Consider the following 72,089-nt stretch of genomic DNA (forward strand, 5'->3'; position numbering starts at 1 on the left):
CATATTAAGGCTTAGCGGTAATTACCATTATCTTCATTTTTTTTAAAGGCAGCATTGTGCTATTTTCAAAATCGGGCAATTGAACTAAAAACTCGCAATCTCTCGCCTGTGTTACCATTATTTAATTTTATCAAAAATTGTCTGTAAAATATTTATAATGTCTGTCTAAATTTTTTTACCAGTTTATTTGGTCATATTGTCTCATACCGACTGCTATCTTGGCATTTTGATTTACCTTATTTATAGCAATTTAGACGGATTATCTCTTTTACAGTCAAGTCACGCTGATGGCTCGACCGAAAAGAGGGGAAAGATCATCATCATTTCCCGCTAACTGCACTTGTGAAAAGTTGGCTTTGCCAACTATTATGATTATCCCGTTTAAAATACGTCTGCTGACTTACTTCGAGTGGGGTAACTCTGCCGATTTCATACAGTTTCTTATTTAGTAAATTAGCGACAATGAGCTTGATCTACGCTAAATCCGTAAAATAACTTAATACTAAAACGGGGACCGAAGCATCGAAGGAGCGACTTTTGCTTCCACAAAATAACAAAACTCACACAGGACGACATTGGTTAGGTATAGGTTTCCTTCAAACACTTTGCTTGAATTTTTAAATAAAAGCTTTTGTTCCCAGTCGGGCCATGGCACGTTAGAACATTATGAATGGATCTAAAGGCCACTTCATGCCATAAAGTATATCTCGATGACCCACAGGGTGATTTTCGATCATCAACATCTTCAACTTTGTTTCCAAAAAAAAAAAAGATATTCTGATCCGATTATCTGTTATCCATATCCATAATATAAGAAGCCTATAAACTCTGTGCATGGTTGTGGTCAAAGCTAAATTCCGAAAAGATTTAACGCAATAGCAAGAAAACCCGTCCTTATCAATCTAAGATTTTATACTAAATAATTAATGGAGAATCAATATGAATTTAGTACCAGTTTGCCGGCTAAACAACCAAGCAGCCAGGCGCACTTAAACTTCCTAAGGCTACTATATCTGTCTTGCGTGTTGGTTTGCATTTCTTTTGTTGTGTCTGCCTTAGCGTGTGTTAGTCAGTTATTTGTTTACTATTGTTGAGTTAGTCTAATAGCAATTACGCGTTGGAAACTACAATAAACTGCCCCATCAACGGTACGGAAACGGAAATGCATAAAAAAACATTTTCAACTAAAAGGCAAAACAATGTCACAAAGCAGGGAATCCACTTAAATTTTATTTGTCTTGTGTAACAACGAACGGAAGGAAAGCAATAAAAATTTCACATTATTGCCAGTCGGAGTGTAAAGATGAAGTGATTTGTTTTCTTCTTTCTTGTTTTCTCCCAACATTCCAGGACAACCATCAGATATTAGCATTAAGCTATTTTTGCCTTTTGTGGTTTCAAAGAATATAAAAAATTGCAATAAATTTATTTAAATTTACTTTTATTTCATTTTATTTTGTAGCAACCGCTTTTGAAATTATTTAAAATTTCTTCTTCTTTGTTTTTCTCCTTGCTTTAAATGCAATAAATAAAAAATTTGTAAATTATTATTATTTAAAAGTTGCTCGTAGCCGCAAACGGCAACAAGTGAAGCAAAAATTAGTTTTTATAAATTTTTCATTTCATTTTATTATACTCTGTTCAGTTGGCAAACATTTACGTGCATGTTAGCCTATAAAACTGAGAGCTGCCAAGTGAATGCTTTAAAGAATTATGAAATTTAATTTAATAAAAAAGTATATAAAAGAACTTCTAGTAAATACAAAAAAAAAAAAAAATCATAAAATCAAAGCATGCCGGCACACTACGTTCAGCCCACCGTTAATAATACAGAAAATAAAAAAAAAAGTAAGAAAATTATATTTGGTCATGGCGGACTCTTTTATACCCTTCTTAAAAATAGATTTAAAAAAAGGAAAAGAACTAAATTCTGGTAGCTTGGGTTTGGCTGACTTTGTTTATTTTCGCAGTAAAAGTGAAAATTTATATTGTTCGTGCGCCGTAACTTATGAGCACGGAAAGCAAATGTGTTGAAAGGTTTCGTTGCATAAGCGTGTGGGCGTTATAGGTTTGTCCTGTGACCGCTTGAGGTCGTTTTCAAGTTTTTTTGCGAAACTGTAGGCGACACATATGTTTTTGCGAACGGGAGATACACACAGTTGGCACATGGACAGATGCACAGGTTAACGGACGGACATCCTTACGTGGATTTCGAATTTGGGTTTGGCCATAATTTTGTATACTTTGTGGTGCTTTTGAAGCATGTTTCTGCCGGCTATAAAAGTATTGGAATAAAGATTAAATACTTATGCATTATAATATTGGGTAGGCGTGGTCAATTTTTTCCATTTATACACAAGTACTACAGTATTGCTAATAGAATATACGCTTAAATATTTTTATATTTTTCTGCTATAGTTACTCTTAAGTAAAAACCAATTTATTGTTCCTTTTGAAAAACAGAAATGGTCTCAGTTTAAAAGTGTACTTCGACGGATTTGGCGCATTTGCAACACCCATCTACGTGCAAGAACTTTCTACCAAATTTGAAATTAATAAATTCATTTTCGCGGTCAGGAGAATGTTTGTAACAAACATTTCACAGGCGGACAGATGGTCATGCCTAAATCGATTTAGAGTTCGCTGCTGACCAAGAATGTATCTAGTTTGTGAGGTCTCTGAAACTTCTTTCTGCGCGTTGCAAACGTTTTGACAAACTGGACATACCCCTCACCCTGCGTTGATGGCTATGCGATTACATATTAGAAATCTAATGCGATTCAATCTACAGTCATTCGTCCACACACCTGACAGTCTTTCCGCAATCTATGTTAGCTACGAGAAATAATAGAAACGCTTGGCAATATATTCTTAATTAATAGTGAAAGATCTAATTGAAAACTTTGATTGATTTGCCCTTTAATTTGATTGAATTGATTAAGTCGTTTACTTCTGCGTGTGCACAATGATGTTACATCGGAAGGGCCGCAAGGTAGCCATCTCGGTCCTTTGCTTTTTTATTGCTTTTTAATCACCCGTCCTCCTATACAAACGATGCGAATGTTTTAATGTTCACCGACGATGTCAAGATCCTTAATTCATTTAATATAGCAAGACTAGATACTGTCTCGGGTTATTATGTTTCTTAACGATTTGAGTGTGTCTGTCGATTCGACACCGAATTTCCAATTTCTAAATTCTTTCTATGACACTTAAGTCTAAATCCATTCGAGGTTTTGTTAAGCGTTGGCCTAAGGGATTTCTTGATTGTTATGTTACTAAAAAGCTGTACGTTGCACTAAGACCTCTTCAAATATGCGAAGATTGTGTGGGCACGGCACGATAGTTTGTACATTGACTTAATTGAGTCTGTTCATGAATCTTTTTTAAAGTTTGCTTTACGTGGTGTGGATTGGGTTTCTGACAACGAACCTTACCTACCTATGGAGGTTGACCTAAACTTATGTAACGTTTCGCAAACTCTACCTAAACATGGATGTTGTCGTCTGATTCTCATCATTTTTCGCATGTTTTCCGGCCTGGCTCGTTGGGTGGGGGTGTCCAAGTATCGGATATACAGACGCGTGTTAGGCACTTGCCTCGCTACGATATTTCCTTATTTTAGAATAAAAACATGCTTATTGTGAAATCTGGAAAAAATGCTTTAAACCAATCCAACCCATGCCCTGACCACCTAGCCTCTACCTCGCCTCACCGCCTCCCGCCGGAACTCTTACCAGTACTGTTACCTTCAATAACAACGCATTTCGTTACTCTCCCTTTCAATGAATGTAATCCACAGTTTTAATTCCATAAGTATAATTCATAAAAATTTCAAAAAAAAGGAAGAATAGTTAGTATCCAAGCTTATCACTATCTAATACGAATTAGTATAACATTACCGATGCAACATTTACCCTCTGGGTTAATAATTAATTTTAATAAACAACTTACTGAAACCGCCAACCACGCCGATGCGCATCGCTGCAGCTGAAAGGTGCGTTAAGTAATTATAAGTGCTGGAATTATCGTAAAAAAAGTAGAACTAATAATAAGGTACTAATACACGTAAGATAAGCCAAGGTTTGCTTCCCTCATAGAGACGGTATGCTCCGAGCGTTACGCCGGACGATTTAACTTCCTTCCTTCTTATATTTTTTCCCCTTTTTGCTTCGGGCCCTTTTTCGTTATTAAAAGATTTGGTAAATCCGGTTATCGTTTCCTTGAACGACTCAACACAATAGCTATCCCTTCATTAAGTCACAATGGCACCACAAAACTAGGTTTATTTTAAATTCTCCCAACGAAAAAAGAATTGGCACGCTAGAAGAATCCGCGGAGCGCCATCTTGCTTTTTTTCTTCTCAGAAAAACGTGTCAATTTAGGACCAAAACGATCATATCGCAACCACAAATGATTTGCAGATTTTGTTGTTGTTTCACCACAGAGTCACAAGTCTTTATGCACGCGCCACTTTCGGCAAGATTTCATTAAATCAATCGGATTAATTCCATCGATATATGGATCGCATGGAAGTGAAATTTGTTGTTTTAAATTTTATTATAATTTCTTAATATCACGGTTAAAGATGGCTTTTAAAAATTTCGCTCATAGTCACAAGTTTTTAAACACATGCCACTTTCGGCAAGAATTCATTAAAATATTTGGAATGATTCCATTGATATATCGATTGCACGGAAATGGAGTTTCTCCCCTTATATATTTTTATAATTTCGAAAGTAAAAGGCGACCAAAAATGATTTGTAGGTTTTGTTGTTGTTATGCACTAAAGTCATAAGGTTTTATCACATGCCATTTTCCGCAAGAATTCATCAGATTGATTGGAATAATTCCGTCGATATATAGATGGCACGAAAGTGAAATTTCTCCCTTTCAATATTTTTATAATATCTTAAGAACACTCACAAAGATTTCCTTTAAAAATTATGCTAAGAATTCACAAAAAGTAAAACTACTGTACGCCATTATCCAGAAGCTTTTTTTTTGGTTTTCTTCCTTTTTTTCCCAGGGTCCCCCAAGTTTTTTCTTTTCTTTATTCCTACGCGCCGCTTGTCGCTTTTTTCCGAGGTTGCCAAACCTTTTCTTTTTCTTTCCTTTTTTTTCACTCCCCACTACAGTGCCTGTTACACTTATTAATTAAGCCTCTCTTTTGAAAGGATTTGCCTGGCTAGGTGCGTCCTTTATCATTAAACTGTTGAATGGCGATGTTAATGATTTGAGTGTTCCGTCTCGATCTAGTAGGCATTATATTCCTATCAAGTTGTCTCAGTGCCGAATAAATTACGAATTATCCGCTGAGAACTGTGAGCTTTAATATCAAGGGGTATCATCATTTGTATGACGATTCCTTAACTTGCATAAATAATAATAAAGGTGCAATTCTTGAGTAAAGCTGTATGCAGCCAATGTTCTCCGTGATTTCGTATATACCTTCGTTCATTTATCAAGGAGTCAACTTGTAATTCAATGGAAAATAATTATATGTTTCGAGTATAATTGTTCGAGTTTCTACCGCTGAACAGTTAACAATTTAGTTTTTATTGTATGTTACGTCCTCGTAGGTAAATAAGTAACACATTTTCAATATGTTTTCAAGAAAAATTGTATTCGTGGGTTTATTTCTAATTGAAAATGCCAAATGGGGTGAATTTGGGGATGAGAAGTGTCAGACAGAGCTGTTAGTAAGAAACTGGGCGAGCCAGTGATTAGAATAACTCGGCACCGCAATACGATCTCAAAATATTGAAAAGATTCTCTAAACTATGATGACAGTGAGCGCAGTGGACGCATCTCAATCATAGATTAAAGGAGTAAGCGGCATACTTGACTAATGAAAATATGAGTTGCAGGCAAATAGGGGTAGAAATAGCTCTAGCTGCAACGAGACAACATGTGCAGAAACTTCTTAAAGACAATACAGGTCTTAGATATGAACACAAACTTTACCAAACCACGGCAGCTACGACGCCATAAAAATACCCGCATTGCATTTGGGGGTAAATATAAATTTTGCAAGGAAGAGTTCGTAGATATAATATTTCTCTTTTACGCTTTTTTTTTCCTCTTTTAGCCTTTTGCTACATCATTGGTGGTATTTTTAATTAATTAAGAATTCTATATTAGTTGTTATTATATCTATAAGTTAAGGATTAGTATTTTTATAGTTCGGCTGACAATGCAAATGTGTCTGAACTTAATTCTCCTAAATAAATAAATAAACAAATAAAATGTATGTAACCTCTTTTTATGTAATCTCTTTAGTATGCCTTTCAAAGCTTCAAATAAATATTCATAGAGATCAATTAATACTTTGATTAAAACGTAGTAAAACTTAAGGAAAAAATTACAAACATAAAAGTCAGGCAAGGCCGACCCTTAAATACCTTAGACGATATTGATTAAATTCATTCTCATCATAAAATGTCAGAAATTATATTCTGCTTTCACGTAAACGCGTACTTTTCATGACAGCCCTTGTATAGGTGAAGTCGAAAGGGTGAATGAAGAATTAAATCTTTTTTCATTTTCATCATAGGGTACAGAAATTAAATATTTTACTATATAATCGGTCACTTCTTATAATAACTCTTATAGAGTGCAAAAAGATTGGCATACTTAGTCTAAACTTGCTAAAACAAACTTCTAACCTAAATTAGCAGTACTGACAAATTTTCATCGTACAATAATAAAATTATAGGCTTCCATATAATATAAAAATATAAGATTAGTTTTTCATGATAGACTAGATATGGGTTGATATTAGAAAAACGTTGTCCAAATTTGCTGCATTTATTTTCTCGGTTCATATTTCTGCCATCAGAAATTTTGAAAATTTGTAATTATTTTTTTATAACGACGTTTTTAAAATGGAGACATAACCTTACGATTGGAGCTATCTTTAATAAAGGCGGTCTTCCAGTCACAACACGTCAATGTGCCCAAATTCCTCCCGAGTACCCAAAGCGTTGGCACACTTTTACGATTTATCGTTCTTTAAGCGCACTGCAAGGCTTACCAGCCGTAGCCTTTCCCACTGTGTCTGATCTTTCCATTTTTACATCACGCATCGCATTCTATTTATAATCCTTCCTGGGTCATCGTGGCTGCACATATACCGGACATGGCTTGAGTGGCTGGCCGTAATTATACAAAATACATGTAAAACAAGCGAAAGAGGGATAGGCCGACTATTAAATACACCATACCGCATTGTCTAACACAATTTTCAATAACCGTATTTATATGAACTTACTATTATGCAACAGTAAATTAAAAATTAGACCCTTTCTGTCAGAATCGTTGTGCCCAAAAAACTCAATTTTTATCATCAAATATTAAAACTTCGACTTTTCTGCATTAAAACACAGAAATGTTCGTAAAAATCCTTATATAGGGAAGGGTGCAGAAATAGGTGTGAGTGATCATATTTAATACCATGATTTTTTTTATCTTAAATTATTATAACATTAAACTGTAAACTATTCCGCCCTGCAAAGGATTAATTTTTGTGAATATCTATATATAGGACAGGGTTCAAAAAATAGGCCGAGATGTTTAAAATTATTGAGTGAAATTTTTTATTTTTAAATTATTATTATGATCTGATTTTAATCATGAAGCATTGAAAATTAGATCTGAATCGTCAGATGATATTCAGTTTTCGTTATATAGGAGGGGGAGCAAAAATTGCCCTGGCCAGTTCGGCTTTAGAATGCCCAAAAATTACTTACCTAACCAAACAGAGATTAAATTTAGGTGGATCCGCGTTGCCGACTTACGAGTTTTGTTGGATCTTGAGCGTACATAACAAGTATAAGGAACTGATATTCGAATGGATTCGAATGTCGCCCTTCACCATTCAAATCTTTGGCGTCCTTGCTTTTATTTATTGTCACAAGAAAGTGAATGGGATGAAATTTATCCTTCACCTTTTATTTCACTAAAGGGTATCGTTAAGAAAATTTAATCCACCAGGTCGTGGTGTCCATCAGACGTATTTCTGCATTAACGAACTCTTATGCAGCTAATATATCTTCATTTGAGGAATGTGCAAAATAGTTTTAAAGGTTCTGTCTTGTTTACCTTGTGATTAATAAGCATAAATAAGGAGAAGTGAAAAAAAGTGTAATCGCTTATAACTTTATGTGGACATGGCCGTTTTTTTTCCAATTTTGCAAATAATTGCTAGAGTGTTTTAACCTTCTATCTTATATAGTTTGTGAGACGGAAGAAAAAACACACAAACTTTTGTTTAGGAAAACGGAATTGTATTCGGTTTACGCTTCACTGTGTGTACTCTGGCCAATTTGGCCCGTTTTCAATACCAACATTGAGACAACATGAACATGACCCAATATCCTTCAGTTGTGGGTATAAAAATACTAGTGATGTTAAGTATTTGCGGCTTTTGTGTTTGAATTGTGCTCTATCTTATTCATTCAGCATGGATTGTATATGCAACACACATACGACGCGGTGTACAATAAGCAATTCGTAAATATTTCATCTGCACTATATGCGGGCCGATTTGAATGAATGAATTTTTCTTCTACAATTTGCTCTCACTCTTCACAACAATTTTCATATTATTCATGCTGCGCTTGTAAGATCTTTTCTGGGCTCCAAGCTGTTCTTGTCAGATAGATAGTATAAAATCACTTCAAAAACAGTTCGTCCTTTGTGCCTTCCGAGAACTCCTTTTTTTGACTTACGATGTGGCACATTCTCATGTCTTCCACCCTATGAACGTCGCTTAAGATTAATTCGTTTACCGACGCTTGAGAAAAGAACTCACATGTAACGAATATCCTTTGTGTTTCATCTGACAGGCGGACGCATTAGTTCCCTATTTTTGCTCAGTCAGTCATCTCTAAACGCTTAATCTGGCTTTTCTAGGCATTATGTTCTAAATGAGTTCTCTCAGTGCCGTATGCATTACGGACTTTCTTCGATGTACCGCGTTTCTTGTAAAAACTTGAACGGCTTTTATTTGTAGGTTCCATTTTCGGAAGAAAATTTCTAAGCATGAACTGATTTAGTGACTGCCTCTAACGTAACTGTATATACTTATGAATAGTTAACAGGCTAATTGCACATATTAACGGCAGCATTAAGGTTCCGAAAGCTTCTGCATCTTTGACACATTGTCTGTCAGATTAATTATGCATTCGCTTATCAAAATTTTTAGTTTCTTTTTGCTATGTCTCTTGAATTTTCATGCATTGAATTAAATTTTCAGTTCATAGGCATTGGCTGATTAGATTATCTGTGAGGAGTCAAAGTCGTCCCTAGGGTCTGTTGTTTCGGAAATCGAAAGGGTTAGGTGAAGCAAGCGGTAAGATAATTTAATTGCATAACAAACGACAGGTTTGGGAGACAGCCAATCAGAAAAGGGCTATCTGGTTAAGATACGGTAAGGTTGGCGAAATACAACCTTGTACGAAGTGAAACTTAGGAGACTTCCAGTATCGTCCGAGTCGATACCTTTCATTTTCCTTTTTCTCTTCTAGATTGGGCAGCCAACACCTCGACTTGGATCTTTCCTCTACAGCATAAAATAATTATTTTTCTAAGACTTATTGTAAGGCCGAGTACTGAGAAATAAATAGCGAAAGACAACTCTAAGCGAATTCGTTAGCATAGATGAAAAGGTTTTGTTTGTTATTCTTATTTCATCACTACTACCGGAAACATAATCTAAAGAGCAAAAAACGTCCCCAAAAATAAATTTTCTTGTGAGGTACACCCCGCGTCTGACGAGCTAACCTCGGCGCAAGATCAACGACAGCAAGTTGCTTCCCGATAATTAGTGATGGTTAGTAAATAAATAAATAAGTAAACTAATGACGAGAATTAAACAATTCGCCCCAATCCGGATATCATTTTCTTCGTTCGCAATCCTCCTTCACATTTTATAATAAATAGATTAGTTAAAAAAAATATTTTATGAATTTAGAAAGGGCATATTGTACATCCTTCTGTTCGTATGATTTTATTTAAGTTTTCTAAATTAATTTAATTCATTTCTATTGGATGGAATTCTTCTCAGAGCTGGATTTCATTTCTAGTTTAAATTAATAATTTAATATATTTTGCTATTAAGATACCTTGACCACTAAGCAATGACACTGAACTCTAAACTTCTAAAATTGATTATGAGGAAAGAAAAGCGAATCTTTTTTTAGTTTATTATTATTATTATTTTATTTTATATATATATTTTTTCGTCTCTAATAAAGAAATCTCTGATAATAAAACTTTGCGACTCATGCCTTAATATCTTGCTGGTTGATTTTGCCTCAAATTAATGGTTGAGCATCTTTATTTATATACATTCATGTAAAAATAAAGCAACGAATAGTCACAATCACACACACACGTATACATAGCCCCACGTTTTTTCTTTTTCATTTAATCAAAACATCTGTTTGCTTTCATATTAGAATCGTGTATTGATTGAGGAAGAGACCAAGTATTGACGACACACGACATGCCGGCATCGCATAGAACGTCATGAACAGTTATACATCTTCATACATATATGTTTTACAGTCCCCGATCCCTTGCTGCTGCGCTATCAGGAAATATGCGTACGATTGAAATTCACTGTTGTCTGCCTGGCAAACGAATACACATATTCACTCACTTATGTTTATTGTAACTAATCATAAAAAAAAAAAACAAAACCAAGAAAAGGAAAGAAAAAAATATGCTACAATTTATTCAAAAATTTATATCAAATAAATTTATTGTTTTTTAATATTGTTGTTGCTATTGCGCTATAGAGAGATAATAATGATTTCAAAACTTTTCATCAAAAATTGTTTCTTATTTAGTTGATTCTTGCTATTGGAATTCAGTTGAATTTTTGATTTCGATACGAACGTTAGCGGTAAGAATTTATTAGACTATTAAAAGTTAGAAAAAAAGTATTATTAGAACATCGCAATAATGTGTTGTTAAAAAAAGGAGTAAAATTTTAATTAAAAATCACAAATATTTGCTTTCCAAAATTGTTAACAGAAAGACCAAAAAAAAAAAAAAACAAAGAAAAAAATGTTTTTTGTATATAAAACCTTTCTGTTAATTGGAATAGTTCTAAGCAATCACATAATTGGAACGCAAACGGTTAAATTACAAAACGGTATGTGTTGTAAAATAAATTAAAATTTATGTTCTTTTCATCTCTTTTATGCATAAAACATTAAAAGCTATCGATCATACTTGCGAAGAGATGATTACAATTTTGTAATGAGTTGGAAAAAAGCCTTGAATCCAATAAGTAAAATATTTATATTTAGCTGACGCCGAGTCTGTTAGGAGGCTACACTGCTCTAGTAGCCTAAAACGAAGCATCGTTTCTTCGCGAAATTTTTCGACTTGGAAGAAAACAAGGGGGGATTATTGAGCACATATATATATATATATATATACAAGTATTAAAAGAAAAATTCTTTTTGATAAATATTAAAATATGGCAACGTCGAACGTGTTCTTACAAGTCACGTTTAATTTGAGGGACTAAGCCGGCCATAGCCTAACTAGCCACCAACTAACGTCCGTATGACAAAAAGGTCTACCATTTAATACTACATGATCTTCGACAATAAAAGTTGATAAATTTGTACTACCTCTGGTCGCCTTTTGAGCCCGCTACTACATGATGAAAATCGCCATACCATAGTAATTTAACATAAAAGAAATTAAATGTACCAAATTTGGACCATCTAGGTCTATTTTTTGGATCCCTATCTCTATAAGGATTTTCATGACAAGTAAGACCTCATAGGGCAACGAAATCTAATTTTTAACATATAACGGGCAAAATAGGTAAAAGTGATAAGATCTTCGACAATAAAGTTGATAAATTTGTACTACCTCTGGTCGACTTTTGAACCCGCTCCCCATGGATAGTCACACGATCGATATGCCTTTATATAGAAACAAGGCACAAATAAAAATTGTGTTAGACAATGTGATGTAGGGTATTTAATAGTCGGTCTAGCTCGACTATAATTTTTTATACGATTTTAATATTTTATGGTGGGTGGTACATTTGGACAACACAGTCTGTTTTTAGACCCTAACATCCGCAAGATTATTAGGAGGAGCCATCCGTTATATACAGAGAATTTCTGGTTTTCTATAGGGAAAATTGAAAAGTAATAAAATTTTTTGGAAGTAAATTAAGGCTGTTAAAAATGGATCAAGGTCGTGTTCTGGACGTCCTCCAATAAGAGAATTTCCATAAAAATAATGTGCCTTTGCATGAAAACAATGTACAACATTTGCTACATTATCACAAAAGAAAAAGTGAATAACTGTACTAAACGAAATGGTATAGGCTCTATATTGGTAGGCCTCGTCTCACTATAAGGTTCTAATTTCTTCCCTAATAAATAACGTTTAAAATAGCTTGTCCCCAAAAATTCCATATGGATTGCAATTTAGCAAGTAAACAAACTCTAATGCGAGATGCCGCTTCATTACATCTCTCTCTACACTACTTCACTTAGCTCAATTATTGAGATAACGAATTTTTCAAATTGCGTGTTATATAGGAAGTGGTTGAAGTAGGTAGTCCGATCCGAGCATTGATCTGCAAATATGTTAGTGTAGCATACTTTATTAAAATACGTCGAAAATGGCGACGTGTAGGCTGAATACAGAAATACGTGGGCAGACATCATACGGGTAGACAAGCTTAGAACGGTTGAGAACATGATTCAGAAAATGATCCCTCAATCGATCCATCTTAAACCTGTCTGGATGTTGCGTCCGTGTTACATTAATATACCCTATGCTGCAAATGATGTAGGGTACAAAAAGTTATTTTAAACATAATTAAGAAATGAAGAAAAAAAATTAAAATTGTTGCAGTTGTGACGTGTTTTTGCAAAAACGCGTTTAAGATTTTGAAATGCGTTGTGGACACGAAAAAATGAAGAATTTAACTGATTCCAAACTTTTTATTATTAGTCTTCTATTCGAGAATCGTAAAACTGTTCTTCCATCTACCTTTTTCCGCAAAGATTTTCTGCTAGAATAGGTCGCTCTTGTCGCATATGCTAAAGACAGAATTGCTTTGCCCTTTGCATGCCGCTAAATCATAGAAAAATCGGTAAAAAAGCTTACAATTAGCATCAAACTCTTTATCACATATGTCGAATTTCCCGGCAGAAGCGCTGACGACTTTTCCGTTGCTCTGAGCCTCATGTAGATTCAATAGTAGTCTCGATAAAGCTACACTAACATGTTTTTGCTTATATAAGATGATTTTTAATGAAACATGCTCTAAAGATACCTGACAGTGTATTAAAATAGTTAGAAATCAATAGGTAAGACATTAGAATGTAAGTTCGCAGGATGGAATCATTTAACATGTGCGGTCGTTCTGAAACTCTTGGGGCCATGTGTCAAGTAAAAACTTGTTTCCAGATATAGACACTTTTTCCACATATTGTAATAGGCTTAAAGCGTCTATTTATCCAGTAAAAAAAAATCGATTTTGCGAACAACGAAAGCGACCAAACAGACATTTACAATACATGATTACAATATGTAATGAACATATCGATCTTACATATCACACATTGTGTACTTATCTCTCATAAATACGTATTCTTCAAATTCAGCTTTTGGTAATATTATGTGGATAACTGTACAAATTTAATTTGGCAAACAATTAGGCCTTTTTGGTTTCCATTGGCAATTGTCGTCAGTTTCAGCAGATATTCTAACTTCATGTTTATCTCAATTTTATGTTAGAAATAAACTCCACGTTTCTAAGGATTCCATTTAAACACACTACAAGGAGAGGAATGAATCACGGGTAGATTATACTGCTTTTTCAACATAATAAGGCAAGATCGGTAGGAAAAATATTCTATATTTAGTTTTAAGATATTTCATCAAACAAACGTGATTACATGATAGTTCAGTTTACAAAGTCATCAATAATAGGTATCTCCTGTAGGGAATATTTACAGGCTCACTGTTATAATTGACAAAACTATGAAATCTGTACCAAGCTTAGGCATCGAAATCTATCATTTTTTCTAAACTTTGTGACCCAACAATAATAAATTGGATAAATGAATTGATGAGTTAAAATTCATTGACCATTCAATACGCTGTTCATTAAAGTCGATATAGGTCTCTCGTCTGAAAAATTCTTGCTTAGGAAATCATTTTACTAAAATCTTCGTTTGCTGAAGACCAGCTCAGAGATAAAACTTTTTTAAAATTTCAGAGCAGTTTTTCCAATACAAGTGAGAGATAACGGCCATGGTCAATACGATGAATGCTTGAAAGGTTCGTCTTAAGTTGGCCATAGTGAAAACATTACCGGAAAGCAGATGCGTCATTCTTAAGACACAACATTTTTCTTCTTTTAAGCCATCTCTTTCCCCGGAATTTTTATTATATCTGGCCTGTATTAACATACTTTATAAAGCTATTGGCATAATGCATTCCAATACACAAGAGCTTAGTGAGTAACAAATACAGAGTGTCGCAAAAAAAATGTATACGAACTCTAATAGGTTAAAATTGATATATATACATATAGAAAGATAAATATTTGTGAGCAGATTGAGGATGCGGAAGGCTATTATTTTCAGCAAGATGAAGCACTTTCCCATTATCATGGTGACGCCAGAGTTTATATCAATAGAAATCTTCCGAACAGTTGGGTTGGGTGAAAAGATCCCATCGAATGGCTGCTGCACCACTTATTTTTTCTCAGACCCCTTATTTTTTTTTGGTGGACACGCATCAAAGATCGAGTTTGTCTGACAAAACCGACAATAGATAATCAGTTGAAGGTGGAAACTGATAGAGAACGTAACGAAGATCCTAAAGAAATAATTCGCTGCATTTGCTATGACATTGCTTCGCGTTATTAGCAATGCTTGGATCAATGTGGGCATCAATTTGAACATTTCCGGTGACCCCGCGAATTCTGCATCTGTCTTCTTTAATTTGTACTCTTAATCTGCAATCCAGCAATGTGTGTACACATTTTTTTCGCACACCCTGCAATATCGACAAGCGGATATAAACATATACCTGCAACATTGCATTGGGCAAAAAAATTATTTAGTGAACAAGTAATTTCCACAGATATATAAACTTAGTGATAAAAACAGTCTCAAAATTCGGATTAATCGAGCGTAAGTATCCCTTTGATAAAATTTATAATAGACTGGCGGGACAACTCACCCATATTTTAAGTAAAATATTTAGATGTAAGGATGCTTATTGTTTTGATCAGCAGTCGTATGCCAATGAATGGCAATCTCTTTAGTAGCTAGGAATATTTAAAACTTCACTTTTCAACATGTCGCATCCATGTTTGCAAGCACCTGATGCTTCCCCTCTGTTTTCGAACTAATACCAAACGCAAATTATCCATTGCGCTATTATATCCCAAGCGACATCGTATGACGTAATGACTTTTCCACCAACCTAATATGGACGATTATAATAAGCCACCACTGAATGCTGAATATAAATATATACAATAGCGCTGTAAAGTTAAAGTACTTTATCATTCAAAATTACCACTCACAACGACGAGGTACGAGTGCTTTGAATCGTATATATGTAGCTACCAACAAGTGGCCATCCTTTAAAAATTAATTCGTTTTATGATACTACTGAAATACTCAATTCAATACTTAGTTGACCTAAGTAGTAACACCATTGTGAATCTCTTAGAGAATCAATTTTTTTCGTCTTAAGTGATTCTTTACTTACATGTAGAAGCACGATTGTAGGAGTGTCAATATTATAAAATGCACAGAAATTTTTTGGCTCTGAAATAATTGTGTAGATGTATGTGAGTACACGGACCTTTATATGCGTTTTTCTCGTTATATGATTTTCCAAGGCGGTGCATAGCATTGCCTCAAATGTCGCCTGTAAATGTCGTCTAGAGTAAGTAATACATTTTTTTAATTCAAATCTGTGCCACTTACGCTTCGTGCCGCTGAGACCAAGATAAATACAAGATACTTTGCGCGCTGAGTCCGATGTTGTTATTTTCTGACGGCGTTCAAAAAATTTTCTTCATATTCTAATTTGAACTCAATAAGGTATCTGAATATCGTTATCCTATTAGGTTTCTTTGGAATTCATATTAATGTCTATATCTATCTATAGCAATTGATAAATTTGTTAAATTCTTTAAATTTTACATATACTGCACATTTTTGAAATATTCATTGCTGCGACTGTTACTTTTTTGCTTTTCCTGTATGTGTTGTAGTTGCAATTTTGAGTTTTCGTTTCATACACATTCATGTGCATTTTTTATGGTTACAAGTGAAAGCAGTCTTTCTTTCTACCTTTCTTTCTGCTTTATGATATTTTTACAAATGCAGAAAAACGGTCTACATGGTTTTTTTTTTTAATTTTTTCCTTCCTTCAAGGGTTTTTGTCTGTACTGCAGTGTACTCAGCAAGCATTTAAAAGAGAAGAGATTTTAAGTAGTGTTTTTGGGTGACGTTATTGATAACCATTATGAAATCCGTCTTTAATCAATGTTTTAGGCAAAGAAGAAATATGGGTGATGAATTTAGACAATATTTATAAAGATATTATAACAGAAACTACAGTGTTTACATTCCACAACACTTCACTTTATTGAGCTCTTACTCACCTGATTCGGCTTTTCATTCCATTACAAAGTTTTCCAACATTCGTTATCAAACACCAATTTCATGTAGCTTTCTTAATTTCTTTCCTCATTGTATTTCCTGAGAATATTTCTTAAGATTGTCCTCAAACGCCACTAGCTGCATGAGGTACGTTTATATTAGTAAGGCATCGCAAATCTTTATTTCCTTTTATTGCCTTCTCAATATTTTTGGGAAATTTCGTCTCGTACAGAATTAGGTTAATTTGTATGCAGACTTATATCGTCAAATATGCTATTTCCCTAAAAAAAATATGTTATCTTAAATAACGTACATCAGGACATCTTCTTGGTTTTTAGCATTCGACAGCAATGCACTTTTCAAAAGTCTAGACTGCGCACTATTACTTGATAACAATTTAAGTTTCATTTTGCTAACTAACGTACGTAAATCCTTATCCAGTTTCAAATTTGGAATGTATCTAAACATGTCCATCTGCTCATCTCCCAACAGAATATACATTCACCTGCATTGGTTTATGAGCGATGAACAAAAATATAACTTTTTATTCCTTTTGAGAACCGGAAACATCCTAAAACATGGGCTTTGACCGACTTGACCCATTTTCAACACCCACCTACAAGCAAGAATTCTCAATGTTTCTGCCAAATTTCTGTAAACATTTTCTCGTTCGCAAAAATGATGGTTAAAAAGATTCGAACACGAGCAAATATAATTCTCTAACTTGTTTTAATTTCACATGTTTTTTCGTACTTTTACTTATACTTAAGCTATATTACTGCGGTTTTGTTTACCTATAGGATATACCATCCGTGATTACTACGATGAAGATGCTGGGGAGGACGCTGCTGATTTTGTGCCCGTTAGACCTTGTAACATTATCCGTCGTGGCGATCCTGACTTAACCATGTATGATATCATATCAGCGTATCGTTTTGATGAATACCATTACGAATACCAAGAGGTACAACCAATTGCAGGCTCAACTAGTTACCAATTAGCTTATCACATTACGGAATATTCTAATATGAGTATTGAGTCATCGCGTGCTTTCCCAAAAGGAATACCTGATGAGTTTTCTTTCGAGAGTACTTTCCGTCTTTCTCAAGGGCAAGAATTGGATGATTTTTATCTTTTCGAGTTAAGTACTCATCAGTACGAATCACAGATGAGTGTCTCAGTTAGTCCTTTAGATAATAGTATTGAATTCTCGTTACCCAAATATGATGGAAGTGTGCAAACTGTAACATTTGAAGAAGTTAAGGTGCGGAAAGCTTTGCAAAATTGTTGTCGACAGCTATTCTAATTGATTTGCTTTATTTTTTAGATTTTCGATTCTTTATGGCATAAAGTGATGCTGGGTGTTTCAATGGATAGCGTGCGTTTATGGGTCGATTGCAAACCAATGTCAAACGACGACGGGAACTTTATTGCTCCGTTAGAAGTCAGAGGCCCTATCGATGCTTCTAACGGTATTTTTACAATCGCTCGTAATCGACGCACAATGCAAACCGTACCAGTAAGCATAATAAGTTAGGGATTTAATGAAAAGACAAAGTATTTAATCAAGGATTTCCTAGATTGATCTTCAATGGATGATTTTCAGCTGTGATATTGAAAGGCCTAGTTATAGCGGTTGTGACGAAATACCGCAGTATGCGAAAGCTGGTAAAGAGTTAACACGCCCTGAACCATTTGAGTTGAAGTTTTTCTCAACGACAACCGAACAACCATGGCTACCTTCTAATATTTCTCAAAATTTACTTGCAAAGAATGATTTTGTATGCCCCGAACAATGTCCATCGGGCCCACCGGGTCCACCTGGACCAGAAGTAAGTGCTGCGCTAATATGAAATTTCTTACATAATTTTATTCATTTAGGGTCCCGTTGGCCTACCTGGCTTACCTTCACCAGTTGTGGAACCTTACCATATATTAGGTCCTAAGGGCGATAAGGGAGAAAGAGGCGACGTAGGGCCGATGGGCTTTCCTGGACTTCCTGGTGAAAGCGGTCAAACAGGTCCTCAAGGGCCACCGGGCGTGGGTAAAGCTAAGCACACAATTAGCACGAATTAAGAATCGCATGTAAAGAAAATATCTTGAAGGTTTACCTGGTTCGAAAGGCGAACAAGGGGAAAGGGGTTTACATGGTTTCGATGGCCCACCGGGTCCGCCTGGATTACCTGGTTTAAAGGGCGAAGTAGGTTCAACGGGAAAGCCTGGTAAGGCCGGATTATATGGCGCTCCTGGTCCTCAAGGGCCTCCCGGATTAGGATTGAGAGGTTAGACGTTTCTCTACGGAATATTGCTTAACTTTCTATATTTTTTGTTCTCTGTAGGTCCGGCTGGTCTTCAAGGGATTCCGGGTGAGAAAGGCGAAAGAGGCTTACCAGGATTAAATGGCTCTCCCGGACTGCCGGGTCCCCCAGGACCAATGAGCAATTCAGAGAGTGTAAGCACGGAATATCATCACTTTAGGGAAGCTGATATACGTGAGATTTGTACAGCTGTCGTGAGAGGTATAGTAAGCTTTTGAGTAACAAATTAAATGAAGTAAAAGGTTAAGGTTGCTCATAACTTTTATAGATTATATAAATGAGATTTCTAGCACATTAACGGGACCACCAGGCCCGCGAGGAAGGCCTGGAACAAGCCATCCTGGTTTGCCAGGCATACAAGGTAACATTAATCCTCCAAGATCTTGATTCGGTGTTTTCCACAATTCTAGGAGATAAATAGGTCTTCATGCGATAGAAATATATTAACTCTGCTACTTTCTAATCGGATCTAGATTCTGAATGAAAATATGACCTAACTACCAAAGGAGAGCAGTATGCATAAAATTCTCTCCTCAATTCTATAAAAATATTTGCAAAACAATGTGCTTACAGCTAATATTGACTAAAGTTACATAAAAAAATTTATTTTAAAGTTCCGTAAAACCAACTGAAATATTTTCCTATTTTTATCTTAAATAGTAGATATTAATGTCACCAAAAGTTAAGGCGGATTTCCTAACTATCTATGCTTTTATAGGTGAAGTGGGGCCTCAGGGAATTCAGGGCGAACGGGGCTATCCTGGGATGCCAGGATTACCAGGAGAACAGGGTCGCCCAGGTCCTACAGGGCCGGAAGGACAGAAAGGCGACCGTGGTTCCACAGGAGAAGGCAGAGTAGGTCCTATGGGTCCACCTGGACCACCTGGGTCCGAAGGACGCGGTGTAGACGGCCTACCAGGTAGACCAGGCGAGCGTGGCGACACTGGCAAACCAGGTTGTTTTCAAGACAGTATTATTTTTCCTAATAATTCTACATCTTTTTATATATAGGGGAACCTGGTCTACGAGGTCCACCTGGAGATGCAGGCGTATGCCCGGATTGTTCACTTTATCAGGCAGCCTATGCTTATCCCCTATTATTGGCTCAACAGCAGCAAAACAATAAGGGACCTCAAAGATATTATAGAAAATAGTGTTTAAGGGTATAAGGAGGGTTGGGAGAATTGAATTGTATGTGTGCTAATGTCATTCATTCTACGATATTTAATTTTAATAGGTAATTTAAAAAATTAAAGAAGAAAAAAAAATAAAAATGAAAAAAATTATTCAAATGGTTAACTTTTTAAAATTAATCTGAACTTCCACACCTTCATAATTCGAACCGCACTTCCCTGTTAATATGCACAGGTTTCGCAAAATCTATTTGATTTAATTATATATCATGTTTTTCTAATAATATATTTCCTCGCAAAAAATAAAATTATTCGCTTATATAATTCTGTAAAATTATTTACTTAAATTACAGGAGTACAGGAAAGTGCTTTCTTCTGCTGGACGTAAAAAATATTTGTTTGACTTTGCTCTCTTCAAAGCAGACCACAAGCAAACAAACATGTGGCTTTTACGGTTTGACTAACCGTCCCTCATGCCAGATTTCGACATTTATGCATTAGCAGCTCAGTGGATAACGCGTCTTTGATTTATGACGCTACCATATGAAGCGTCGCACGTGAATTTTTGCTTTTGTTACATTCTCCACAATTTGACCATCCCCTTTACAAATAAATAAATGCGGCACATTTTATGCGCTTTCATTTTGTCAAACATGTTAATTTCGTAACAATATGAGCGCGAAAGCGCATGCTCAATATCAAAGAGAGCCGGTTATCGATGGCTTGGATTTTTTACTCCTGTTTTATCTGCGAACTCATAATATAAAAACAAGTAAGAACATTATAGGCGGGCAAGGACGATCAGAAGATATACTACACCACTTCGCCTAGTACAGTTATTTACACGTTTTGGTGATTATACACCAAAAATTACACATTGTTTTCAATCACCCTACCGTTAATATATTTGCTATACCGTTAGTATGGACCAATTTTCATCATAAAGGGCTTACTATTGATGAGAAATCTCGTATGGAGTGTAGTCCAAGAAATCGACTCATGTGGTTAACATATGGTCACTTTAAATTTTGTGGCAATATGGCATTAACAGCTTTTAATCTTAAAAATCAACAGTTAGGTCTCTTTGGTAAATAAAGGTTTACAATTTTTGACAATTTTTGATGGTATGCAAAAAATAGACTCCACGACTTTTGTCGAGAAATTCTGAAAGTTGCAGTTTCTTTGGAGAGGTCGAACATGCGGAGCGATTCGAACCGGTTTCAGTGGCATTCATTTTTAGGTCAAAGTACACCTGTGCACCGAATTTCGTCAAATTTTTGTAAAAATTGCTTGGACATAAACATATATGGACAAACATCACACGGAATGACAAGCTTACTTCGATTCTGAATATGATTCTAATAAATATTTGGGTATATCTTAAGCTTTTCTAGGTATTACATACGCCTTATATTCAGTTATGGGCGCACTTTTCATATCCTATAGCATTATCGATCTGTCGCACTCTACCGCTTTTACAAGTTATTGCTAAGTTTACATTTTATTACCTTTCAAATGTGACACCTAACCTAGTTGAGATGGCCTAATTTAGTTGTAACCCATATTACTCGTAATTCTAGCAATAACCTATTTTAATTATATTATTCGCTTAAGTTAGCATTAAATTATTAGTTATATAAGACACCTGACCATAGACTTTAAAATAATCAATTAAATAAAAGAACCTTTAATTTTGAGTGGTGTCACTACAATCCTCTAATTTTATCAAAATAACGAATTAAAACATAGAAAATAATGGAAATTACTTCGCTTAACACAGCTAGTTATAAAAAGACGTTTCAAAGTAAGGCATTACACGGTAAGTGGTCGAAAATGCCGTTCCAAACAGTCTTCATTGAGCTAAATTGATCTCTAAGTTAAACATAGAAGAGCATGGACAGTTATCAGAGGGACAGGCAAGCTTACATCGATTCAGATGTGCGAGAAGTACGGGAGCCGCCATCAGTAGGGCATCTTGCTGGATATTAAAGGTGGGAAAGGCAGAGGAAGAAGGCGGTGCAAAATGGAGACATGCGTTCTTCGACGAGTACGTTTTTAACATTATTATAGACTACTACAAGAGTGATGAGAGCACAGCTGGCCAAATTAAACATAAACTGGCAAAGCTGCTTACAGAAGTTTGCAGCGCGGCGACGCCTAGAAGAAGTACAAACAAAAGAGGATCGCCGTGTTACTGGTGGACTGAAGAAATAACGCTGAGAGCTGCTTAAAGGCCAGTAAACTGCAGTGCAAACTGTAAGAAGCTGTTGACTCCCTACAAAACCTGCGCAGTCATCTCAAAAAGCTGTATGAGCCAGCAAAGAAAGAAGCTTCGATTGTACATGCTAGGAAGAGGATATTAATGTATGGCGTATGGCAAATAAAGTCGACCTGGAAAAAGCGAAAGGGCAGATAACGCTGAAAATCACGTATCCACATTCCACATTCTTTCCGCAGAGAATGCCTTATGCGAGTAGTATATTTCTTCGGCAAGGAAAATGAATGAGCATCAGCCATTATTGCGGGAGAGTTAATGAGCGCTTGCAAAAAAATTGAGGACAGGAAAACCTCTGACCCGGATGGTAGATAGATCAATGAAAAGAGGACGGACCCAAAACATAACGCGATGTATCAAAACGCTATAAGACGAGGTAAATTACTCATCCAGTTCCTGACTGGTTATGATTGCTTGCGGAAGTACCTGCACAGATACGAGCGTGGCAACTCGCCGCTCGGTGCTCCAAGAATTACGGCGCTTCGGAAGACAGCGGGTGGAGAGACTGGAGAAGGGAATGAAAGCTAATAGTGTATTCCACTAAGGCCTCATTATAGGACGTGCTAATTGAAACCAGCCTCCTCGAAGCAATACCTAATGGTGGTCCCGCGGGAGTGGTAGACATAGTCTGTGCGGACGATAGTCTTTGCAGGTAAGCGCCGTAGATGGCGAATCATGCATGCTACTAGCAGTAAGCAGAAGTATCTTTCAAACATTTCTACCTCCAGCTCGCATAGCAAAACATATATATGTATATATAATTTTTAAAAAATCTTATATTTTCTTACTCAGTCCCGAAGGAATCAGAATTGAAAGAAGAAGAATTGATCGTTGTATTATGTAACGATAGGATTTCAAATTTTTTTGTTAAATCTGTCCTTTTTAATTCCACTAGGCTTACACACCTTTCAAAGAAGAATACCATTTTATCATATTGTAAACTTAATCCTGCCCTCCTTTTCAACTTAAGGCTTACAACATGTAGCATGTTTTGTTCGTTATTACAATTTTATTAGATTTGAACTTCTTTTATACGTCAGTTCAATGCATACCTCGCTAGCCTATATGCACCATTGCTTGCTATGTGAACGACGCGATACTATGTACACGTTAACAGAGCTCGCTTTGATTCTTAAATAATGTTTCCAATCTAAGGCATATAAATAGCAACAATGTAGTTATCATCTGAGACCGTTTTGTTGTAATTTGTTTGAGTGTGTATCTTAAAGATGTTCCGCTTCTAATCTATATTCTAAAGCTTTTGAATAAATAATCTTTAAGTTCAGTTGTTTAAATAAAAGAGTTTCCGACCTCTCGTATTTTCATTCGCTTTAACACTGCGAAGGGTTGGCGATACGTATTTATGTCTTACACATGCAATTCAATTCCATTTTTCAAACAAAGTAAATCGTTCGTATGCACGTCTAAGTTCTCATTCGCAAAAGATGCCCAATAATAGATTTATAGCACAGAAGCTTATGTAAAGGAAGACAGGGTAACCTAACTAACTAACTGTATCTGGGCATCAGGCCTTATTTCCTTAGCGCAATTGCGAAATGTGCGGATGTCAGTGAGCTGTATAATAATATAAAATAAACGGACTAATTATCATCTAAGGAATGGTAGTTTATTTTAAAAATGTATCTTTTTTATATCCTTTATACAAAGTCAACTTAACTCATATAGTATTCAGGGTTGTTCTTATTTATAAAATTATGATTTGTCCCAAAATCGCTTGTTTTCTATTAGCTGCGGCACTTTACTGCGAGCGTTAGCAGAAGTTGGGTTTCCATTTGGCAACAATGAGCGCTCAGTAAGAATGCATGTCGTCCACTGTACACTTTTCTTTGCAGCTATAAGCTGGGATGATAAACTATTCTTTTGAGGGGAACATAGATGTGCCGAAGCTCTCACCTCCTCGTGGTGGGTCTCTAGAAACGATATTGACCGGCTAAAAAAAGTTTTATGGTTGGACTATCTATAACTTGGCAACAAGTTTTCTGAAAGATAACTTAGGGGTACACTGGAAGAAGCACTCTTTTCTTATAGACGATTGCTTAGAAGGAGATACTAACCTAACCAGCTGGTAACTGGTTACGTAAAATACGTTGATATAGTAATAGTCGAGAGCATGGTACCGCCCGCCATGTCAGACGTAACGCCCGATGCTAATATGTCTTGAAGAAGGGTAGTCCAGCTTTGTCTAGCCGGGATTTTGTGGTTAATCCGAAGACAAGAGTGACTATGTCAAGTAAAGTAAGACTTTGAAGGCTAGCTTAAAGCTCCACGAGTGTCAGGAGCTCACTTACAAACTCACGAATACCTACGAGTAGAGCTTACTGCAGATTGGTGCTTGCCAAGATCCTCCGGGGCGAAGCTTGCATTCTTACATACATGTGGAAACCGCAGTGGAAGCTTGTATGTCCAATCCCCAGTTTGAACGCGGCAGTTAACCAATGTGTGAGTCCTGATTACTGGGTTCGGACCTTGGAGGGTATCGTGGTGGTATTCGTTTCTATCATTCCAAAGGCGAAAAATTAGACCTAATAATAGACCTGAAAATTTACCAGGGTGGGATTCTTGAGCCACGCAAAATTAACATGTCTAGATTCTCCAGTGTGGTTTAGGCCCCTAGCTTATAGGGATTGTCTAACTCTCTGAAGGAAGCCGTGGGTACCGTGGGGTTAAACCAACAAGGTAATGTTAAATCACCAAAGACATCTGTTTTAAAAAAATTCATCCAATATAGGTCATTTATAGTTTGCGATCTTTTTGCGGTGCCTCTTTTAAAGTTAAATTTTCATGGTTAACGTTGTCCTTTTGCATCTTCCTCAATATCGTCGCATACCGGAAGAAAAGGAGAAGAAATTCGTTCACAAATTTGTCGGATTTCAGGAATTAGTTTATTTTTGTTTTATTTTTCTTTCAAACTATTCTTTACTTTCTCTTTGTTATATAGTTACATTTATTGATCACTGATTACTATCTATTGGTTTGTTTGCGAATAAATTTTAAAATAAATGATTACTTCTTCCCAAGATGACAAGCATTTTCTTATTTGAGTGCTAATAACAGAAAAAAAAACTTACAAAAAATTTATTTCACGTGGAGTTCGTTTATTTTTCATTTATAGAATTGCTTGTCTGTGACAGATTTATTGATATTCTGTCTAGTTAGGCTTTTGTTGCCTTGTGAGTACAAATAAATCACGGTTTTGATAACTGTTTCTATTATAAGCAGCCATAGCGTACGTACTCATTTTATATATGCATTACAAAATACGTTTATATGAGGCACTTTCGTAGAAATATTGTTTACTTAAGCTGAAATCTTATCCATTTTCTTAAAAATCAATTCATTAAAATTTTTTTTTTTTCCAAATATAAAGTTTTCGTATTTTTTTTTTTTTTTAATTTATTTCATAGGCAATCTTTCTAATCAAATTCATTGTGCACGGATACAATAATGGCATATGTAATAAAAATGGCACTTCTTCAAGAGAAAAAAGGTTTGTTGTAAATAGTTTTGGATATTTCTAGACTTCTTGAGTTTTTCTAAATAATTTTTCAAATTTCCTTAATTTATTAATTAATTTCTCTTCTAAACATATATCTTATGCCAAGTAGTTCTTTCCCCTTCTCTTGTTTTCGTTCCTTTCCTCAAATGGGGTTTGCTTTCCTATATTGTTGTATTTGCATTATTTTATTTTTTATCGCTTCTGTTCTGTTTTTTTATTATAACACTTTTTTCTGCTAAAAATTTTCATAATACTTTGGCAATACTTCACGACCATGCATCTATAAATGTCCTCTTTTACCAACAATTTTCTATATTATTCACTTATTGAAAAAAATATAAAAATATTTTTTCTTCTCGTTTAATCAAAAATTCCGTCACAAAAATCCAATAACCTCGTTCCTTCGCAATCGTCGTCCTCCTTCTCAGCACCAGCCAAAAACCGACAAAAATGGCATCAAAACAACTCTCGCCATTAAACTCTTTGCCGTACGAGAACTTAACAATGCTATCAATTAATAGTTGTATCCTTTCTTAAGAGAGAAAAAAATGAAACAAGACTGCTAAGGTAAAATCTCATTTTGCACATAATATTGGATAAGAGACAAAACTTTTTATTGCACAGATGTTACATGCAACTGGGATATAAAAACGTTCACCTGCGCGGAGAATTTCTAACTTTTCATAATCTTAATTACGATTTTTTTGTTACTTGCCCTTATATTACGCTCACGAAGACGATTATGATGAAGGTACTAGAGATGACTTCACATCCCCTGGGCCCAGTCGCGATGATCTTGCCTTCTACGACGTCATATCAGCTTATTACCTAAAGGGTGGCCAATTTGCTTTTCATGTTACGGCATTCTCAAACATGAGTATTGAATTATCGCGTGGTTTTCCGAAAGGGAAACATAATCAATTTTGATTCGAATGCAATTTTCGTCTTGCGCAACCGCAGCCAAGTTAACCGATCGTAATGGATAACAAATAAGTACATCAGCCAATCCTTTAGGTATTGAGTAATTCGGTAAAAAAAAAGGAATTTTTAAAACCTATTTTTGTGCCTGTTGTTTCCTGCTTTTTTAGACTTCCGATCATTTACGGCATAAAGTAAAGTTTTATCTTTTCATCTATTGAGGGTGTAAATCTATGGCTCAATTGTAAATCGATAGCTCACAATAATGGCAATTTTCTAGCATTCTTTGAAGGAGTGATGCTATAATTACTTCTGAAGGTAGTTTTGCTCTCAACCGGCTTACTTTGCAAACTGTACCGATAAGTTTGCTAAACAAGGAGTAACTTGGAAGAATATTCAATCTAATTAAGATATTACTTTAGGCTTCGTAGAAATGTAGGCATCGCCAAAGACGATGAAATATATTAATTTTATTCTTTGAATCTATCCAGAGGTTTATAAAACGTCCTAACATTATTTAAAGAAGGGGGTAAAAGCTGAAGGTAATAATGTATACTTATAACTAAGATTTATTAAGATTATAGCAATTTTATTCTAATTGATCTCGTAGCTCTAAACCGAATTAATATCATTTCAGCAATTTAAAAAGTTTTTTTAACTTGATGACAGGGGTCAGAGGATAAAGAAATCCACTATTTTTATATGAACTTCAGGACTTTATTTAACTTGCTTCGGATTGTCCGATTTGCGTCAAATATGCACCGTTTTGTTGTACGATTTGTTGCCATTTTAAAGGTAACTTCAAAATGCCTCTCTCATAGAAGTCCTGGTCTCTATTTGCAAAAAACTCTAGTAGTCGATTTTCACAATCCTCCCTAGATTCCAATTTTTTATCATTAAAGAAATTTTGCAATGCAAGAAAAAGATGATAATCGCTTGGTGCCAATTCCGGACTGTATGGCGGATGCATTAAAACTTCCCAACCGAGCTCCCAAAGTTTCTGGCGAGTCACTGTAGATGTGTGTGGCCTAGCGTTGTTTTGGTGGAACACGACACCTCTCCTGTTGGCCAATTCTGGCCGTTTCTGGTCAATCGCTATCTTCAAACGGTCCAGTTGTTGACAGTAGAGATCAGAATTTAGCGTTTGGCCATATGGAAGCAACTCATAATAAATAATCCCCTTCCAGTCCCACCAAATGCATAGCAAAACCTTCCTGGCCGTTAGTCCTGGTTTGACCACCGTTTGAGGTGCTTCACCGCTCTTTGACCACGATCGTTTTCGCACAGGGTTATCGTATGTGATCCATTTCTCATTTCCAGTCACCATCCGTTTAAGAAATGGGTCTATCTCATTCCGTTTGGCCAAGGCTTCGCAGATGGAAATTCGATCCATCATGTTTTTTTCTGTTAATTGGTGTGGCATCCAAACATCGAGCTTCTTTTTGAATCCAGCTTTGTGTAAATGGTTTAAAACTGTTTTATGGTCGATTTTTAGCTCCTGGGCTATGTTACGACTGCTAACATGCCGATCAAATTCGATCATTTCTCCGAATTTATCGACAATTTCGACGACCGGCCTACCTGTGCGAGGTGCATCTTTAACATCAAAAATTCCTGAACGGAATCTACGAAAACAAAATTGCACATAATTGGCTGTTACAGTATCGGAACCATAAACACCATTCACAATTTTAGCCGCCTGGCTTGCATTTTCGCCTTTGTCAAAGAAAAACTGTAAAATGTACCGAATTTTCTCTTTGTTCACTTCCATTTTTAACACACTGTAACTCACAACTGAATGCACCAAACAAAAAACAGCAAAAGAATTTTTTTTACAGCGAAATGTACAGTATGTAAATGTACAGTATCGGAAATTGTGTGATCGATACTTTACGAGAAATCTATCAGTGCAGCCATCTACCGAAAAAATAATGGATTTCTTTTTCCCCAAACTAAAATTAACATTGATTTAGCTTAATGAACATAAGGCGTCCAGACACATTAAAGCTTAGTTATGGATATTAAAGTTTACCCCACCAAGTAATGTGGACGAATCGATAGTACCACTAAGTAACTTAATTAAGAAGGAGACACCAAGAATAAATCTACGTTGTTCACGTGACGATCAGCATAACAAAAGGAGCCTCCTTTCATAAGGGACACAACCCAATCTCCTAAAGGCAAACAGCAAGAACTGCTTTTGAACTGCTTCAATTGGATCTGCAGAACACATATAGGACGTAGACCACACAACCGAGCCAAACTCAAGTATTGGTCTAACCAAGCACATGTATAGCTTTTTTGTGATGTAAGGATCCTGCAGCTCTTTGGACCATCTTTTAACAAAACCAATCGCGAAACTAGCTTAACTTAGGGAGAGCTCAATATACTAATTAAAATGTAATCTTTGGTCGAATAAAACCCTTAAGCCAATGAGCGAATCAATGTTTTCCAACTTGTGTGAGTTAATGAAATACGCAATAATGAATGACTTCGTTCTTAAGAAATAAAGCTTTTCGCATTATTTTAGATTTAATTTCATAAAATTTAACGAACACCATGTAACCAAATTATTTAAGTTAGATTGAAACTGGTATGATTGCGATTCCAAGGAGAAGGAAGTGAACAGTTTAACATCGTTAACGTATATTAAGATTTGGCTGGATTTAATCATCGAGGGGAGATCATTAGTCTATAAATTAAATAAAACGGGGTCCTAAGTGACTGCCTTGAGGGGCGCCAGAGCTCAAGGGAAATTCATCGTAGGCGATGAAGCTAAACAGAACCCTGAAAGATTTTTTATGCAGATAAGAATTTATCCATTTTACTAAGTAGAAAGGTAAGTCAGACGCCTGGAATTTCAAGAATCATGGTTACCTAAGTCAAATGCATTAGTAAAATCAGCACACACGACATACGGGCGAGAGCCGCTACAAAAAGCCTTGAAAACATGGCAGACTCGTGACAGTAGATCCCCTTTTCCGAATAGTGTGGATAAATATAAGATTTAATAGCAAAATATATATAAGATTTAATAGACCAAATAGGAAACCTCCGTGCTCACTGAATTTAGCAGCGAATTTTTGAGGATAGGCCGCTAACATTTTGGAGAATGAAATGGCCTGAAAAAACTTTTAGTTTTTTGAGAGTAAAAGAGCAACCAAATTAATATTACGAAGTCGATCCTGGTGGATAATTTCTTAATTAAGGGCCCAGCTGGCCACAATTGTTTAGTTAGCAAAATTTCCGTATATTCAGTCAGAATTAATACCTTTAAAATTTGAGATGGAGCCAATTTAAAAATGGTTACACGTTTTAAATTGACGGATGGGACTTTTGCAGTCAGATAACTTTTTATGTTATTAACAGGCGTTAGTCTTGACACAAATAATGCGTTTCTGTGGCCACTGCCGATGTCATCCCTACTAGAAACAATAGGATGCGCAGAGTTACGAGTGGGCGAGAAAATAAATGGGGCGACCACACTTGCATGAGCAGCATGCGCGATTTGCCCAGCAGGATGGCCCGCAGCCATCCCCGAACAGCCAGCGAGAGAAGCGGATTTGTTATTTTTATTAATATTTTTTATGGATTTACACAGAGTAACCTGAACGGCATTACTGGGAAGAGGTACCCTTGTCACCCCAGCTAGAACGAGGGAGGCTTCCCAACTTATTTTGAACCATTTTATTAGCGGAAAACTTAGTGGAAGCTGCAACGTGAGATGTGTGTAAGTAGAAGCTGGGCTTGGGCTTTTTGCCGCCTAATTAACTTAGCTACACTTTTTTCCCCTCTATTCTTTATTTTTCCGCTTTTTTATATAATACATCCAAAAAATTTGAAGTCAAGAATAATCTAAACCTGTCGGCGAGTCTCATTCCGTTAGTACCGTTCGTTTGTACATTAGACAGTACCCATGTTAATTTCCTTTGCTCAAACGCACATACACGTATACCCCATCTCCACAGAACCTGAAGGATGCCTAGTAGTTTTGTAACATTACAATATCCTACCTTAACGTTATTTTCTTACAACTCCTTCCGCCGACACAATTTACAATAGGGATGATGACAAAACGGTAGCGAAACATTGAAGATGGTTGATTGCATAATAGGAGCGCATAAAGACGGCCACCAACTGAGATTATAAAGAACAATCCAGAACATTTTGATTACGCCCCCAAGTACAGGTACATAGTCACCACAGGTTTGAAAGAATTCTTCTTAACATTGTTTCGATTTTTATCGCCCTCCAGCCTTTTTTGATTTCTCTTTTTACTTTTTTTAAAACAAACACAAAACTGCACAAAACCGAGAACTATCGTCCTGCTATGCAAACGGACTTCGGACTTTGTTACCCTATCATAATTCTCTCCCTCTAGATATCGCTACTATACGAACTGAGAATTATGAAAGGACATTTTACTTAACGGGACTCCGTTATTATGAATACGCTGCTCTTTTGGGATAGAGCAGTGACAAAGCCGATCGACTGAACCCCTCTTACCTAATGTACGCGGACTTTACAAACGCTAAAATTCTTTGTAGACAAGAATGGAGCACTCACATGAGTCGACGAATCAGATTTAGACGAACGCGGAGGTGAAGTACCACATACTACACTACGAATCTAGATAGCGCCGCTTATCGAACATTGGCTTGATTTTCTTAACCTCTCTACATAAAGTAACGAGATTTTTGCTTAATTCAGAAAAACCATTCTTTGTTTTCGTGAAAAGCTTATAAAAGTAAATATGCCGCTTCCTACAGGCGGCACATAACCAACGTACACCTTTCAAATGATCTAGGGCTGCATTTACAGCACTGCTATTGATACCTGCAAACTTCGCATGACAAAAACGTTCGCAAAGCCAACAAGTAATGAATACTTCAAATTCAGGGCCCGTTTTTGTCTGACGTGATCTAATAAAACACTCCATGTCAAAAAGTAAAGACAAGAGATTGAAGACGGAAGAGAGAGAAATTGTGAAAAAAAACAAAAAAGTATGTCTCACACACAAAAGTTATCTCTCAAATTAGACGTAAACTTCACATTACTAAAGACACAGTAAATAGGGACCGAGCCAAGAGAAAAAAAAAAAAGAAAAAAAAAGCAAAAAAGGGACTTACTACGGAAAGCAACAAGTGCCGATCAAAAAACCAGAAGGAATATCTCGACAAAACTATCAGTCTAATTCACTTAGTGGAAACAACTTTTAAGCTTTATAATTAAATTATTCTTTAAAGGTGTATAACGCTATAAAGCATTAAGTGAAAGCATTAAGTTCTTTGCACAAAGTAAAACAGTGGGACTATAACGCGCGCAGAGTTGCAATTATGCAAAGAATATATCAATGCCACTTGCTTGTACAGTTGCCTTACCGGCCATTATACTTTTAGCATCGCGCCATTGCGAAAAACACAAAAAATAAAGATAGACTCAAACTATGTGCTTCGAAGTAGATACCTAGTAGTCTGAAGGTTCGCAAAGCGTTAATACTAAAGACTACGTTATAATAGTTGGAAAGACGATTTTGTTAAGAAGGAGATGCCACTTTAAGAATGTGGGCATCAGAGATATGTATGTATGCGTAAGCGAACGTCATTGTTTCAATTTTTTCATTCTTTCAAGTATTTTTGCTCTTAAATATAAAGCCTTGCTAAGCACAGGCCTTTGTCCAGTTCTAGTTTATTGACCAAACGTTCCCATTAAAAGCAATTTTAAAAATTAAATGTTTTATATAAAAACAAAAATAATAGAAACAGAAAACAGCATTGCAAGCATAATAACAATAGTCTGCTTATATACATAATATATATTTATGTTTGCATGGGTTAACGTAAGTAATATATGAAAACGATTTTTTTTCTTTTTGTTGCATCGTAACTTTTACTATGCTTATGTGGAAGAGGAAACAATTTTGCTTGAATTTTTCTATTCTTGCTGAAAGAGAGGAGAAGGTGAAATAGCAAGAAATAGTTAGCATAACTAATGTTTTTTATTTAAAAGCAGCAAACTTGCTTTCATTGGTAGGAAAGAGTAAAATAAAATTTGTTGTAGAGATTAGTTGTTCAAAATGCATTCGCAACATTTTTCATATATAAATGATATCATTGTTCTTAAATAATAAAAAAAAGAAAAAATGGAAAGATTAAAAAATGTAGTTTTATTAATAAGATTAGACTAATGAATAGGTTTTTTTTTTAGCTTCCGCCGAACGATGGTGATATATTTGCTGTCACACTGTTTGCAGCACGCAAAAGGAAATTTCAGAGACTCCACAAACTATATATTTGGTTTACAAATTGAAAGTGAGAGTTTTTTTTACTGAAATTCCGTTTAATTGAAAACGTGCTTATTATCACTAACCAAAATACTGGTCATTTCTGTAACCGATCCATCAACTCAGAAAGTACGTAGTATATGAGAAACCTTAAAATACAACTCTTTCTATCAGAATATTTGTGAAATTCTGAGCTATGTATGAGAAGCTGCAATCTTAAAATACAACTCTGTCTATCAGAATAATCGTGAAAGAACTAGATTTCAGTTATTTCTATAAATTAAGGCAAATCCTTAATTAAACAGTACTATGCGGAAGGAATTATTGGCACATTTGGAACATCAAAATTGCAAAGAAAGGTATATCAAAGAATAACAGAAGGAAAAAACTTTATAGATAACGTTTTAATAATACGCGAATAAGTAAAATAGCGTATAAGGCGTTTCCAAAATAAATTAACGGTCAAAAAAAAAAAAAAAATTAATTAAATAAAAACAACCCAGGAGAAAAAGAAAACTTCCATTAGTAAAAAGTAAAATGAAAAAAAGAATATACTTACATCAACAAAAAATGAGAAAATTTGGCTTGAAGCACTTTTGGCCAAGAATAGAAAATGTCTTTTATTATAGTAAAGAAGTAAATAAAACAGACAGCGAATGTTGACTCCGCTTCATTTAAGTGTTAAATGCCGACTATACCCAAGTATTATTTACATGATCTTGTTTGGACGAATTTGAAATAACACGGCACGTATTTTTTGTTCTAGCTCGAATTAAAAAAAAAAATGTTTTTAAATCTTAATTTTGATAGTGTCATGTCGAAGAATTATACACGCAACCTAAGAAATAAAAGAGAAAAAAATATGCTACCAATAGACTTTATAATAATAAAGAAACTAACATAAATAACATAAATCCGACAGTTGCGCTAGACATATTGGACATATCATATTGATGACAGCATTTTTGATGCTGTTCGCGCACGTTTATTGTCTACGGGCGATGAATAATTGGGAAATTAATTTTTTTCTTAATTTTAACCAAATTTGTACTTATGGACTGAATTTTTACTGAAAACTAATTATACCCATCACTGTAAAATGGGGGTATACTCATTTTGCTCTTTCTCATAATGTATGTAACACCCAAAGGAAAGCTTCAAAGACCTATAAAGTGTATATATTCTTGATCAGCGTGAAATTCTGAGTTGATTTGGCTATGTATGTCCGTCTATGTGGTGTATGTTGTTGGCACTCTCCTGGTCCCAAAAATGAATATATCGACTTCAAATTTCGTAGAAATATTGAAATTTTATGCACGCACGTTTGTATTGAAAATGGGCCAAATCGGTCGGAATGGAAGCGCGCTGTGGAGCATAAACTGAACGCGACCTCGTCTTTTTTAACCAAAATTTTTTTGATTTTTGCTCATTACTCGGAAGTTATAAAACTTAGAAGGATGAAATTTTCCACATTCACTTCACGGAGCACTCTACTCTTTACCTCCAAAAATGGAAACAATCGGCCATGCCCACACAACGTTACGAGTAATTAAATTTTATTTTTCTTCACTTTTTTGAAGATTTATGCTTATTTATCATAAGGCAAACCGTTTTATAGACTCCTTAAATGAAGTTATATTATTTGCTTAAAAATGATTTAATTTTAGAATCAATATGGTAGATATCGGGATAATAAAAATGAATGGTTGTATAAATATGTGATATGAATATTATTTAATTTTTTGCATTGTTTTTCGAAAATATATATAGAGTTTTCTCATCTTATCCGATTTCTTAAACTTGTGGAATATATCCCCAAAAATTTACCATAAGCTGCGTATTTTTTTGAACGATTTCCTAAGGAACGTATCTATCGTTATAAGGAGCGCAATTTTTCCCTCGTTGGAAAAATTTACCTTTTAAAAAAATAGTATTTGGGTAAGTTTCAGCAGCTATTCCATGCAACGTTACTTCCGCTATTTATATTCCTTTTCTCAATAAATATCCTAATATCTCGCGGCGTTGTAATTCAATTGCCTTTTATTATTATATTGTGACACTAACTATGATACATCATTTTAATAACAAAAACACGATTGTAATTGCCTATAAAGAACCTATCGGCTAAAACTTAAAATTTAAATGCCTATACTTATCGGATAAAACGGGCGGTCTGCCTTCAAAATATCTCTATTTCGTCACCTAAACCGTGCAATCCCACGGACGGTGGTGTGTTACCTAGTCGCCGGTTCGATCCAGAAGGAAGAAGCGGTGCAATATTCCTCTCCGATATGCCATTATTCGAAATCGAATTGGCGTTGCCAATCGATGAAATAATCGCACTCCAAGTACGTCAACTAACTTATTTCGAATAGTATACAGCATTCATTATAGTATATAGCATCTCTACGATAGTCACAAGAGAATAACAAACTGTGTGCTACAAAAAAAAATCAGTGGAAAGTAAAATAAGCTTATCCCACATTAAATACATAGGAATAACTTATAACTGGAAAGTAGGAATAAAACAAATTCTGCGACTTTGGTCTTTACAGTACGGTTGTGTGTGAAATTGATATATAAATACAGCGTAAGCGGAGTGATGTTTGCATTATAATTATGGGTGAAAAGTAAAAGCATGTAGATTTAAACTTGGAACTCTGTTTTAGAGATATTTCTTTAACGATTATCACTGGTGTTTTACATAATTAGGCAAGCCTAAGTTTCATTGTTCGATATCTTCTTATAGTCTTTTGTTTGCTGATTTCGATTTTGACTAAACATCAAGTTGAGTTTATTCTTCATTGATAATGTACTAAACTTGGGTAAACAAATCTAACGTAATAGATAGACAGACAAGATAAGCAGTTAAAAAATGACGTTTGAAAATTAACAGATAAACAGTTTCACTTTGTGAGAAGATATTGCGCTTCTTGTACATACAAATATTGAACAATGCGTGGGATTTACTCACAGTGGAATGATAAATGACTTGGCATCAATTGACGATACTTGGTTTTATTGGTAATTGTTAGTATGGTGCACTTCTTACCATTCCATTACATTCTTACCATTCTCGGTTATGAAAAGTCAAATCGTTACGCAGAAAGTAAAGTTATACACATAAGCAACCAAAATATAAATTGAGAAAGAAAAAGAAAAAAAAAAAAATCGGACGTTATTCATTTGCTTTACGTACAAGTAGTCGATGTTTTTCAGTTTATAACTAAGATCAATAGAGCAATAGTTTAATTTACATAATATTTCATCTGCACACACTCGCCTTAAACTCTTTAATGAAAACGGAAACGTATGCAAACGTTCTTCTGTTTACATTATCTATCTATGCGTTTTGCAAGAATTTTGTCTCGGTATATTTACAAAGCAAAGAAAACGTTTTAAATACAACAAGCAAGTATGTCAGCAAACATCTGCACTTCGTCATCAATTTGGGAAACCTGGCAGTACTGTTAAAAATCAGTAAACCAGCTGTCAGCATATAACTAACATTCATTGCATTAAACTTATCCATTCGTTTCTAATTTAGCGTAAGACATTGTTCGTGTTTTTTTTTTTTCTTTTATTTTTAATCACTTAAAACCTTTTAATTATAAGAAAAGGTAAACATAATTATCTGAGGCCCTGTGTTTGAAGCCTACAATGAAAACACGTCCGACCGAACAACGGAATTATGATAGGATATAGATCGACTTTGCGATATTGCGTTGGTTAGACAGGCTTTCCCGTCATAACGACACGTGCCTTAGTCTATCTGGCTAACTTACACTCTAAAATATTGTTTTGCCAAATTCACAGACCTTTTCCCTTCAGACTTCACATCTTCACTTTAAACCGTCGGTAGTCATAGCGTTCCTCTCAGTTTAATCCATGAGATAAAGTTACAGTGGGCCGTAATACTGCAGGACTGTAGGGTTTAAGACGATTCATCCATGACTCTGAATAAACAAGTTAGGAGCAAAATTTGAGCGTTATATACCTAAAGAACGGTATCTTTATTATTCGAGTTAACGACCTTAGACTAACGTTTAATGTAAAGTAATTCAAATTTTTAATTAAGTATAAAGTATTGATGAAAGTAAGCGAAAATAGTTTGACCACTGTACGATTTTGCAGGTTGACTCGACAACTTCTACTTAAAGACTGTGCGACTTTAGAACTCAACTCGCCAACTCCAACTTGAAGGCAGACGCTTGTTTTTCTATGTTTCTCTAGAACGTTACGTCTTTCGCTTTACTCTTCTCTATACGGTCTTCACTATTCACTCTTCTAGATGTCTGCATTTTACATATATATATGCCTTGAGCTAAATAATTCTGTATATATATAATATAGTTACAAGCGAACATTAATTTTTAAAACGAAAGATATGTGAAGCATGTTATTTTTCCTTCTTTTTGATTAATTTACCTTTAATAGAATGACGCCAGTGTAGCCTCAACTGTTGGCTGTTCCAGGCGTACCTTGGGGAATTCTCCACTCTTAAAGAAAAACCCAAATCATTATCACTCGGCTTCTATTTATTCATTCATTCACTTTATTATAGCTACAGATTGACCCAGAATACTTATCAACTATCGGTCGATAATCGTCTTCAGACGGAATGGACAGTTTTGCCGTACGGCGGTACAGTTTTGTGCAGTACAGGCGGGTTTAAGGCTAACGATAAACTCAGGTGTTCATAAATACCCATAAATATATATTCTTATAAATACTACCTACGTATTTATGTACTTATAAACACAATCTACGTATGTATAGCCTAGTAGCGAGCAAAACTGATGTACGGGTTTTAAGCCGGCAATAGAGAAAGATAATAAAAAAAAAACAATTAATATATAAATGCTATATATATTTATCAATATGATTTTAAAATAATTATAATAAAAGAAGAAAAAGGAAAATTAAATAACGGATACAATTAATAGAAAGTTGATCAAATAAAATAAATAAGTAAGAATAGTAGAAATAAAAAGAAAAGGATTTTAACGAGGTATGTCATCATCGAAAGAGTCAGGCACTGTTTATTATCAAATCTACTGCTTTACCCAACCGCTGTAAAATCTGACGTTGTATTAAGAAATTATTATTATTATTAAATCGAAAATTTTTATAAATAAAATAATATAAATGAAAACATTATATTCGGGCTAAGCCAACCTAAGCCAAACACCTAATAATACATATGGTCTAAAACAATTCTTGTTTTTGCTATTAGGAATACATTTTCAACATAAAATATTTAAACTTGGACTTGTCTGCCCTAAAGAACAAAAATTTCATAATCATAGTAATCAATCACATTGATTCGTTTCGAAATTTCTTCATATCTTAAAATCAGGTAAATCGCGGAACCTAATTTGCACGTAGCGCAACAATATATAACAATATAAATAAATATTTTTATCTACCTTTCGCACGAATTTACTCCTTCCAACTATCCAATCCAAAAATAGGTGTAGGTGGACCAAACTTTATAGGGTTAATTTTACTCATCATGAACATCATAGCATATTAAAATTTAAACTTCTCTCCCTATAAAGGATTAATTTTCATAAAGATACTTATATAAGGTAGGATACAAAAAATAGATCAGTATGGCCCTAATTTTCTATAGTTTGTCTGGTTGTCTTAAATTACAATTATGGTCTGGTTTTCATCACGAACAATAGGAAATCAGATATTTTCCTTATATGTACTTCGTTTTTCATTATGTAAGAAGTTTTGAACACCTTCTCCCGATCCAAAGTTTTAACATAATTTTCGAATGTCGTATTACTATTACTTAGCCACTCCTGTTGAAAAATTTTCAAAGTTGCAATATTTTACATATAACCACTTTTCAAAATAGGGCTTTATTTGAGGAGTAGTCGAGAAAATAGACCGATCCCACCGATTTTCGACAGCGTTTGGGTTAAAACACGTCAGTGTATCAAATTTCATCAAAATTCCTAAAAAATTGACACTTGTAGTTTGCACAAAAAGGCCGACATCAGACGGACAGACAGGATTAAGTCGATTCCGAAAATGATTCTGAATCTATTGGCATAATAAAATGCGGGTCTATCTTAAGCCATTCTGCGTGTTACTTACGTCCGCACAACTTAGTATACCCTGTGCCAGAAGTGATGTAGGGCATAATAATTGTATTACGAGAGACAAATTTTTAAATCGATATTAATCTGCCCTCTTGCTTTACGGATTTACACCTTACTTCATTATAATTCCGGTTCATACCTTTTGGGCCGCAAATTTTATAACTAAAGTAAAGCTCTACCATATTCGTTGGTTTTGCCATCGTCAATGCACGAAAACTATTTCGTACGTTTAAGAATTGTAGCAAATAATGGCTAACAAAAGTAAAAAGAAAAAAAATGTCTTTTTATTTTCTTCACGTACTTTATTTTACTTAATTGTTTGCTCTCGTTCTCTGTTTGTTTGCCAAGTGCTTTAAGATATGCTTTTATATTTGTAATGCTCCCCTTTTCATCGTATTTGAAAGCTACAAGCATTACATTAAATAATTTTTTTATTTCTTTTCCTTTTGCTCGCACCATCAGAAATTGTATTAATTTAAGCGTCCGGAACGAAAGACCGTGCACAAGCTATAAATTAGGTTAAAAAAGATTTCTGAATCTATCGATCATTTTAAGTTCAAAATGCTACGTACAGGAAAGTGGGTGGAAAAGACTGAAATCGATATTCAATAAATCCAATTTGCTTCGATAAATGCAACCTAACAACTTCTCAGCGAATTTTCGGTTGTTGATCGGCTGACTAGAAGAAGAGGAAGAAAAAGATTGTTTTTGTGGAATGACATTTGAAAATATTGTGTAAAGCTATTGTTACAATATATTTTTTACTTTTTGTTTTCATAAAATTAATGATGGAATCTTAACGTAACGGTAGCGATATTTCATTATTGCGCCTCAAAGGAGTCACAACTAATGACATTTTGTTCAATGTTTATTAGGCTTCACATTCTTCAGTGTACGGCATGTGGGGAGAAGCGATATGGCTGGTCCGTAAGATCAGTGATACTGGCGAAACTGATTTTGAAAAATCCGATGTTAGAGAAAAACAAAGTAGAAGAAATGTTAGTCGAAAGGAAGCACATTTAAAATAACATAAGACAATGTTAAAGGAAGCTACTACACAATGTTCGCAATTATACTGCTTCGCAGCTACGAGGGCTACGGCTGGCCAAGCTTGCGATTCAATAAATCAAGTAAGACTAATAGTAGGCAAATGGAAGGAATAAAATGCACAAAGCTAATTGAGAAGAATCCTTGTAACAATGAACTACTAATAGAAATTAAGATGCCAAGACTTCCAGTGCGAATTTGAATAGACCAAAACGCCGCAACTAAATTAAATTATTTTTTCTTTTTGGTTTGTTGAGTGGAGATGGACTAAGCCAATAGACTAAATTACATTAAAAAGATTTTGTTTTTAATAAATTTTTACGTAAATGAAAAGGCGGGAAATAAATTTTAGTCAAGTCACTTTTACGTGATTATAAGTAATCATACTAGCAAAAGTGTAAGGTGTTTAAGAACAATTTCTTTAGATGTGGCTTCCTGGTAAACCGGATACAGAAAAAGTTGCAGATTGAGGATTTTTTCATCAACTTCCCATTCGACCTGCAACATTGAAAATATGCAATGTGCATGTACCCCGCTTGGCCCATACAATAAGCCTGCAGCAACGATCTCTGAGACTAAGCCAGCTAGCCGTCTTTTTTATTCAGGACAGTTTTTTGGCACAAAGCAATTAACAGCTATATTTTTGATAACATTACAAAGACGCCATAAGGCGTCAATATTTTTTTCTTTATGGTTTTCGCGATTTAACGACTTTATTTTGTAGGAAACATGATTTTAGAAAGTTTATGATGAAGGAGAGAGATAGAGAGACGGAGAGGGATCACTCTTTCGAAATCCCACGGTTGATACAAAGTCGCGAAAATTGTACCAAGGCAGCTTTGACTAATGAATAATAACATGGCCTTCTTTAGTTCACTCTTCTACCAAAGTTAAAAAGTTACGTAAACAAACCAATCAGGAGAGGGTACCTGATTTGCCCAACTGGTTGCCGTCCTATCACACGTAAACAGTGCATCTGCATATTTTTGTCGTATAGAAATTAATTTAATTAGTAAAAGCGGTAAATAATTAAATAAATAATATATCAAAATTTTATTATTCATTCCGTGGATTGCACTTCATAAACTAATAATTATCTATCTATTGTAAGCTATGGGTGTGTCTACAATAAGCAGGCAAAAGCTTAAAATAAAACATTAAACTCAATACAAGAAATCGCTGTCGGTAGCACACATATACAATATTTCAAAGATGTTTATTTTGTCTCGAGCCTATAAGCTAAACACTATCAGCTTCCGTTGCTGTGAACGTTGCGCTTGTTCTTGCTTTTCTAAATTCCAAATTTAGTTTTGTAATCTTCATGATAGGAAGCACCCATACGTTTGCCTACAATACAAAGAAGGATACATAACAAGAAACCACAAAACCTAACGGGAACCACAATTAACACGATGCTTTTTACATTTCAGGTTTTTGCGGAAATGTTGACCACTTTTTCACTTGAAAAAGGCATTTATTGTGGAAAATTGGTACAATGTATACTAATCGAAGTAGTTTTCGTCACTTTTACAACATTTTACAATATTTTTGATAATATAGCGGTATCACGTCAAAAGAAGTTATGGCAGCGATTCACCCACTAATCCAATCTTTGCGGACCGGCATGCCAGCCAAGCCAAATTGAACAAGCGGTAATCAGGAGGCGCCATGTCTGGTGAGTACGCTGAGCGTGGCAGATATTCGACCTGCAAATAGTGTATCCTTGACAATTCTTGCAACAAGTGGCCTAAAAATGGCATTTCCAGTCAATTCGTGTCGCTACTTTTAAGGCGTTGACACCAAAACCGGCAATTGAAATACGATGGAACAGCATCACCATAAGCCTCCGAACGTGTTTGGTGGGCTTCGGCAGCAGATTTCTTCAAATAAATGACAGAAGTAATGAATTTGGAAGAAGAAGAATTTTGAGCGCTTCATGATTACCGTCGGCATACGCTGAATGAACCAATAATATTAAATGGAAAGCTGTTATTTTATGTACAGAACGGTCATATTCAACCTTTATGTAAGTTGGTGTTTCCCATTCCTATATCATTTTTACCTGCAGAAATAGCTGATCAAAATTTTTGCAAGCACCTAATAAATGCCTCGTAAGCAGTTTAGCGGTCACTTTAGCTGCCATTTTTCGAATTCCAACACTACAATGTAAAAGCAGAATCAAATTTGGTCCTCAAAAATTGGAAGGACAAAAACTGTGCAAGCACTGCGAGCTAGCGACAGCAGAACAAGTGTATCTTCTAGGACACTAGAAATTACAACCCGAATGCCCAATTGTTCTTAGTTATACTACAACTCGGTTGAACAGTTGATCCTACTATTGATAGTTGAAGGCACTACTTAAGTGTTGTAAGTTTTTCACCACATTTATAACACGCTTTGCCCGTCTCGGTAGTAATCTGAAGTAATAGTAACAAATTTACGAAACTCTGTAGCACTAATTTTGTAAAAAAGACTGAGCCATGACGCAAATTCTTATATTAACTTTAAATTAAATAAGAAGAAAAGTTGTGCTTGACTTGATATGTAGAAAGACTCACCATATATCGCTCCAGAATAATATAATAATGTTAATTAGGTTTCGTAGGTGTCTTTCGATTGCTGTGGACTATTTTACTGATACTCGTAAGTTGGACTGTATTTCACACTTTACGTGTTTGGGGATTATAAGTACTGATAGTGACAATTTCAAATTCGTTACAAACTTTACCTGATAGCTTTCCACATTACTCGCCCTATTAAACGTACACTGCCACGATAAAATCCAACACCACACAATATTCCCATACTCACTCGAAATTAGGCAGACGGCGCCAGAATAAAAACCATATACAGAGAATTTTCATAACTACCATCATGAGTAAAGAATTCATAGTAAATAATCTATTATCTCTTGATAACATTTTTCCCCTATGAGTTCCTTTATGCACGTATACGAAATATACTTTGAGAGTTATAGGTGTGAAATCTCTTGCATATATACATCGAGGTTTTCACATACCTAAAAATAAGCATAAAGTTCAAATTACAAAATAAATATATGTGAGGGTATACACGATATATCATATAGGTATGGAATATAAAATAAAAATAATATAATAAAAGAAAAGTGATTGAAACGATACATACCTGCGATACGATAGTTTCATGCATCCATGCGTATGCGTGCATGTATAAATAATTTGCTTTGATGAAAAATGAAATTGAGTTTTATATGAATAATGCGAAAACGCTCACACAAAGTTATAAGCACTGCGTTAAAGCGATCAGAAGTATAAACGAGAGAACACATGCACACTTGCAATCAACTGAAATGAAAATTCTATAATTCAAAAAGCTCAAGCCAATCAAGGCAAAAGGGGTCTCAGGTGACGGTTTCTAACATATACGAACATATGAACTCATAAATATACATATGCACACATAAATTGAATATGCTTGGGAACAAAAGGGCGTCTGATAATAACATGTATTCGGTGCCATATTACTAACTAACTCAGCGAACAATGGTACGTAAACGAAGGTAGACGTTTACACTTTGAATAGCACAAAAGCAGTTAACGTGTAACGAAATTGAGACAGCAAACAAAAGCATTACAAATATAAAGCCAGTGATTTAAAATGAGAAGGTTTTGTTATGTGTTCGGGTATAATGAAGTTTGCTTTTCTTATACAAGACGAGGAAATCCGGAAAAGGAAACTTTATAATAAATACAAGTAAGACAAAGCTTTTTTTTATGTCCACAATGACTGACTATATTTGCTGAAAATAAGAAAGTTTAATGTCGACCGAAAACAGGAAAGCACTAAAGCAAGTAAAAAATTCATGCCCCTTAAAGCGAATCTTTAGTACAAAATATCTGCGTGTAGTTGTGTCTTGCAACTCTGTAATAAACTACTTATAATACGATGTGAGAACATAACGAAGAGGGCTGGTCTTAGCCACGGACATAATAGCGGTAGATCGATGATGGCTGGACCGGACGAACACTCGACCGCTGGTCTGACAAACAGATCGAGTTTTTAGTCAATTTTATGCGAAGAAACAATGGCATGATAGGGGAATTTATTCTTTTTTCAAAATAATTCTTAATTTTCGTGCCTCTCATTCAAGTAATGCTGGTGCTTTTGTCAGAATTTACGCTTATGCAAAACGGAGCAGTGGGGCTAGTAAATGAACAGCAAACTGTTTTAAAAATTCTATAAAACATTAGTTGGGGAGCGATTAGATTGCTAATCTGTAAGAATCTCCCTCAATACCTTGCATTTTTCTCTTCATCTTTCTTGAGAATCAGTCTTACCTAACCTGACAATTGCAAACTTTAGAAAGAAATTGGTTTCCGGTATATGTCCAGTGCCAGTAAATTTCAGGGATTTTTTTCTTAATTTAAATTTATCTTAAGTATACTCTACCAATAAATGGGAAGAGGTAGTGGTTTTTGAGAAACGTTATAATAATTCAACATTTTTTGTTTATTTATTCCATTTCTTATTCAGTGCATGCAATACTTGCATACGTGTTTTACAATCACATTTTTTATTCATATACACGGTGGTTCAAAAAATTCTGAGATTTTCTCCTTACTGAGCTAAATTGACATAAGTAACAATCTGGAGCCATCTATCTTTTGCTTGTTTGGTATTGTGTCTTTTTACGATCGGAGAAGTACACTCTTACCCTACATACAAACGATGTTGTCAATTACGCTTGGGAAGAACGTAGGCCTTGAAACTAAATTGATAAACAATCGCAATGTCGTAATCTATTTACTAAATTTTGAAAATTTTGAGTATTTAATAAACGTGTTTTTACCGGAAGGCATATAACAGCAAATAAATAAATAAATAAGTGAAAGCGGATAAAGTTTTCGAAACTAATAAATACAAATGAACAGACAATAAAGATATATATATATGTATATATGAATATATAAATATTTATAGGTGCTTGCATGTATTTCGATCATTTTTTCATTTTAAAAAAGCATTTATTGAGGTAAATTTGTAAAAAAAAAAATATAATACACGTGCTTTCTACAACTTTTCCCCATATTTCTGGCTACATGGCGATACCTTGTCGAAGGAACGTTATTGATCTGGCAGCGATCCAATCATCAATCCATTTTCGCACTTCTTAAGCATTTTGGAACTACGTGCCAGCCAAGCCATGCTGTATCGACCTGAACAAGTGGTAATCAGAAGGCGATATGTCTGGTGTATATGATGAGTGCGGCAGAACTTCCCATTGGAGCCCATCGAATGATTGACTTGGAGAGCAGATCAATTTTCAAATTAAACAACAACAATAATGATTATCGAAAAAGCAATTTTGATCATTCCATTATTAGGGCTTTATGATTAGCGTCTTGCACACTGAACAACTCAACAATAGTAAACGAACAACTGTTATTTTATTTAGAGAAAGGTCAAAATCATCGAATTTAACCATTGTGTACATTGATACTTCGCATTATTTTATTATCTTCATCAAAGGATCTAGCTGATCAATATGCATGCAACACCTACATACATACATATATACATATGTGTATATACATATATAGCAATATAATGTATACAATGAACTATATGTATATATACATACATATGGGAAATGCCAATATATGTAACGGTTGAAATCGATAGGTTTGACCTTCCTCTACGTAAAATAACAGCTTTCCATTTAATATTATTGGTTCATTCAGCGTATGCCGACGGTAATCATGGAGCGCTCAAAATTCTTTTTCTTCCAAATTCATTACTTCTGTCATTTATTTGAAGAAATCTGCTGCCGAAGACCACCAAACACGTTCGGAGGCTTATGGTGATGCTGTTCCATCGTATTTCAATTGCCGGTTTTGGTGTCAACGCCTTAAAAGTAGCGACACGGATTGACTGGAAATGCCATTTTTAGACCACTTGTTGCAAGAATTGTCAAGGATACACTATTTGCAGGTCGAATATCTGCCACGCTCAGCGTACTCACCAGACATGGCGCCTCCTGATTACCGCTTGTTCAAATTGGCTTGGCTGGCATGCCGGTCCGCAAAGATTGGATTAGTGGGTGAATCGCTGCCATAACTTCTTTTGACGTGATACCGCTATATTATCAAAAATATTGTAAAATGTTGTAAAAGTGACGAAAACTACTTCGATTAGTATACATTGTACCAATTTTCCACAATAAATGCCTTTTTCAAGTGAAAAAGTGGTCAACATTTCCGCAAAAACCTGATACTTGCATTAAATGTAAAGAGCATCGTGTTAATTGTGGTTCCCGTTAGGTTTTGTGGTCTCTTGTAATGTATCCTTCTTTGTATTGTAGGCAAACTTATGGGTGCTTCCTATCATGAAGATTACAAAACTAAATTTGAAATTTAGAAAAGCAAGAACAAGCGCGACGTTCACAGCAACGGAAGCTGATAGTGTTTAGCTTATAGCGTCGAGACAAAATAAACATGTTTGAAATATTGTATATGTGTGCTGCCGACAGCGATTTCTTGTATTGAGTTTAATGTTTTATTTTAAGCTTTTGCCTGCTTATTGTAGACACACCCATAGCTTACAATAGATAGATAATTATTAGTTTATGAAGTGCAATCCACGGAATGAATAATAAAATTTTGATATATTATTTATTTAATTATTTACCGCTTTTACTAATTAAATTAATTTCTATACGACAAAAATATGCAGATGCACTGTTTACGTGTGATAGGACGGCAACCAGTTGGGCAAATCAGGTACCCTCTCCTGATTGGTTTGTTTACGTAACTTTTTAACTTTGGTAGAAGAGTGAACTAAAGAAGACCATGTTATTATTCATTAGTCAAAGCTGCCTTGGTACAATTTTCGCGACTTTGTATCAACCGTGGGATTCCGAAAGAGTGATCCCTCTCCGTCTCTCTATTTCTCTCCTTCATCATAAACTTTCTAAAATCATGGTTCCTATAAAGTAAAGTCGTTAAATCGCGAAAACCATAAAGAAAAAATATTGACGACTTTTGGCATCTTTGTGATGTCATCCAAACTATGGCTAGTCTCCTTTGCGCCGTAGTTCTCTACGTAGAGGCCAAGCGGAGTACAAGCACATTCCATATTTTGAAATACCAGGGAGAGCAAGTATGCACTTATCGGAAACTTTTACGACCCACTTAGTATACAACCTTAACGCATAAATTCGTTAGTTTGTAAATTTATATCGTGCAGCTCAGAGGAAGGTTTGACTGGGCGTTGCATAAGCAAATAGGCCTGCGTGGTGCTAAATGATCTAAAAGTCAGATAATTGCTGTGTAGATGGCTGCAAGACACTGCGGTGGCTTGGGAATTAATGTAAGATCTTTGCTTTGAAGAAAGTGGAAGGAAGAATGAGGAAAAAAGCAACTACATACTACACTACATAAGCTCCTTCAAATCGCAATATTTTCGTATCAATCATATGTAGATCGATTTCGAGAAAGGGGGCAGGTCACGCCGAAATATAGGCTGCGAAGACGTTGCTTAGTTAATAATATTAGTTGTATTGCTGCTCAGAATCTCCAGTACAGAAAAAAAAAAACTTAAAGAATCATCAAGGACAAGTTTATGGATTTTGGCTCATTTAAAAAGTTGTCTTTGTTTACCGCGAGTGGCTATTGCTAATATTATAAGAATAACTAAATAAAATGAGTAAAATTGTGACTTTTTTATCTGAATACACTGTAGATTTTAAGCAAAATTGCAATCTAACGAAACAATTGCATTGCGAGAAACGTGACTTTTCCTATTTACGATATCCAAAGTGTAAATAACAATGGCTATTGACAGTAACTAACAGTAACATCAACAATAAATGTCCCCAACGGGGGGAGTCAGCTGTATGTAGTGTATACTGGCTTATTTCAATCATATTGCTAAGGAATGCTTGGCCCCTCAGCAACAATTGATGCGAATAAGAATAAGAGGCGTCATACTTAGCGTAGATAACAACTGGTATAAAATATCTCGTGCTTTTGCTTTCTTATATAATATATAAATATTGGTCAAAAACCAACAGAGACTTATTCGCACCTCTTTATAATGCAAAGGCATTGCTTTGTACCTATTGGCGAAGTTCGGTGATATATTCGTTATCTAAAAATGTTCGGCACCCAGAAAAAAACTTCCAAGACCCTAGAAAGTATACGCATTCTTGATCCGTAGCAAGTTTTGAATCCGTACAAGCATGAATGTATGTCAATCTGCCCGTTCGTCGCTATGTCGCGCAAAATTTGTTCTATTTATCGCAAATTTGCCAGAAATATTGGCAGTTCTTGCACGCAGGTTAGTAATGCAAATGGGCCAAATAGGTCAACGGACACGCCTGCAGACAACGCCTCTGTTTTTTAGAAGATATACAGAAATGTTGTTTGGGTCTTTACTCGTAAGTCCCAGTGGACATATCTACATAAATTTCGACGTATATTCTCTTGGAAATGCCGTAGTACTTGTACAAAAATGGGAACAATTGACCACGCCTAGTCAATATTATAGATTATCAAACTTCAAAAACCCTATAAAGTATATAAATCCTTGGCCAGTTTCAAGTTCGGAATGCGCGTAAGCATGTCCGCCTGTTCGTCTGCTCATTTGGTAGTCCGTCCGTATGTCCGTGTACTCAGCGGTGTCGTCTTGTTGGTACACATTCTCCCATCCGCAAGAAGGGAGATATGATTTACAAATTTGCAAACGAGTTTGGACATGACCCAAACAGAGCAAAAAACATGGCTACAATTCCCAACGTTTATACAACCAAAACTGAGAATAAGTTTGATTTTAGTTTCTTTTACTCGTTGCTCATAAACTACAACAGATTCCACAAAGCTAGAATCGATCAGCTACGGCCATCCAATATTATGGAATACTCAAATTTATGTTTTTCTGTTTTTTCAATCGTTTAAAGGGTTGTAATAATGGGTAACAGAATATAATCTTCTTACTTATTTGAAAACAAACTTATTCCTATGCATTTCTATGCAAATATGGTAAAAAAAAAACCTGATTATAAAATGGTATTTAAAACAAAAGGTAACTGATGTAAGTGAATCAAAATGAATTAAACTTTGAAAAAACTCTAGATTTACTGAAAAGTTTTTTGCTTTAATTAAAAAATAATTTGAATAATTATTCGCAATCATTTTCAAACAAATTTATACTTAACGTAAACAAACAGTTTCTAGTCGTTTAATCAATAGCCAAACACTTGCAACTGCAATACTTACAAATGTATGTACAACTTTTTTTATGACTAGACAATCAATACGTACATGCATGAGCGCTGTTAAGAATAAATCGGTTATGTTAAATCAAACAATTTCATGATGGAGAAATTTAACATAAAACACAAAATAAAACTTGTATCAACAGCAACTGAGTTACAAATAAGTGTTTACAAATGTGTATCGCAGCCACTTACCTCGTTACAGATGTTTTAGTTGCTATTGAAAAATTTGTGAAAGTTCTTCAGAAATGTCAACATCATAATGTAATTAATTTAATTTTTTTTCTTCTTTTTTTTTCTAATAAAAAGCAACAAGAATCTAAAGTTGTGTGTATATGAAATCTCTTCGTCACCACGTCTTTGTATCCTTTTAAACATTGATATGAAAAGCTAGCGTACAGCTTTGGTGTTTCGCCTTACGATTTGATTCCCCATATTTTGTCAACGGAAACTTGAGAGTTAAAGAAAAAAACGCAACATTTTAATATCAATTGCACGAGAATAAAATCTGGTTCTATAAAATTATAACGAGATCAAGAGTTTTCCTTAAATTAATAAAAGATTTTTGAAAAGGTTGAGGAATAGCACTGAAATGCTGAATGTGAAGAGCAGTAAAAACTGATTTCTTTTTATTAGCTTAAGCTTAATAAAACCTTAACACGTTGGTAGTGTAATATAGAGATACTCTCTATAAAATCTTGATCGGCAAATTAGTTACGCGCAAGCACGTTTTTATAAAAAAAAAGAGCGAGGAAATCTGCCAACGCTGTACAATTTTGTTGGGTTTGCTTACAAGCATTAAAAATCCCTATTCAAAATAAAAAGAGTGAACCCTCCACAACTAGCCAAAAAAAACTTTGGGCGCGTTTCACACCTCTATTCTGATATTGTCATCTGTGCAACATCTACTCTTTCTTGTTGCGACAACATTTAGCGCTTCAATCTGGTTGATAACACTTGCGGTTGTTTTTTTTTTGGCTCCGAGTTCTCCCATGTCAAATCAGGGCTTAGATCAGCCCATCCGGTAAGTAAGTTACGTCTGTTCGTCCATAAGCGCTTTTTTGGCACATGTATTTCCTTAGGGTAACCATCTGTGAAGCGGCTGTTGGATGAATGGTGAACCCGTTCTCTCCGCCCGTACTGCTGCCAAATTAGGTAGTTTGCAAGGTTGGGTATAACTTACAAGCATCTGACTGAAAGACTTGGGAAATTTTTATTTCTGCCAACATGAAGTCGATTAGTGGTGAATTTGGTATACTAAAGCAAAACTGACTGTACCTATCTTTAGTATCAATTTTGCCTTAAAAGACGATTGTTACTTTATTAAAATCACATTTGGGAATGTAAAGAAAATCCGCGAATTTAAGTAAAACAAGTGGTAACACTATAGTGCTCCACAGCCCATCATTATATATCCTACACCAAGCTATAATTATTCATATAACGGCCATTAAAAATAAGGCCTTATAATGGAAATGTTTCAAAAGTGATTCGATCCGAACCGTTTCAATAGCATTCTTCCTTGGGTCGAAGTACGTTAGTGTACCATGAAAATACCTCAAAAATTATGACCGGCAGATAAAACACGAAAATACATGCATAAACAACAAACCGACAAACGAACAGATATACTTAGAATCATTTTCCGAATCGATTGTTATAATGTAAGTTGGGGTCTATTTAAGTCCTCCTCAGTGTTACATATTTTCTCATAAACCTAATATACCAAGTAGCACAATTGCTGTTTCCAAGCCCATTCATCCAAAAGGGCTTGGGGGCAGAACTACCTTTTATCATATCGATTTATGGTTGTCCGTCCGTCTGTCCATCTTGCTTTCTCGTGTTCAAACTACAGGCGGCAATTTTCGATGAAATTGATGATAGGCTGATAGGCTTTTCTTCAAAGATAAACACAATTGAAAGTCTATCATTCTTTTTTAGTGAAGATGAAGCAACGCTACGGACTGACCATGAGGTTAGATAGATAGAAGAGCGGTCTAGTTGGAATAGATCGTAGAATTTAAGAATTATAAATATTACAACAACCATGTGGGTTAATTCTTTTATCTGAGTGAATTCATCTAGAAGAGATACTCCTAGGAGATTCACGTGACTGCTTAGCCTGACAGGATTTTCCGCAGAAAGGCATCGAGTTATGTTTTTAATAAACAGAAAATCCAGGTCAACAAGAATAGTTTCGTAGGTAACGAACCCCGAGACATTAGGACGAGAAATCTTAGATGGATGTTTTCAAATAGACACAAACAGACGGGCTGGCATGATGAGGCCGATTAAGAAGTTCACACTGATCAAGTGTATATACCTTTTAAAGGATCTCTAAAGGATCCTTGTGCTGCAAACATTATAAATACAGTAAAAGCCCCTCATTCGCCCTTCTTTTATTCGCGGTTTCACTATTCGCGGATTAAAAAAATGAGACCCAGTTCCCTTATTCGCGGATTTTTTGTGACTGGTTCCGAAATTGTTTTGTTTCTGAAGTTGAATTTTATTTAAAAAAACAGAATTTAGACTTTAAAGCACTTCTAGTTTGGAACAATGCACTAGATCATCCTCGCGAACTTAAAACTACGCGTCCAAACATAAAAGTGACATTTTTACCTCCCAACACGACGGCACTGCTTCAACCTATTGGCCAAGGAATAATCCAGACCTTTAAACTCTATTACATTAGACGAACCTTCAAAATCATATTGGATAATATGGAATGTAATTCTGATATGAATGTAATGGAATGGAAGAAATTTTACAGACCAAATTGAACTAAAGCCACACACATTGAAGTCATGCTGGAAAAAACTGTGGCCTGCTCTGACTGCGGAAAATGACGAAGAATCTGTGCAAGTTCCAACTTTCACTGCAAACATAGTCGAAATTGCGAATGGAATACGACGAGATAGGTTCGAACAGATAGAATCAAGTGACATTCAGGAATTGTTGGAATCGCAAGATGAAGATTTGACAGAAAGCGACTTGGAGGAAATGTTAAATTCACAGTCCATTGAAAAAGAGGCTTCAACAAGCACTGGGAACGTGACAATTAATTTGAAAAATCTTAGTAAAGGTTTAACGAGCTACGCGATTTCCTTATGAACATTGATTCGTCTGTGGAACGAAGTCTTATTTTTAAGAGGCAAATTGCTAATGCGACTGATGCTGTGTATCAGTCTGAATTGAAGGAACTTTTAAAAACTACCAAGCAAGAGAAAATTACAAAATTCTTCAAACCATTGCCTAAGCCTTAAGATAATTATTTAAAATGTTAAAGAACTTCAATTAAATTGATTTTTTTACATAATTGATTTTGTTTTATTTTTTCACCTAGGAACGTATCCCCTATAATCGTATATAAATTACCATTCCGTATTCACGGTTTCTGTATTCCCGGCATTTTTATGGAACGTGTACCCCGCGAATAAGGTGTAACGGCCGCGAACAAACCTTGGGTAGGGTGTCTGTCGGTCTGTGTCAACCGCAAGGAGCGGGATAACGGCATGCCGTTAGACAAATCACGCGATTTTGTGGTACCGCTAATAAATCGTATGATCTTGCGGGATATGTTTATTTTACTCTTCTCTGATTTCCTTGTTTACAAGTACAGGCAAAATCGTATGATTTTGCGGTACTCCCGCAAAATCGTATGCTTGCTCTTGTGAGAGTAGCGGCAAGCCGTTATAGAGAGAGCAACAAGAAGAAGAAGAGGGAAGTTGAGTAAGAACGAGAAGTCTGTCCGCTTTTTAATTTCAAGATAGCGGAGAGAACTGTTTGGCATCTGGTGAAGTTCGGACGGGCTTTCGAGCTCAATATAAAACGGATAAATAAGAAATAATTGTGAAGACTATCCCTCAAGGGTAATAAAAAGGACTAGCATTAGCTGACTGTGAATATTAAAATTTACAAGGAAAAAAGGAAAAAAAGGTGGAACAATTAGAAGAAGCATAAGAGAATCAAGGCAAGCGTAATGGCTGCACCGTTCTTTGAATACGTTTTTTTTGTCGAACAAGAAGCAAAAGGTTTTCTTATCAAGTGAATAACGTAGAAGATTATTGGTTAAAGGTGACCTTCATAAACAAATGGTTGCGAAGTATTAATGAAGTATTGTGGAAAGTTTCAGCAGAACAATGTTTTATAATAAAAAGAAATAGCCAAGCGCATTTAATAAATTGTAAAGAAAAAAAAATACACTCCAATAAGTTATGAAAAATTTAGAATTTTGCTTAATTCCATAAGCGAATCTGACATGTATAAACAAATGATTGTGAAACAAAAAAATTTCTACCTAAATGCCTTGATTGTAGCACTGATGTGCATCTGAACTATTATTACATTTTATCTTTTGTTCGTGCGTTTAATAAATGATCGAAAAAAAAAACAAAAGAAAAAAAAACAAGGATCAATGTGTTTGCCTCAATCAAGATGTGTTAAGAGGAAGAAGAATACTTTTCCAGTAGCGTATGAATTACGTGCATCCACATGCACCTACATCCCAGCTGTGTTGTGATTGTGTCGACGACGTAAGACGAACTTCCTACTTCCTTGCCGTGGACAGGAGCCGCCGAAGGAGACAGCCACGACATCGCGAGAGGATTGTATTGTAAGTTACTTTAGTTATTTATTCCCCTGTTGCTTTGTGTCCCCGATGAGTAGTTAAGCGCTGCAGCTGCCACCGCTGTAGCTGAAAGGAGAAAGGGGGTGTGCATATGTAGGGCCGACGCCAGACGACGACCGACTGACTTACAGTGGACAGACAGACGGCAGACAACCGACGGGACTTTTCTTTTTATTTTATTTTTATTTCTTTGTCAGAAAAAGACAAATACTCAGCCGGCAATGAAAGTAACGAGTTTCATGACAAAGGAGCTTTTACTGTATACGAATATACCCGCTTCCCCGTTTTGATAGCACTCGCATGTGAAAGCATATATATAGGATTCATCTCTTGTTTGCATATGTACAAACAAATGGATTCCATTAATTTAACGCAAATTGCTTATATGTTTGTTCATATATGCATAGGAAATATGCAAAAGAACAGAGAAAGTGGCGATGAAAGTACAAAAGCAGTAAAGAAAAAATGTAACAACTTTTGTTGATTAGAAGCAGCTGCAGTAGAGCATAGTTTTCAGTTTCTGTTTAATGCAATAAACAAATAAACAAATATATATATATACGAATAGAATTAAATATGAAAAGAAAAAATCTAACCGCGCACTGCAAGTGAAAACGTATGCACCAACACGCTTCTAATTTGAAACGTAGTTAATGTTTTTTTAACGGTTTTTTCATCATAGAGGTTCAAAAAGATTTAATATTTTGTTTTTCTTTGCTTAATTTTTTTATTTTATTCAGTTGTTGTGTTTACATTGTACCGTATACCGTTGTCCATGTTTTTCTTAACTGCGGTCAAATCATAAATTCGTTCCTTTTATTACTGCTTTTCACTTTACTTTTTTCTTTAAATAGAATTTTGAAAAATTTGTGTATTTGAATGGAAAATGTCACCAAAGTGATGGAAGCTATAATTAGGTAAGAATAAATTATGACCACGGCAATTGTCACACGAAATACCATAAATTTTATTGTTGTTTTTATTCTCCGTAAAGTAAAGTTGACGTTAAGAGCGCTTGACATTGTTAACAATGTCGATGTAAATTTCTTTGTCTCATGCACCGACCTGTCTATAGAAAATTTTCTAATGTTTGTAACGCATTGAAGGATGATTAAATCAATTTATGATGGAACCAATCTAGTTGCGCTGGTCTGCTTGTGTATGCCTTTGTCGTAATTATATTTAAGATAGAGTCTAGAAGCGCAACTCTGTTCTGTCTTATTATTGCTTTGAAAGATGGAAAGAATAAATATGTTAGGCTCAAGAGTCCATTCACAATTTGAAAAACAACTAATAACATTAAGCTCTTTTCTAAGAGTTTCAAAATTCCTTAATTTTTGCTTTTTTTCAGGTATATAAATGTAAAGCTGGAATTTCCCTATAGATGGCCTTAGCTGTCGCGTAAAGGTCATACTTGTCCACAATTGCGTTTTGTTTTAAATCTTCAGCATCTGACACCAACCGTTCATAATACCAACACATATCGTAGAGCAAATATATTTTTTCTTAAAAAGGAGATGTCGTATTATTTGCCAGATAATGAGCATTTGTTGACAGCATTTTTTCTTTGCCCAAACGATAAGAAAGGGAAGTCGCTTTTGTGGACCATACATTCATTGGGAATAAAAAGTGGCTTTGTTTTGAGAATCCTAGCATCAAAAATTATGGGATGGGGAGATTCAGCCGCACGTTCATACTGTGTGTGCGGTGGGACTAAAAGAGTATAATCTGTTATTAACTCTTAAAATCTGATGCAGCAGTAACATCAAACGCTATAAAGGATAATAAATGGATTTTAACTGTTCGCTGTTAAAAAAAAAAACTACAATATCAATAAAGCATAGGTTTTACATAAGATTTTCACAATTTAGGGCTGAATATCAAGTTGATCCACTGGTAAGCATATGTGTAAGACTGAAGATAAATCGAAGAAAACTATTAAAACAACGTCGGAGCGAACATTAGATGCACTATCTCAATAGGCCTAACAGAACTCTTCATTTAGTTTCGTAATAAAATATGAGAATTTCTCTTCATGTCTTTTATCCACGCAAGAGTATACCTTTCAGGGAGGTCCTTACATAACCGGCGAACCCATAAAGTGAACTGACGCGGTCTACATCGGACAAAATTAACTTTCTTGTCAAAGATCTCCTTATTTTGCGTATATTCTTATCATAAAGGTCTAAGCAGCAGGCATTACCACATAAGCGCGTACTTTTCGTCGATCGGAAAATGATTCTGAAGCGATCAGCTTTTCTTGATGTTCAGCATACCATTCTACAACAAGTGCTGTATAATGTGAAAATGTATTTTTTTTCGTTCTAAATAATCATACCCCGAAGGAAGTACTAATCCGCTATCTAGCACCAGTTCCGTATAAATGTGTTATTGTCTGAAAAAGATAATCGAACGAGTGCTTATGTTTCGAATATGAATACAAGCGTTTTTTGTTAAGTTATGATTTATATCTGGCAGAAGTTTCACATTATTCGTTTTGTGACGTTTATAAATTAGTGCGTCAGTGTTACAGCTGTTTCTGTAATTAACCAACCGTTATGGCCACAACTAGCCAAAAAGTTTCGCATAAAATTGATTGCCTGTAAACCAGAAAAATTGTGTATCAAACCCTATGATATTACGATTTTTATTATTTAGTTCAAAATATATTTTTAACTATGCGGAGATATATATGAATTCTTTACAAGAGGAGAACGCATTAAAAAGGGGTAAATATTTTTGGTTACCGGGAATACACAGAGACAATTAAAAGGCACGGTACTCAAGGAAATTTTTCGAAATAAAAGGTAATACATATCCCAAGGGTTTTTGAATTTTCTTTTATCAATAATAGTAGTGAAGCTGTTAAGCAGTACCCGTTTAAATGTTTATTCTTTCATTGCCATTACTTGTATGGGCAAGAGTTCTATTAATAGTTTCTTGATGTGATTTCACCTGGTATCAAGCATTCGCGAAGTGTATATACTTTTGTGTTTTCAACTCAATACGCGCTGGAGCATGCATATGTGTGTTTGTGTATGAAAAGAAGCCAAAAATGATGTAACAAATATCTCTCGCTTTCGAGTACATCGTTTATTTCATATTGAAAAATTTGAAAAATCTCCAATAAATTCCAGTGAAAAGTTCCTATGGAATTATGAGGAAATTTCTTAAGATTAAAAAAAGTTCTATTGTAGCAATAACTTATTATCTCTAGGTAATATATTATGTTTGCATACACATATATGTTGCAAATATTTTAAGCATCTTTGTTCATCTCACTTGAGCTATTGTACAAAGCGCTTTATCTACTCATTTCACATGACTGATCCCCCAAAATGAACCCGGATTTTATATCCCATTATTTCCTTTCGAACATAATGCGCTACTAAAGATTATTATAAAATGGCTCAGGTGTGATCATATCTTTAATATTTTTTTTTTATACTTACACTAGTACTTTAATGTGCGCCTTATATAACCTGGCTAAATAGTATTTTTTATTTCTTTATTGTCTATATATATTGTAAATAAATTTACATATGTGTATGTAAGTGAAATTAAATAAATAAATTAATTTAAGTAAATAAATTTGTATATATATATATATATATATATATATATATATATATAAATGAAATTTTAATTTCATATATATTAAAATATATATATATATATATAAATGAAATTTTAATTTCATATATATTAAAAAATAAAAGTTAAAAAGCTTTTCGAAATCCTCATTATAGTAAAAATTACTTCTCTTTCAAGTATTTTTATATTAATTTAATTGCTCCAACGACAACAACTTAACCACACCATTATTGAATTAAGCGCGGTCTTTATAAATATCAAGAGGAAAGAAATGAATGAAAAATATGAAAATTTCCTCATTGTAATTATTTCACTTGTGTTGTTTCCGTTTTCTGCCAGCGAAATAAAAAATCAAAAATAATTATCCCACTAATGAACTTAACTTTTCATAACGGAATAAAAAGAGAATGACGGCTTATGAATTTTGTCATATTCTTTTGCATGCAGTGTACTATTCCGAATAATTATGGCTTTGCTTATGGATCCGTTTATTAACGTAGTGTAAAGCCCTAGAGTTCACGAAAGTGTCGATTTAATAGAGTAAAACAACAACCCTTGATATAAATCATTCAGTCCCTTTGGGAAGATTAAAGATAGACTGAGTAAATAAATCACAGAAACTTTAAGTGTGGTTTGATTTGATCCATTCTTTAATGATTGTTAGCAGGTAAGGAAAGGAATGTGTGCGTTTTTTATGGGCCTCGTGTAAAATTTACAGCTAATCAGCTGTCTTTTAGCGGAGAGAAGAGGTTTAAATCTGTGGCGTACTTTATGTGACGATATACGGGGCGTATGCTTATCGTTATTATATTTGTTATTACACTCAGTTTTACGTCAACAATATCGTTACGAAGAATAAGGTGAAACAGTGTTTTTTTATAAATTCGCCATTGAACTGGCAAAACAAATCACTCAAGCATTTATTGCGGTAAAATTCGACGTTGCTCTCACTTTTCAGAAACGATTAGAAATTTTTGCGTCTTAGAGTAGGTTCAGCGTTGAATTTGTGCAAAAATGCTAAAAGTATCAGGGAAACATAGGTCGATTGTACGACGCTTCCAAAAACATTATAGATAATTTAGACATATAATGTTTTTGATGCTTTTAATTAAATGAATCTTCAATTATAGTAAACAATCAGAATGAACTAACTGGCTCTGTAGTTTTCTTAGGCAATTATAACATTCCACATACTCATGATGTAACGTTTCTCCATTTATTGGGACCGCTGATTATAAAAACCCTTGGTTTAATATATCAGGGGATGGGTAGATTCTCGGCCCCAAATAGTTAAGGACTATAGAATTTTAATAATAATAAGTGGTTTTATAAAATATTTAAGCCACATCAAATCATTCATTTGGCATCGCCGGTTTGAAGTTAGAGTTAACAATTATCTCTCTGATTAGTTTCCGCTAATAAATGGCATTCCACAAGGAGCTTCTCTTTCTGTCAAGCTTCATCAGATCGCTTTCAAAGAAATTGGTAAAATGGTTTGCCGTATACCGAGAATCGAACATTGTCTCTACGCCGACGATGTATACATTTTAACAAAAGAAAAAATAGCAAGAAGGCAATCAATATCCTTGAATTTATTGAACGAGAGATCTCCACATCAGAAAACTCGTCAGGCGTTAAAATTTCTATACAAAAATCAAAAAAATGCACATTTGTCGAAAGGAGATATTTGATGCAGGAAATCGACTGACGCATATTAATGACTTATCAGTATAAAACGTGCAAATGCTCCACATTCTTGACCTCACGTTTTGCAACAAATATCGTCGGAAACCACACCGGCTTCGGTTAAAAAATGCCATTTTAACGATGGTGAATTTCATACAATGCGTTGCTTGGAAAAGCAATGTACATTAACACTATTGCTTATCTTACCAAAATGCTTGTGTTAAGTAAGATTAACTATGGCTTGATAATTTATGGCAATAGCTGCAAATTTAATATCAACATGCTTAAACCGGTATATCACCAAGCCGTCAGAGCAAGTTGTTATGCTTTTCGCATGAGGCCCATAAAGAATATTATAACTAAAACTAGTCTCCCAGCTTTAGAAAATAGACGTTATGATTTAAAAGCTAAAATCGTCCCCAAGCTTTTTAATCCAAACAAATTTATTCTCGATGGAGATGTGAGAAAGTTTATTATTGTCAAAAAAATTCGTAGGTCATCATTCGCAGTTGACTATTGTTTGTACGTCGCAAAGGAATTGAAAAAAATTTAAAAATTTTGCGCTAGTTTGGCCTTAAAGTCCCCGGGGTTTTGAAAGACTACTCTTTTGACCTTTCTCTGTCTATGCACAAGAAAGAAGAAACTCCAAGTGACGTCTTCAGGAATCTAACTGCTGAAAAAACCCAAGTATTGGAGAGTAACGGTTAGAATCTTTTATACATAGACGGCTCAAAATCTGCTGGCCTGCCTTCTGCTTGTGCCGTGGTAGATGCTACAGGAAACGTTCTTCTCAATCACATATTTAACGAAAGAACTTCAAGTTTCACAACGGAAGCCAGAGCTATCCTTCAAGCTGCGAACCTTGCTCATAAAAGCAAACTCAAAACCGTCATTGTTACCGACAGTTTGTCTGTATTACAAGATTCGGAATACTTCGGCTTCGAGATAGAGCACCATCAACAAATTAAGGAATACAATTACAACACCCGATGGGAAAATTAAAATGTTATGGGTACCAAGTTACATCGGCTTATTGGGAAATGAGCAGGCTGATCGAGCGGCGTAGCATGGTGCTTCTGCATCTCTAATTATGGATGACGTCATGGAGGAGTTCGGTCTTCAAAGTTATACTGATAGAGAAGTTAAAGAGAAAATTTTAGAAGGACATCTACAATACCATTATCAGCACTACTCTTCTCATAACCCTCGCCTTGGCCATACAATTGTAACTCACCAATGGATTTTAAAGAAGTCTTCTTGTCCAACATGCAATGGTAGACAAATTCTCGCTATAAAGCACGTTCTCTGCGAATGCCTTAACTTTACCTTGGATAGAAGTATCGCATTTGGAACGATTAACCCTAGGGACATTCTAAGATCAGCTACAGACAGAATGTCAATACAATATATTACTTTATTCAAGCTATTAGGCTCAATATCTATTTTATTTGTATAAATTGGAACCGACAGCCCGTGTTGCTAGTGCCCCATGTCTTTTTCTTTTAATCTAAGAATTTATTCCATTAGTCTAAAATAATAATAATAATAATACGTAAAATATCGTTTATAAAGTTCACTATATTGAAATGAAGTAACTGAATGAACGGAGTTAGGGAAGCAGCGAAGAATTCGGAAAAGTAATTTCGTTTAAAGCGATAACGACCGTTTTCTCTCGATATCTCACGTCTCCTCATCCTCTTATACGACCCTTACCGACTTCACTTCTACTTGTACACATTTGGTCAATGGTTCATAGACTTTAAAGTTAATCATTTTTAAGCGCTAACATTTGGTATGAGATCGCTTGGTGAATATTTATGCAAAAAATGCAACCCTATGTACAAATTGTCTTTAACCTAAAATGTTGAAATCAAAAGGATTAAGAGATGCATTGTTCTAAAGTGGATCAATTGCAGGAAAGTTGAAAACACTTGCAGTCTAAACCGAACCATTTTATTGCATTTTGGTCTCCCTGCCATACCAGCATTCGTAGTATTTATTTTTCTTTTGTATATATCAACGATTTATTTATACAAAGATTTATTTAAACAAGTAAGCATTCGCTTTTCGCTTGACTCACTGATTGTCAGACGTTGCAACAGCTGCACCTGCATAAAAGCGTTTGCATTCAATTTGTTTCGTTCACATGTCATCCGGAAAATATGTTGAAAAACGATATTGCTTTTTCCCCTAATTTCACTTTGTTGTTCCCCTTAAAAATGTGAACCAACGAGGAATGTTTGATAGCAAAAATATTTAAATAAAAAAAAAATTTCAGTTCAGAGCACGGTCTGTCGTTGCGTTTGCAAAGGATTTTTCGCTCCTCGTCAAGAGTTTAATTTTGTCATATATTTAAGCATGCACGCCTCGTAATTATGGAAATATGTACACTTACGCGCACGTAATGTTGGTAATGACAAAATAGCGGAAACAATTGGCCCTAAATACGCATATAGCAACTTACGTATAGTAAGTGTTGGAAGGGCAAACGAAACAGTTTTGGTATGTGGGTTAAGTAGCTTATGAACCTAAACTCTCTCATATACATTGGTTAATAAGTTTCGGGATTAATTATGAAAATAATTTTCTTTTTTTCATATGTCCAATAGGCCCCGGTGGTCACATCTAGAAAATAATGTGAATATGGCAGAAATCAAAAGTGAATTGATACAATTTTGCTATTGAAGCTATCGTTTTGTGACACAGTGCATTTCTTTTTTTCTATTTAAAGCCATTTTTCGGTGACTACTTTTCTGAAGCCAACCAACGGTGCTGTGTAATATTTGCTATCCACGGCTGATTCTTTTTCAAACTTTATAAATGGAATGACATGCGTTAACCTGGAATATGGAGGTGATAACTCCCCGGGCCGACCGTTGTGCCTCCAATCGCCAAAGTCTCATATGTTGTCACATACCGCCTAAATAAATCGTTTTTATTGCGGTTTAATAGATCCAAAAAGCGGTCCGAACCACGTTCAACTGCGAGCAAATTCGATCCTCATTCGGAAAACAAGTTCCCCGTACTGAAGTTTTCATGCAAAGTAGTAAATACTGAATAGAGTCATTAAAACCCGTAAACAAATTATTAATATCTTTGAATTCCAAGACTTATTGACCGATATTCTATGTCCATATATACACATTTATATCCATACATATTCACACATCCGTTTTAAATGTATATGTATATATATGTTGGGAAAGTTTATTTAAATTGCAAAAAATTTTTAGAGTAAAACGCTTTGACGAAAGTCTAAAATAAATATCAAAATAGTATGTGTGAACTTCAACTTTGAATTTGAAATTTAAGCAAATTTTTGATTTTATAACAGAGTTTAGAGTCTGAAAGATAATTTGAAATGTTTCACCCTGCAGATCCTCATAAGTTCCTTAGAGATTTTTCTAATATTTCAGATCAAACGGTAAGAGAAGATGATCTAATCTCTCTTCCTGGGCATTCTACAATTGGAAATTATATTCCGCATAAACAATTGTTGTAAAGCGTCATCAGTAATCTTGAAAAAAAAAGTTTACCAGTGTTGTCCATTCAGCCCATAAATAATGTACAGGAGCCTAAGGAAGAAGTCAGAAGTCATTCTTTAAATTCAAGAGCTTTTTGAGAATATTTGGAAAAAACTAATTTATTTCTTCAAAATGTATATACTTGAGATAGGTAGTAATAAAAAAAAATTTTTTGCTATTTATGATATTTTTATTTTACGTTTACAGTCAGCAAAAGAATTATTTTACCTCAACAGAGATTGGTATGCCAGTATCACAATATCTTCCAATCTAGTGTCAGATCATATGAGATATAATGTGATGAGTAGTGCCATGTTGTGCTTAGTGCAATCAGAGCATATTTCCATCTTCACTATCAGTTCATCTTTTCATGAAGTTTGTCTTTAAAAGTTGTTTGAATTTTTGATGAAACTACCCCTGCGTGGGTGGACCTTATGCAATCAATTGAATGTCGTTCGCGAAATTGTCCGAATCTAAATCTCCTTGCGTAGTCAGTTCGTACCACAATTCTTGCACAATTTTTCCTATGATAAATTTAATGAAAGTTTAGTGGACTTGTCATGACAAAACAGAATTTTTTCCTTTTTAAATGCTGCTGTTTGTTCTCGAGTTTACTTATTAAACTGATACAAAAACGATGAGTAGTATTGGTCTACTATAGTGATACTCTTTTAAGTTTTCTAAATCTTTCAAGTTAGTCGTTGAAAATTATACTATTTTCCTACCAAAAAAAAACCTAGCCGTAAACATATTCCGGCAATGTTTGCTTTCCCGTTCGCTTTAGTGCACCTCCGCTCAGTAAAATCAATTCCTTCAACCTTTTTGGTTCTGCAGCCGTGAGTCAACATTTCGTCCATGATTAACAACAACAAAAAAACTCAGACTAACTTATCCTAAACATTTTTAATTTATTGATTGAAGTTGTTATACGAAGATGCCTTCCAATTTGCAATTTTAAAAATTTCTCGACAAAAGTGCCTAAGTAGTAGTATTTTGGCATTAAAAGTTGGTGTGAAAAGTTTGGATCGACTGAGGCAATTTTTGAACCCCTGCTCATATAACGAAAACGGAAGTTCATACGACTAAAAAGTATAACTAACTAATTTAATTAAAAAAACTGCATTAAGTTTGGACCTTCCCGGCCTATTTTTTGGATCCTGCCATAATAATGATTTTCGCGAAATTTGATCCTTTCTTGGTTAAAAAAAGACGAAGTTTCAGCATGCGGTGTTGATAATTGGCCCAGTAATTTCATACAAAAATGAACTCCACAAAGTTCAGATCATTTACGCCTGTTTTCGGATCCTGTCCTATGTGGGGATTAAATTTGTACTATATTAGATTGCGTTTTGGGCCCGCTTTCCCATAAATAGGCACATGCAAAATATGCTTTTATATACAAACAAGATATAGTTTCGGTGTTCTATAATAAAAATAAGAAAAGAGTTCATAATGACTCCTGCATTGCGACAACCGAAGGGGGATGAAGCTACGTGAAACTCTTCTACGAATATTAAAACCAAATCTACCAAGCAAGAATGATAACGAAATATCACTTTGAATAAGTTTCATTAAAAATTTTGCTGCAAGAATCTAAAGGTGAACGGATCAAAAGTAAATGTTTTTCATAGGAAGGTAGTGTTCTCTTAGTATCCTACCCTAGTCCTCGCAAGGTAAACAGAGAAATTGTTTCTGGATTCCTTCAAGCATATCAATTGGAAGCCCAAATGACACACGCCCATTCATTACAACAGATTTTACATAATTGCACCAAGATCAATAAATAATTACACCGACTTGATAGGCTCATCAACTAAATTTTAATCAAAAGTGATGCTGGACATTACTGAGCTATATAGATTTGATTTTTTTAATATTCAACGATATTCATTACATCACTCCCACAACAAAACTAAATCTGACAAAAGGAGACGGAAAGCTTTGAATTAGGGTGAGAAGAGAACAAGCTTAACGGCATCAGCATACATTACCACTAAATATGAAAGCCATTAAGAAAGGCTGGCGTATGAATAGAGACGTGGCGTGATTGAGCTAGCTATGAAAATTTGAATGCTACTGGAAGGCACACTTCACTGGACAACATGCTTTCTTTATGCTTTAAAGTCTCCGACCGGCGTCAAGTACGGAAAAGTATGTATTGGAAAGTATAGGTTTGATGTTGGTCTAAACGTAATAAAAATTACTGGGTCGCGTTATTTGGAGAAAATTTACAAAAATATCCAAACATTTAAAATATAAGCCATAGCAAAGGTAAATATAATACACAAACACATAAGTGTTCGTATAATCCTTAGCAATTTGTTATCTGCATTTGTAGTCCCACATGATGGTACGGTCGTCATACTTTAGCAACTTTTATAAGTATCATCACATAAAGGTATAAAATCGATACAAAGGAATGCTAAAGGGTGATAAATCTCTTACGTGTCAATACGCCAGATTTCACACTGTAAACGTAAACGTGCACAAGTACATAATCAATCACCTAAAATGTTGTACATCAATCAGGGAAACTCATGCTTTAATCACTGAAACAGTCAGTAAGCTGGAAGAAATTGCAGAGAGAGATTTTTGATAATTGATTGGAAAATACCTTTCGTCCGTAAATGAAATGAAAGAAAAATATTTCAAACTACGCTTTGAAAGTGTGATCTTAAATTTCATTATACGAGAAGAAAGTTCAACAGATGAACATCAATTTAAGCCCATTATGTCAATTAAGCATTCCACTTGAGTTAAATAGGTTATAAAAAGGAAATAACCGTTTAATATAAATAAGGCAATCGTATGGTAGGACGTGCTGTATGAGTTTATACCTTATTTTATCGCAATATATATAATGTTTACTTTTATCTTTTAAAACTAAAGTTACGTTCTCATCCAACACTACTGACGTAGACAAGCCACATTTCTGTTACTTTTTTGCGCAGGCTTTTACAAGGACTTACACGATGAGTATGCATCAATAAAATTAAAAATACTCAGTATGCTGCAGACTAAGAAGCATGATATCTGCAAGAGTTCCATATACAAGCAAAAGATGTGCTTTGGCGTAAGGCGTTGTAAAGCAGTTAACTCGCATACGAGCACCGTACGTTATTTGTTTTAATTAAATTGACAGTGATTTCCAAGAGTAAATAACACTTAATGAAAGTTTAACCGCAACAAACCGCACGGATCTTATGTCTGTTGATAAAATGATTATAGGTCAGCATAGCAGTTACTGCGAGTTGTACAAAAACTGTTGTTTACTGAACATTTTTTTTTTCTTAATTCACTTTAATTAATGTTAATTAGTTCATTTGCAAATAAATTTTCTTTTCCTTTAAAAATTCAATGTAACAGTTCTTCGCGAAATGAAAGGACAAATGGAAAAGAAGTAGAGCTTTGTGTATTACAAAGGTTTTAAAATCCTGTGTTTACTCTCGCGGCAATTACGATGGATTTTTTTACTTTTTTTTTATTTTTAATGTGCACCAATTAATTGCTTAGGCCCGTTTCCCTATTCGTGTAAGATAATGAGGGTCAGAAAGAAGTGAGGAAAGACAAGGTGATGGGGGAAATGATGGTGGCAGCCTAGTGCCTGCGCGCCCAGTGAACAGCTCAGTCGCTATGACCGAAACAAGCTCTACCGCACTAGAGACTCGCAAACACAGACTTCGTAGTCGCCTTTTTTACCTACCTATTCATAAGGATTTGTGTACTATTCCTTGGTAGACTCGTATTTCTACGCTATGACAGTAAAGTTAGGGAATGTGTTCTAACTTTCTTACTTGTTTTTTTATAGAGTTGGTCTTGCTACACAATATTTAGAGATCGTATTCCTGATCCGAAGAGTTCAAGAGAGCTCTAGTCCATTTTCCAAAGTGATTAAGAATTTTTGAGATATCTGCTGAATATTTCTATGCATGCGTTGAAAACAGTTTGCACATGTAAGGAAATGAATGCAGTAGTGGCTGCAGGACTATGGGATATTAACGCTCTTGTACTCATTGCGTATGTTCGGTGAAAGCATAGTAGTAGGGTATCGCTTCTCATAGTGAAGCCTTACGGAACTGTTAAGAAGCAAAAGTGAACGCAAGGAAAGATTTTAACCAAATTTAATCACTGGCTCATAAAAATTATTTCATTCTTTTGCTAAAATCATTCAACTTTTTTATTCGTTAGCAATTATTTACTGTTTTGCAATGGAAACCATAAATTTCATTATTTTACAAAACTGACAGAATAAGTTTTTTCTTAGCTAACAAACACATTTCTGGCTTCGACTTGAAAGATTGTCGATAAAAAGCAAACCTTTATACTAATATTTCTGCACTCCTTCGGTTACTTTAATATTTCCTGTCAACCTTTTTCTCGTACTTTAGTTTTACTTTCCATTCCGTTTACTTTATATTTGCCATTAACTTTGCGAAGAGCTCATGCCCTACTCTATTTAACTTTTGGTAGAAAAATAGGAACAAAAAAATTAAACGAAATTTATACGATTTCAAGCACATTTCCTTATGCTCATCCTAATGTTCTGTAGTATTTAAATGAAAATAACTCTTTAAGCGAATTATAATAATATTTAATGGGTCGCATAGGATAAAGCAGGATAATGAAATGAAACCGGGACAGCTTCGAGATTCAGTAAAATATTATAGGAAGAGAAAGAACAGTCTAAGTTAAAGTGTTTGCCGTTTTTTCTCTTGCTCGAAATATAATGGAACAGCAGAAGCGAGTAATGAATTTCTCTTGCGCAAAGTTTGCAAACAGCAACTTTAGCGAAAGAAGCGTCAGCTTATTTACTATTCTCTACATTACTGCACACTTTGTTAAGATAACCTACAAGAATTGATTCATCTTAGCAAGCGGCCCCACTTGGAGTACATTTATAGAGATTTCAGTGCTTACAAGAATAAAATGATGAAAACCTCTTGTTAAATCTCAGGCAGCTTGGCAGCTTACATATACAAGGTGCGACTAAATGTCACTCAAACTTTCATTGATCAAAATTCAAATCAATTAACATTTTTTTTGACTGAATCGCTGTGAATTTAATTGAAAGTTATGCATAGGAAGGTTTGATGACATTCTGAACTGACTGATTTATGTTTAAAACTTTTAATTTGATCTTATATTCTTTTTAGTACACGTAAGAATATCTTATGACCTTCCTTTACGTTGTGCAAAAAAGTTACTATCTACGGGTTACGTGAATAGTGACTGTGTATGACTCAACTAACTTATGCGCAGTAAGGTGAGATCAGAGTTGTAATCTTCATTCTGTTTCAGTCTGGTCAATTGGCTTGAAATAAAATCATAGCTTAAGCACCAACAAGCTGCTTTGAAGCTGCTTTGAACGACCTCCTTCTATCAGAACGTTGGTCTTACTTGTTAATGTCTAACTTCTCTAATACACTAACCGATATCTTTAGAAAGCTTTTATCCAAACAAAAGCAATTCCAAGTAATAGTAATTGAACGTAGCTTCATTGAGACAAGCGTTGAATGATTGTAAAACTCAGAGCGATTGGAACAAAGTCAGTTCTTCTGCTATGAACTTAAGATTTTGTGTTTGAAAAATCTTCGAGGAAAAATAAAAAGAGGGAGCAATTTTATAATCCTGACTTATTGGACTGATGGTGAAAAATTTTACATTTAGTGGAATGTTTCATCTCTTCATAATCCTATAAATTAAATATATTCTTGATTAGACTGACTTGATTTAGCCAAGTCTGTCCGCCTGCGTATATGTGTGTCTGTGTGGTGTATGTTCTTGGCACTCTCCTGATTGAAAAAATTCATATATCGCTTTCAAATTTAGTAGAAATGTTAGAAGTTTCTGCAATCAGGCAGGTATAGACAGTGGGCTAAATCGATCGGTATTGAAGCACGCAGTGGAGCGAAAAGGAAACGCAACTCCATTTTATTTAACCAAAATTTTTGGATTTTTGCTCGTTACTTGGAAATAATTAAAGTTAGAAGGCTGAAAGTTTCCACGTTTGCTTTACGAGACGCTTTATTTTCTAGGTCCAAACCGGCCGTATCCACGCTAAGTGACGAGTAATTAAATTTAATTTTTTCCACTTCTTTGAAGTTTAATGCTTATCTGTCATAGGGCAAACAAGACAACATTTTTAAAACTATGTTGTGCACTCCTTAAATGAAGATATAATATCTGCCTTAAAATGGGTTAACATTAAAATGGATATGGTAGACCCCGCGATTATTTCTTACTTAATATAATACCAGCGATATGCGTATCAAATAAAACAACTTGGAGAGTAGAATGCGAAAAACATTGTGGTGGGTATCTCGCATACTCCCCGACGAATATAACTTCCTTGGTTGTTTTATATTCATCGAAACTTGCTTTTTTTTACAATATTTTTTGTCATTAAATATCTTATATCTGTAGAACAACTTTTTGTTTACACTTAATAACTTGCTTGAAATTCTTTTTCTTTTCATCCCGAAAAAACTTTGTTAGCTTACTGCAGTTGTATGCGTCTGTACACTTTTGGACAATGATTTTCATCGGGTTCGTAAGTGGGGGACCTGATGTTATGGCTTCCTAACTCCATATCACATAAAACATTTTTAACTAAACACATTCAACTATCCAAATTTATATATTTATCTGGATGTATTTAACTACGTATATATCACTATATACATGTAACTATATATATATTCATATATATCTAAATATTTGAAATAAGCAAATATCTTAACAAACAATCTTTATAACGTACACGATCAGATATATGAAAACAAGGGTGGAAAATAATGCGCAATCGATCGTTTCCTCTAGAAAAAATTTTTAGCAAAGAGAGGCGATCGCTATAGATAACGGAACACCTGAACACAGGAGTTTCCACAAAAGTAACTCAGATAATGAATTGCGCGGAGTATAAAATATCGTAATTGTTTCCACGCACAATTGCTGAATAGATTGACGATAAGTAGAATAAGAAGTATAATATAAAATAGATCATAAGAAAGAAGAAGAATGAATAAACGCCAAACAAGTATTTCGTTTAATTAATTCGGATAACTTGGAGACTTGATTTAATTCAGATAGTAAGAGAAGAATTTTTTTTTTTTTTTGTAATCAAAAAGAATTGACATAACTATTAAAATCTCTCTTTAAGCTGTTTACTTGTAAGTCCTTCAGTGTGTTTACAAGGCATACGGCATGGCTGGGCAAAATTTTCTATTTTTGCCTTAACTGTCGTATGACGATCACGAGCAGAGCACTTGTTTTTACCGATAAAGTAAGCGAAATTTGGAACATTTGTTCCCTTCTGACGTAAGAAGCTGGCCTAAGGTTGAGCGGGTACGACCATGTCTACCTTGTGATGCTCTTATGAGTTCCCTAGAATTAAGAAAAGTTATTCTGTGGTGCAGTAGTGATGTTTTTTTATTGACTTTCAAACAATTCTTCAAATCTTATACTAATTAAAAATTTTGTAGGACCACAGATGCATTATTTATTATTTATATGATGACCGATAGACAGATGGATAGACTACTCAATTCATTATGCTAATTAAGAGTTTGCTTACTTTGGGGAATCTCTACTTTATGTTCCTTTCTTTCATAACAATTGAATAATAAAATTCCTGCTTAAGATATCAAATCAACGAAATGGAAAACATATGTTAAATTGCGGTCAATGCCTTGGAATGTTCATAAAGTTTTAGGTCGTCAGAATTGTAAGATTTTTCCGAATCTTCTATCTCTCTTGTTTTCTGATTTAGTCTATTTGATGAATTCATGCGTTTATGATTGACAAGAAGACAATAAAATTTATTTTGACTTTAGACACGAATATGATGTGCATGTACATATGTATGCTTGTATTTATCCGCATTAATTACCTTATATTAATTAAAATTGTTTTAAATTGAAATATTTCAGTGAACACTAGCTTTTGCAATGGGCTCGAACAATCACTGCATTGACCTAAATTCTTTGAATGATATCAACGGACATAGAGTCTCTAAAGTCGAAAATTGTTTTGTTATGATTAAACAAAGCTGAATTCATTTGAACATCACTGTCAATTTTAATTAAAATAAATAACGTATGACTGCATTTATGTACAAGAAAACCGGTTTACATACCCTTATGATAAATAAAATTATGACTACAGCTTATTCTTATATCTTATGTTTAACGTCATATCTTATACGCAGGTATGAGACGTACACATACCACTTTGCTTGAGTACATAATGTATTTCACTCTTCAAGGATATATGACTTTAATATTACATTTAACATTACGTGAAGCAAAGGGAATTACAAGCGCAGTCACATATCATCTTTTCTTTTAAGTATTAACATTTAACTGTTTCTTTCTTTAGGCCAAAATATGCTAAGTTTCTTTAAAGTGTGAAAATCTACTTGGAAGAAATCTTGACCTATCAAATGATCGAGAAACTTTGTAGTCTAAGATATAAAAAACATTGTTGGCAGCAACCATATATAGTCGTTTGTGATTATCATCCTTTATGTAAGCATGTCGTGGATTCCAAGTCAGTCAGACTACTAATTGAAACGAACTCATTTTGTCATGAAAATAAAGAAAAAATGCAAATATGTGCAACGATTGAAATGAAGGAAATATTAAATTGGAAGAAATTTTGTCATAAAAGAATAGACTTTTGAAGCTATAATAGTCCTTGTCGTCCTTTCAGACGATGCCTTTTACCCTTGCTTGAGGAGTTCTTAGAACTGTCATAATACGCGATATAATTGGCGTGGTTTCGAAATCGTATCATTTAACTGTGAATGACTTAGCTAAGCTCACAAGCATCACAGGCATGACAATACTTATCTCTTGTATATCACTTTACTGTGAATGACTTAGCCAAGTTCACAAGCTTCACAGGCATGATAATACTTATCCCTTAAACTCAGCTCAAAAACACCACGTTTGACTTTCTGCCGGCTTACAGCAATTGAACAGATTTGAATCGCTATGCGGCGGTTCGACTACGAGCAGAAGTAGCAAAACCAATCCAAATTATCAAAGGGTTTCAAGGCATGCATTATTTTGGGGATGTAGAGAACTTCCTGTAGTCAAACCGATGGGACTATA

At 34.8% G+C, this 72,089-nt stretch overlaps 1 protein-coding gene across 1 annotated transcript; it reads left to right on the plus strand.

The window, feature by feature from the left end:
- Positions 1–11,029: 11,029 nt before the first annotated feature.
- LOC119638378 (collagen alpha-1(IX) chain-like) lies at positions 11,030–20,635 on the plus strand. The gene is made up of 11 exons (XM_038035136.1): positions 11,030–11,164; positions 17,483–17,946; positions 18,010–18,201; positions 18,263–18,514; positions 18,564–18,726; positions 18,788–18,964; positions 19,022–19,201; positions 19,269–19,361; positions 19,719–19,955; positions 20,012–20,237; positions 20,487–20,635. Exons 1-10 carry the CDS (start codon positions 11,077–11,079, stop codon positions 20,152–20,154), a joined length of 1,989 nt encoding a protein of 662 aa, XP_037891064.1. The 5' UTR covers positions 11,030–11,076; the 3' UTR covers positions 20,155–20,237; positions 20,487–20,635.
- The last annotated feature ends 51,454 nt before the right edge of the window (positions 20,636–72,089 follow it).

Source organism: Glossina fuscipes, unplaced genomic scaffold (assembly GCF_014805625.2).
Source record: "Glossina fuscipes isolate IAEA_lab_2018 unplaced genomic scaffold, Yale_Gfus_2 88, whole genome shotgun sequence".
NCBI lineage: Eukaryota > Metazoa > Arthropoda > Insecta > Diptera > Glossinidae > Glossina > Glossina fuscipes.

Excerpts from the sequence above, each read along its gene's own strand:
- LOC119638378 (XM_038035136.1), top strand. The coding sequence starts at position 11,077 with ATGTTTTTTGTATATAAAACCTTTCTGTTAATTGGAATAGTTCTAAGC. Across the intron at positions 18,202-18,262 it reads GCACAATGCAAACCGTACCA|ATTGATCTTCAATGGATGAT; the intron begins GTAAGCATAATA and ends AGGATTTCCTAG. Across the intron at positions 18,965-19,021 it reads TCCCGGATTAGGATTGAGAG|GTCCGGCTGGTCTTCAAGGG; the intron begins GTTAGACGTTTC and ends TGTTCTCTGTAG.